This window comes from Camellia sinensis, chromosome 2 (assembly GCF_055761805.1).
Source record: "Camellia sinensis isolate YWXY chromosome 2, ASM5576180v1, whole genome shotgun sequence".
Lineage (NCBI taxonomy): Eukaryota > Viridiplantae > Streptophyta > Magnoliopsida > Ericales > Theaceae > Camellia > Camellia sinensis.
In genome coordinates, this window is record NC_138962.1 from 111,555,837 (window position 1) to 111,627,925 (window position 72,089).

At 36.5% G+C, this 72,089-nt stretch overlaps 2 protein-coding genes across 4 annotated transcripts; one reads left to right on the forward strand and one right to left on the reverse strand.

The window, feature by feature from the left end:
• Nucleotides 1-13,719: 13,719 nt before the first annotated feature.
• On the forward strand, nucleotides 13,720-34,071 carry LOC114265919 (serine/threonine-protein kinase Nek2). 2 transcript variants are annotated; one of them, XM_082915430.1, is made up of 15 exons: nucleotides 13,720-14,147; nucleotides 15,024-15,160; nucleotides 15,414-15,480; nucleotides 16,037-16,102; nucleotides 18,585-18,631; nucleotides 18,716-18,761; nucleotides 18,919-18,999; nucleotides 19,099-19,141; nucleotides 19,224-19,273; nucleotides 19,366-19,447; nucleotides 19,583-19,632; nucleotides 25,221-25,294; nucleotides 25,910-25,961; nucleotides 31,387-31,830; nucleotides 32,923-34,071. In XM_082915430.1, the coding sequence occupies exons 2-15, from the start codon at nucleotides 15,075-15,077 to the stop codon at nucleotides 33,595-33,597; spliced, it is 1,863 nt and encodes a 620-aa protein (XP_082771556.1). In that variant the 5' UTR covers nucleotides 13,720-14,147; nucleotides 15,024-15,074; the 3' UTR covers nucleotides 33,598-34,071. The 2 variants fall into 2 exon arrangements, with proteins under 2 accessions (XP_082771556.1, XP_082771557.1); XM_082915431.1 differs by having other exon boundaries at nucleotides 14,146-14,232.
• On the reverse strand, nucleotides 33,952-36,428 carry LOC114265920 (protein IQ-DOMAIN 19). Of its 2 annotated transcripts, XM_082915433.1 has the most exons (4): nucleotides 35,837-36,428; nucleotides 35,246-35,506; nucleotides 34,474-35,157; nucleotides 33,952-34,378 (listed from the first exon to the last, which is right to left on the reverse strand). In XM_082915433.1, exons 1-4 carry the CDS (start codon nucleotides 36,281-36,283, stop codon nucleotides 34,358-34,360), a joined length of 1,413 nt encoding a protein of 470 aa, XP_082771559.1. In that variant the 5' UTR covers nucleotides 36,284-36,428; the 3' UTR covers nucleotides 33,952-34,357. The 2 variants fall into 2 exon arrangements, with proteins under 2 accessions (XP_082771559.1, XP_082771558.1); XM_082915432.1 differs by having other exon boundaries at nucleotides 34,258-35,157; nucleotides 35,837-36,387.
• Nucleotides 36,429-72,089: the final 35,661 nt, after the last annotated feature.

Consider the following 72,089-nt stretch of genomic DNA (forward strand, 5'->3'; position numbering starts at 1 on the left):
AGAGACTCCGGCGGTGGTTCGTCCACCCGGAGGTACTCCGATAATTAAATCAGTAATCAAATATCTCTAAAAGATAATCAATAGTTCTTAACTCACTGTTCTGAATACAAATTGCGTACCTTAGACCCATGGGGTGCCTCTCTTTTATAGTTAACTCCATCCTAGTCTCAATAGAAGCCTTACTTCAATGGACTTTAGCTCAGTGCTTTTCGTGGACTCCTTAATAGATAAAGACAAACTCCCTAAGAGTTTTATCCTTATCCAAGCTGAGTCCCTTTCTCATTCTAGGACTCTTGTCCTTATCCGCTTATCCCGGATTCCAATATCTTCGAAGATAACCTTGGCCCAGCCGAGATCACCTCAACGTCATGACCAGGACACGTGGCACCTCGACTGACACGTCGGCGTCACCTTGACCACGTGTTGGTACTCAGAAAATATATCCCCACATATACTAAATTTTCTTCAAATATTTAATTTTGCTTAACAACTACTTTAAAATTTTAAAAAGTAAAATCAACCAACAAAAAATATTGTCAAGTTCTCCGCTACTCTTTCTTCACTCAGCCATGATTTTCAAAAATAATTTCAATTACATTCGTTAGCATGCATAAGTCTTCTAGTACAAATATATATGTACAAGATCAGAATATTATTCCTAGCAAAAAGCATGACTACTCTAATGAAGATCTATTTGTAAAACGTAACAAAGGCTAATACAAGTTCTCTCACTCAACACAGCAACTCGATAACATAGATCGACAATATAAAACTCAAAAGCCGAGACTTTACAAATCAATCTCTTATTAACTCTATCGATATTCAACTCGAATTAGGGTGGGGTTACCATTATCCTTTTTATAGTGCCGCATCTTAAAGATAAGCAATTAAGAAGCAGTGAAGCCCAAATGAGCCAAATTGTCACTTCCAGAATGAAGAAAATTCTATAGTCCCCAACATTAGAGTCAAACAAATTTGAAAAAACAATTTACAGACTTCTAAAATGTAAATATTTTTGCGCTTTTGATGAAAATTATTTTCCTTTCACTTACTTTTCACACAACCAAATAGTTAAAAATGACATAAAAACAAATGTAGCTAGTATTGATTAAAATGGTAACGACTTGTAACTTTATTAAGAAAAATACACTTGTACAATCATTAGGCCAAATGCCTTCTAATGACAAGTCATTACTATTTTAATAAATTCCTCTACATAGAAATAAACCATCACCACGAAGGGTATCAACTTCCTCTTCATAGGAGTTGACCATGAGAATTTATACCACAAATGGTGTTACACAACGAATAGGCCAAATGCCTTTTTCTCCTTTTTTTTTTTTTTTTTTTTTTGACGTCACTCACATTTGGTTCTAGATTTTTTTAGGAAAAATTGCAAATCATTGGTCTTGTCACAAAATATTTAAAACTTCATGAAAAGATTTGTAACTTTAATTATTAAAGTTGATAAAATTTACCATTGATTTGCAAAATATATATATATTTTTTTTTGGAAACATGCAATTTTCCCCTTTTCTTAGCTGATGCGTTGACCCATCTTCGGTTAGTTGAATTTTTTCACTTAGGAGTTGTTTGGCAATATGCTGACTTGGTTAAAAAAATAATATGTTGTTAAAAAAATTAAAATTTCAAAAAGTCATATAAAAAATTAGGGCAAATTATGATAGTAATCCATGTATTTTATCTTTTGTGTCATTTTAATTCTTGTACTTTCAATTAACTCAATTTTAATAATGAATTTATGATTTTGTCTTAATTTGGTGTAATTGATTACAACTCTTAGCATTTTTTTTTATAAAAAAATACGCACATAAGTATCATGTGCCATATTTTTAAGGGCAAGATTATAAATTTACTCAGTTAATTAATCTTAACCAATTTTTTGATAATTTTGCTTAAAAAACACTAACGATATTATTAATTTAACCAAATTAAAACAAAATCTAAAATTAAGAGTCAAAATTGAGACAACTGAAAGTGTAGGGACCAAAATGACATAAGAGATAAAATATAGGGACCATCGGTGTAATTTGTCCAAAAAATTAAAAATTCATTCACATTTTCTTTATTTTTTACATGTTTCTTTTTAAAAAAAAAAATTGTAAAAAGTTAAAAATCCATTCCCACCTCAAGTCAATGCAATTTTGTTTTTGATCTATATATATATATATATATATTTGTTATAATCAATAAGAGGGAAATAGGAGAAGAAAAATTATACCGTGAAATGATAAAATTCAAAACATCACACCACTTCCTTTGGTATTCAACTTATAAGTTAGTATATTAACTTAAAATTAGGTCTACAAAAAAATTAGTGCTTACAAAATTAGTTCATTTGACGTATTTTTTTATTTTTTTGATTGTCTTTAGTTGATTTTTTTTTTTTTTTGCATAAATAAATATGACATATGACTTATTGTTTTATTAAGAAAAATAAATTTATAAAACGATGAATAATTGACAACAATTTTTTTATTTAGCTGCGAGGGTATTCAAGTTAATTTATTCATACCTCAACTAATTTTATTCTAGGTCTAGTCAAAGATTGATGAAAATTGATGCAGTGATGAAAATTTCTGAAACTAAAAAATTGATGAAAATTGATAAAAAATTAATTTATTTACATCTGAACTAAAAAATTGATGAAAATTTCTTATCTCGCATCCTCACTCCAAAAATTGAAATTGAGATAGGATTTGTAAGCATTTTTTTGGGTAGTAAACAAAGCTGCAGCCAATTATATTTTATTTAATTTTTATTTTTATTTTGGATGTAGTGACAACCAAATAATAACCTCTCAAAAAGTTAATGGACATATGGTTGGATGTAGGGCCTAGTACATGTAGTCACAGGCGACACACCACATTCATACAAGTTGCCCAAAAATTGTCTTTTAGTTGGTAATTCAAGAATAGTTTAAGGGCATTTTGGTCCCTTTATAGATAAAACTTGAAATAGGTTAGGGTGGCTTTATATGCATCCCAAAATATTAGTCGGACATCTTAATACTTTGAACACATCACTTTAAAATTTAATATATATTCATTATTTTGAACATCTCAAACAATACTTATTATATCCTAAAAAATCTTAGAAAGATACTTGGCATACCCCACAAAACCAAATTAGTCTCAATTCTCTCCAACTCAACTTTGAGAAACACAACAAATCAAACCTCTTCCATCATCGTCCACCCCCATCGGAGCCCACAAATAATGTCAAACATCACCTACGAGGGAGATTTCTACTAGACAATTGGGTCGGGCAAGGCACACCATGTTAATCCTTATGAACCTAGCAAGAGTGCCATTTTGCCCACTTGGAATGAAGCACAAGTTGAACTAGGCATGATGGTCAAGGACTTAGGGCCGCACAGAGATTGGGCCGAACTAAGCCCAAGGTAATTGGGCGGAACTGCTTGACCGAGCAGGGTATGCTAGATCTATGGACTTCGTTGAATATAGACGTATCGTGCAAAAACTTAGTCTTAACTCAATAGCTCTCAGGCCAAAATGAGTTAGGAATGACTAAGTAATTACTCAACTGGAAGATAACCGAGCAAACAGTTGTCAGCTTATAACTTGATAGGCTTCACGAAGACCTAAATGGTTAGGATACTTAAGGATCCTTAAAAGATTGACTCTTAATAGGAAGTTGTTGAAAGGAATTACAGTTCCACTAGGACTTTACTATGCCGAAACATACAAAAGTCTCAAAGTTCAACCTAAGAAAAGTAATGCAATTTTATTCATAGAACTCCTAGATCATATTGGGGTTTTTTGATCATATTGATCATATTGTTCTAATTTAGGCATCAGAAGGGTTTTTTGGCACACACTCGCTAGTAAGCTCATCTTTCTTGTGAGTTTCAGATCATACAATGTCGTTTGCACAGTTTCAAACTTAACCACGAGGTACTAGCGTGCGGGGTAAATTTTGTGTCTACACATCACTCCAAAACATAGTAGGAGAAGTTTGAAAGTTTACAAAGCCAAATGCTTGTATTTTTTTTTTTGGATACTCAATATCTAACAAAATTGAATTTATTTGGAAACAAATTTCTGAATATATGTAATTTGCTTTGTAACACTTTGTACTTTTGGGTTTAAAATTGATATGAGGTGTAATTGAATGATGTTAAGGATTGATAGGTATATATATATTGTTACTGTTATGCCTTGTTATTAGATTGGGGTTTGTTGCTGTATTTTGTTATGGTTTTGAGAACGGATGCAATTTCGAGGACGAAATTTCTTAAGGAGGGAAGATTGTAGCAATCTAGAATTTTTCCTTCCGCTCGAGCGGGGGAGTTGACGCTCGAGCGGACTTGTGAGGTTTCCAGTATTTTTGCAGTCTGTCCGAAATTCTAAGAGTTGTGAATTCCCGCTCGAGCGTAGGAGTGGTCGCTCGAGCGGCCGGTTTCGTTGGTCTATGCGCTTGAGCGCGAGATTGGGCGCTCAAGCGGTCTACTTGGTTGAGTTTGAATTTCTGAGGCTAGTGGGATTGTTTTTTACCCTTTTATTATTGTCTTTGGAGCCTTCTAGTTTTATTTTGGGTCATTGATCGAAGTGGTAACATGATGGTAAAGTAGGATTGGACCAAAAACTTTAATTCGGATAATCTTCCTACGAACAGCTGTCACTCTTTTGCCCTTTTCTTTTTCCATACTTTGAATTTGGATGTGAGGCTAGAACCATTGGAAATTTTATTTTCGGGGCTTCAATTTGGACACAAGAACGACCTAAGACGGAGTCCGAATGGGAAAGTTATACCTGTTTGAAGTTTCAGAATCTGTGCTGGAAGCAGGTACACTCGAGCAGGAAAAGGGACGCTCGAGCGGACTGCGCGAGTTCAACAACTTAAAAACGTGATTTTTAGATCATTTCTTACATTTTCTTTTCCCCTCTTCTTTGCTCTCATTCTAGGTCCGAAAACCTAGCCCTAAAAACCTTGGTTTCCTCAACTTTTATCAACAAATCCACCATGGATCTTGCATTAAGGATGGAGAACAAGAGAAGATCAACATTTTCAACCGATTGAAGCTAGGATTTGTGACGGATTCTCATCAAAGCTTCGCTCCTTTGCTTGATTCTTGAGGTAGGGGTTCTTGTTCTTCCTCAATACTTCCATAAATAGATAGATTTGTGGTATTTTGATTATATACATACAAAACCTACATTTTTGGGCATCTAGAGTATATTATGAGAATTGGGGATTTAGGGTTTGAGATGTTAGGAGTTCAATTGATGGGTTAAAATGGTGGATTGTGAACCCTAGGTGTATAATCAATGGGAAAGTTGTAATAAAAAGTAATGGGTTAAGAAATTTGATTTTTTTTCTTGAAATTTCTAGGTTTTCTAGAAACCCTAGGTTGATTCATGATGATAATCAATGATTTGGCCCAAATTGAAAGTAGAATCACGAAATTGATCGGTTGAATTATATACGTACAAGTTTAATTGGAATTTGGTTATATTTGAAAATTATATTTAAAATTTGCGAATGAACTTTGTTATGAGCATTGTAAATCATGCTATAATGAGAAAGGAAATCGGGGGAAATGATTTATTAATGATATAGATGACATAAACTCGGTTATGGAATGATGAGATGGGATTTAAAAATTTAACTTGAATTATGTTGAATTATATCTAGTGGTGTTGAATTGAATCATGTTGAATAGTGTTGATTATGTTGAATTGTGTTGACTATGTTGAGTTGTGTTGAATTAAGTTGAGTTGCGTTGGGTTGTATTGATTTTGGGTTGATATAAATAAAGGAAATTTTGCCTTAATTGGATCAAATTGTTATTTTGTATAAGCAATTAAAATTGTCAGTGTAAATGTGAAATCGAAGGATTATTAATGATGATAATGGAGTTTGATATGCATTATCGCTCCTATATGAGATTTTGGAAAAAAGCATATCTTCAAAGGAATTTATATATCGGTTTAGATGTATTTGTTTTGAGCTATTGGTGGAGGATAGCTGTGATTGGTGTAGAAATTGCATGTTAACTAGGCAAACCGGACTATTTATAAATCATGCATATCATGGAGAATGTAATGGATTTTGAGGATTTAAACTGTATGTTTTGGAAAACAAATTTGGAAATTCTTGTGCTATATTTAAGAGCACTTGTTTCATTTGAAAATCATATTTTGGATCACATGTATTGTGCTAGTTGAAAAGAGTAAATAATATGATAAGTCTGAGAAATGGTTGTCATTGAATATGACTGTGTGTTTTAATACATTGTATATGTATGATTGTTTGAGAGGAGAAAGGGGATGTACTTCATGTGTGATTGTGTGATTAAATACATTGTATATGTATGTTTGTTTGGGAGGAGAAAGGGGATGGACTCCATTGTTTGGGAGGAGAAAGGGGATGGACTCCACTATTTGGGAGAAGAAATGAGATGTACTCCATTGTTTGGGAGGAGAAAGGGGATGGACTCCACTGTTTGGGAGGAGAAAGGGGATGGACTCCATTATAACTAAGTTGACCGAAATATCTTGGGTGAAAGTCCTGAAATTTATACATAGGTGCCGATCCAACGGACGAAATTTCCGTAAAATGGCAGTTTGAAGTGTTTATGTATATTTTGTATGATTAGGAAAACCACTGAGTTGTAGTCTCAGTTTGGTTGTTGTGAAATAATGAAATTTACTCATGAATTGAGAATAATAAATGAATTGAAAATGAACTGAAAGGAAATGGATTAAGGATTGAAATTGGCATTATGTGAGTAATTGGATTAAGGGCTAGTGATGATGAACTCAATGGATTGCTTGTGATAAAAGGGAAGACTATGAGCTTTGTTTTGTAAGTAATTGGGAAATTGAATTAAAAAGGGTTTGTGATTCTTGTGTTATGTTTGAACTCTAATCCTTTGGATTTTGATGTTATGGAGTATGGCAATTAGAAATGGAAATGAAATGTGTAATGTTAGAATGGAAACGAAATGTGGAATATTAAAATGGAAACAAATGAGAAATAATTTGGAATCGGGTTAATGAATTTAAGATGATGTTCTTCCTTAAGTATACTTGTTTTCAAAGAAAATTTATGGCTTCTTAATGATGAGAGATTACATTTATGGCAAGGAGTTTTCTTAAAAGGTTCAAGTGAAATTTTAAGAAAAGATACTTTTTGGTATAATATTTTGAGTTTACAAAATGCCATCTTACTAAATGATATCACTCTGCATGCATGATCATTTCTATCTATGTGGTTGCTATTGTTGTAGGCCTATGAGATTCCTATTGGGCATTAGTACTCACCCCTCGTTGTTTTATTCTTTTTCAAGAAGAGAATTTCGGATTCATTAGTTGAAGAGTATGGATTCTATGTATCTTACGTGTAAAATTTATCATAGTTGTTAAGGGAATGAAAAATGTATCTTGTGGTTTGTAATTATTTATTTGTAGCTCCGTAGCAGAAGCTTGGCATGTATTATTGTTGTCATTGTAATATTCATGGAGAGAGAGAACATGTATCATTGTGTTTCTATCACCCAAGGGTAATAGACCTTTAAAAAAAAAATGGATCTAATTTAAAGGCTTTGGTAATGTTTCAGAGTAATTGAAAAATGGGGCGTGACATGCTTGGAAATATAATGCCGGATAATTCTATTTGTTCGGAATTGGAATATGAACAAGTTAGAAAATTAAATGTTCAAAAACACAAAGCCAAGCATAGACAATTTATTCGGATATTAACTATTGAACAATATCAAATAATTTGGAAACACAGTGTTGAATGTATGAAATTTTTGTAGAACCAAGTTTCCAAATAAATAAAATTCCTTTTGTACTAAATTTCTGAACAAATTTCAAAAACCTACTAACCAAAAACGATGAAGATAAACAAAAAAAATATCATTTCTATAAAAAAAAAAAAGCTTGGAAATGCCTTTTTCGTTGTTCATCATGAATTTCAATATGAAATAGAATGTAAGAATGATGGATTCAAGGGAAATTGGGTTGAGTATGGAGATGCAAAGTGAAGAGACTAAGAATAGAAGAAAAAAGATAAGGAAAGATTGAGACTAATTATTATATGGGATGTCTAAAATACTATGATTTGCACTTTTTTCAATATCAAATACTTTTTGGTTATTTTAAATAGGGGCATAATAGTAATAAAAAAATTTCATTACGTTGGAGTGTTCAACTAATCAAATAGAGCCACCCAATAGGTGAGAGAGGCTCTAAATGCATTCCAAAATTTTAGTTGGGCACCCCAAGACTTTGGACATTTGATTCTGAAATATAAAATTTACTCTATTATTTTGAACATCTCAAATAATATCAATTTTAACTTGAAAAACTCTAAATACATTCAACATAGCAAATAGCCCCCAATCTATCATTGGACAAAAACAAAAACAAAATCACAAGAACTTCTCACAACATACTGTCGTTCAAACTCTCAAAGCAAAGGTTCCACGCAGACAACAACAACACCGTCGGTCACAACCGTTACTGTGACGCCCCAAAATAAATAACATTATCCCATCATATAACATTTCTTACCAATGATGAATAACATTATATCTTCTCTTCCATTTATAACTCTGATCAATACAAAAGATAACATATACAGTATACACTTATAAATCCTAGATTCTGAATCTATAGCATATGGTAGGGATACATGAATTAAAATAAAAATAAAACCAAATAATTAGATGCCCTAATGGCTACATCTTTCCAAGTTAATGTTTGGGTACAACAAAATGAATTTAACTTAATACGATTAAAGTACGAGACTTAAACAAAAATAATGACATCAAATAAACAAAATGAAGCTTTCGGCTCCAAGTCCTCACAAGCTACATCTTTAGTGGAGACATATCATCAGCACCTGAAATTTGTTTTCTACATAGGTGAGCCAAAACCCAGTAGAGATACTTTAACACAAAATATGAATCTTAATAAAGTCATAACATAAATGCACATGCATGCCATTTGTCAAACATTCCTCATTTTCCATCTCAAAACTATGCAATGCCCGATTATGAATCAATTCATAAAAATAATTCTTTTAAAATAGAACACAGAGTAGTGGATACAAAACACTGACATGGCAGTGGATACAAAACACTGACAGGGCAGTGGATACAAAACACTGAGAATCTTTAGGTACAGGTCTGCCAGTAGGCTATACAAGCATTACCAAAACTATTTTACTGGTACTAACCGGAAGGATTGACACCTAATCGCGTGGGTTTTTGGACTTTTACCAAGGACACACAGGCTAATAATATAAACCACAACCACACCCTTTAACTAGATTCACCAAGGTATACACTCATTTTTCTCAAAAACAAATGCATTTTCAATGTTCAAGTCTAAAATGATACTTGATGCTCAATATATGAGAAGTTGGTTTCAATTTAACCTAATCTTCATGCAATTTCTACAACAATTAAGACTATTCTCCACCAATAGCCCAAAATAGATATTTCTACTCAATAGATAAATTTTCAACAATAAATAAAATCTCATAAATTTCAAAATGAAAGCGATAATAATATCTGACTCCACTCTCATCATCAACAGATACATTCTCCATATCTTTTCAAAGCCCAACAACTTTTCCTTTACTTCTATAAACCCAATATCAATGATTTTCCAACAAAATCTCCTTTATTCTTTAAAATCTCATTTAAAGAATAAGTTTCCAAAATTTCAACACAACCTAACAATTTACACCCTTCCCCAACATTCTCAAGTATTTATTTGAAAAACTCTTCTTTTACTTTCCAAAACCAAACCCTGGGTTCAACCAAAAACCCCTAAATCACTAATTCTTTTCAAAGAGCAAATAACTAAGCTAAGAACTATATTAGAGGTTGAAGAAATCCCTACCTCAAGTAGAAAAAAAGAGAGAGAAAAAGGTAAAAGCTTGGCGGAGCTGAAAACAACAACCCCTCGGGGCGCTCAACCTTTTTCTCCAAAGAGCTACGGTAAGAAAACCAATGGATTGTGAGTATTTGGAGCTAAAGTTGAAGAACTATAGAGAGAGAGAGAGTGAAAATTTCGGGTTTTGAAATGTTTAGAGAGAAAAAGAGATGAAAAAGTGACTCAAAATGGCCTTCTCTCAAACTGATATATGCGCAAATCGCTTGAGCGACCAAAACATCGCTTGAGCGTCAGACACAATAAGTGACATTGCTCGAGCGACCAAAAACACCGTTCGAGTGCACAATAACCCCCTCCTAGAAGTTCAAACCTGTAAAAGACCGCTCGAACACAAGAAATACCGCTTGAGCAAAGATACCATATTCTCAATAGTTTTGTAGACTGTAAAAGACCGCTCAAGAACAAAAAAAAACTGCTCAAGTGAACATGCAAAAAATTTGGGCAACAACTCTTTGAAAAACTAACTATCAAACCTGTTTCAACGCAATCACAACTCCCAAATAACCAAACTCAACTAGTAACAAGATGAAAATGAGATGAACAACAGTTAAGAATATGGATTCTCGAATTCAAAAGCAAGAGATGAGTCAGGTCTAAACCGAAACCGTTATAGTTACACATTGTTGCCTACTATCGTAGCCCATGACTGTCGGACCTCGTTGGCCACTACCGTCGTACATATGTAATTTGCTAAAAGTTATAATATTGGAGAATTTCATTATTTGGCACTGGAACCTAAGAAAATAAATGTAATTTGTTCGGTACTAGATTTTTGAACAAAGTTCATAAAACCAATTCTTAGAAACGATAGCTGAACAAAAAATGTATACTCTTTATCAAAAACAGTTTCGAAACATCTTATTCATTATCCATTGTTGACTTCAAACCCTACCCCTTTTACTAGAACTCCCGCTCTAGTGTCCCTTCCTAAACGTCCCCTTTTCAACAATCGCCATTTAAAATCCAAAACCTTAGAGATGGTAGAAGTAGCAATATCGAAGGATTTGAAATTGGCAACAAAATTGACAATCTCCTTCCTCACTTTTGTATTGTGTTGTGTTGTGTTGTGTTTTTTGGATTTTTATTTTGATTTGGAAGTAGTAGAATGGTGGTGAGAGATTTACATGTGGTGGGGAAATAAAAGTTGGGGGTGGCAAAATGGTGTTAGAAGTGGTGGAATGATGAATGATAAGGGAAAGGAAATTGGGGTTAGGGTGGAGCGTGGCGGGATGATGCTGGAAATGAGGCTATGGTATGGTATGGTATGGTGGGGTGGGGTGGGGTGGGGTGGTGGTGGTGGTGCAAGTGAATAAACGGTAGTGATGGTGGAGAATATGGTAGTTACGAAATATGTATATACACATAATATGTGTCTATATGTAGTGTGTAGATGGTAGAAGTGTATTAAATTGACAAAATTAGTTTTTTTTCTTCTTCTTTTTCTTGTTAGTCTAATTAATAGAATTGAATGAGTGATTGTAACGCGACCAATTTAGAAGATTAGAGTTTCAATTAATAAAATAAAAAATTCATAATTTAATTATTATAAAAATCCAAAATTTTTATTATTGTAATTTTTTTCTTTATTTTGTTGGCCGTGAAAATTGAGGGTTAACATGATTCGATTTTGAAATAAATCAAGACCAAATTACTAGTTACGGTTCTATGAAATTAGGAATCAAATTGAATCATAAAAATATTGGAACCAAATCAAATTGTACCAAGAAAATGAGGTTCAATTTGGTTTGAATTCACCGTTTTTTTATAAATCCTGTCATCTTTTATAATATAATCAAAATATACTCAAATATCAAATAATGTCATCATTTTACAAATAATAATTATTTAAAACTAGTTCTATCATTATACAATAGCACACTAACAAGAGAAAAAGGTAAAAAATTTATAAATATATATAAGATACTAAAGATACTTGAATATACGATAAATAACAAACTAGATATATACGGTCTATAACTATAAAATTATAGGCCGAATTTTAAAATACAATTCACTTATTTTAAATAATATCTGAAAGCTAATAAAAACATACAATTTAGGAGGTGTTTGAAAGTCATAAAAAGTCACATATTTTTCTAATTTTTTTGTCTTTAGTGATTTTTTTTCTTCTAAATCATGTCAAATTTTTTTTTTGATCCGCCTTATGTAAACGAATCTAAAAAATAATTATTGAAAGAGAAATGCTAGAAGTTAGACCCCTAAATTTATTCACAATGACGTGACAAGGGAGATATGTCCTACACAATTGAGTGTGTGACAAATCAAATATTAACATTTATCATGCCACATCATTGCGGTCAAATTGTGGAAGGTTTTTTCGGTGGGTTTTAAACATTTTTATTTTTTAAAAAAAGCCAGAAGAAGCAAAAAAACAAAGTTCACTATTTTTTGCTTTTTGTTTATTTTTGACTTGTTTTTGATTATTTTTAAAATTTTATGTTCGCCTCGTTGAGTTGAATCTATAACTCTAATTTTTTTTTTAATTAAAGACAAAACAAAATATCAAATAAGTAAATTCCAAACATTAATTTAATCTGTTGGAACTAATTTATAATTATTTTTAGGAGAATTACGACGGTAGTTCCTATATTTTAATTCTTATGTTATTTTAGTCTTTATAATTTCAATTGACTTGATTTTGATCATAAATTTATTCTTTTGTCGTAATTTGGTCAAATTGATTCCGTCTCTTAATTTTTTGTTATAGCAAATAAGTACATAAGAGTTATGTGTCATATTTTTAAAGATAAAATTATAAAACTTAGTAAGTTAATCTTAACTAATTTAGTGATAATTTTTTTAAAAAATACTAATAATATTATCAATTAAATCAAATTAACACACTATTAAATCAAATAAAAATATAAAAACTAAAAGAACACAAAAAAATAAAATATAGAACCTTCAGATATAACTCGTCCAAATTGTTTTCCAGCCATTGCGAAAATGACTAATATATCTCTTTCGTTAAAACGGCAAACACACGTCATGGAAAAGTAAAGGACCGGGTGAATAGCCTCGTGATTAAACAGTTGAGGGGTGTGGGGTTGAGGCCCACCCTGTCTTCCTTTTGGTCGGTTTTGACCCAAATCCTCCCCTCCCCCCGTTACATTACATTTCTATTTTTATTAGAAAAATACTTGCTATGTTTGGTTAAGAGATTTGAAAAAAATTTAAAAAAAAAATAAAAAAATAAGTGAAATTTGAATAAAACATATTTATATTTCAAATAATTTCACATAATTTTTCATTTTTCCTTTCTAAATCCCTCCATAAATTTCCTAACCAAACACAACATAAAATTTTAATTTTTAGATTTTAAAATCAATTCTAATAAGCTTATAGTAAACCTTATTTATTGTGATGTGATATGATGTTTTGATTCTAATTTATTTTTTCTTATTATGTTATTAATATGAGAAATGCATCATAACCTCACTGGGGTGACCCCCCGGATACATCCGAGTGATCAAATATATATATATATATAAATATTTTTTTTAAACCTTGCAAGCACAGCTCACATGGAGTTGGGGTGCTGCGGTCACCCCACTGGAATCCTCAATACGGTTGTATTAATATTTTATTAAAACACTAAAATTAGAAATTGTTTGGAATGACTTAAATAAATGTATTTTTTATTTTTTTACAAAAAAATATATAAAAAAATAAAAAAATATATAATAAAAGAAAATAAAAAAATAAAAAGATAAATTATTTAAGGCTCTCAAACTTAACCTTAATATTCTGGATCATTGCAGTTTTCATTATTCAAATATAACTTAACAAGAAAGCTGCCAAATTTTGCTCTGACACTAGCCCACTTGCATAAAGATCCACAACAACATTAGAATAAAATTAAAAACCTCATTGTTTAGGATCTTAATGACAAGTTTTTTAACTCTTCTAACCTCATCTTATATTCTAATCTCCCTCTAAATTTGTCTGCTTCTGTATAGCTATATGGATATAAATATATAATAATATATTATTGTTTCTCTCTCTCCCTCTCTCTAAAATACAACAATGGTGGAGGAGATGGTTCGTCTTGTACCTCTGGAACCGAACAGTGAGGTTGCTTCTGCGCAAATGTCAAACTCGGGCTTTAGCTTTCTCTCTCTTCAACGCATCTCGTGATCTTATCTTCTTCGACACTGTTCCACATTCCAGGTTGATTTTTCTCTTCGCTTTCTTTTCTCTACCTTTTCTTTTCATTTCAACTTTCTCTTCTTTTCTTTCTACGAATCTGTTGAATGTGAGTGAACCTTCCTCTTCCCTCCACTCTCTTTTCAGATGCTACTCTCTCTGTTAACTACTACTCAAGTTTTTGGGAATCGTAGTGCAGTTTGGATTTCGTCATTTGCTACTTTCAGATTTTCTTTCAGTCAAGTGATTCGAGCTTAGTTTCTTGATTTTTCAAATACTAAGTAACATTTATAATACATTCTCTCTCTCTCTCTCTCTCTCTCTCTCTCTCTCTCTGATCCTTTTGATTTTTTTGATCTGAAATTTGTGGCCAGTAACCGCTTCTTTGATAAATTTTTGCTTCTACACTTGCTTCTTGAATTTTTACTGTAATTACTTTTTAACATTTAGGCATTATTTGAAAAAAAAATAAAAAATCGTACTTTATTTGAAATCTAGGGTTGTTAGTGCCCTCTGATCTTTGCATTCTTGTATTCAGATTGAGTAAGCTTCGTCTAATTTTTTTGTTTGGTTGTACCAAAATGCTTATATTTAAGCAATGTGACATGTATACAAATATTTAAAAGCCTAAATTTTGAGAAGCATTTGCTTAGATAGTCAGAAACTTTTGCTGTTTGTTACAAACTTTTGGGTTGTCTTTGGCTATGTCTTGGCTTTCAAGGGTCTGTACTAGTTATATCATGTTCTCTGTTAAGTAGCACACTTTTATCTTCTTGCACTTCCTTTAGTTTGTCTATAAATTATGTTGCTTTCCTTTGTTGCCATTGTCAAATTCTTCTTATGTATGGATAAGTTTGCTGGTTTTTGTTATAACTTATGGTTGTTGAAAATATGTGATAGGACTGAAGAATTTTGGGTCTTGCCTGTTAAAGGAGACCAATCAGTAGCTAAATGGAGCAGTATGAAATTTTAGAGCAAATTGGGAAGGGGTCTTTTGGCTCTGCCCTTCTCGTGAGGCATAAGCTTGAAAAGAAGAAGTGAGCATCATAACTACATACTCTTCATTACCTTTTCTCTACCCTTTTCATTTCCTTTTCTTGTTTACATGGCATATATATGTATGCATTAATCAATGATGAGAAAGATTATTAATGTTTGATGTTTAAGATTATTAATGTTTGATGTTTCTTTCCTTTTTTTTTTTTTTTTTTTTTTTTTTTTTTTTTTTTAAAAAAAATTTCATTGGGTAATTAATTGGTTTCACCATTTCCACTTTTTCCAAATATTAAGGTATGTGTTAAAAAAGATTCGGCTTGCCCGCCAAACTGATAGGAGCCGTAGATCTGCACACCAAGAGGTTGGTATTCTTTGTACTATTTCCATTTTTGTAAAATTAAATTGTTCTAGCAAATGATTTGTCAAAAAAAGATACAAAAAATAAAGTGAAATGAAAGCTTTGCTATTAATATCTTCTTCTTCTGATTTTGTTTAGATTAAGGCAAGTTTTGTTTATGGCTCTTTCAAAGAACACTTGCCAAATTCATTAGGTTCAATTTATCAAAAATTAAAATGCACTCTGATAAAATGTGTGCTATAAAATTTTTAATGGTAAGTTGAATATACTGTAAAACAGGGAGCTGAAACCACCAACCTATAAACATTGGAAATACTTTTAGTGTTCCTACAGAAATATATAGAAACGTGAAATATGGTTGGAGACCTAATTAAATATCGAATGAAGTGCATTTTAATAATGCACACACATCTGTGCATGCTTGGCACGTTAGCATGTGTACATTTATACTTTTTAGCTGATTTTGCTATGTACTAAACCCTTGCTGTAGTATTTATCTTGGACAGATAACATTGCCAGATTACTATACAATGATATGTTTTGTTCCTGCATTATGCAGATGGAGCTTATTTCCAAAATGAGGAATCCGTTTATTGTGGATTATAAAGATTCTTGGGTAGAGAAGGTCAGTAAATATTATCTCTTTTATTATTGATGTTGTTCAATTAACAATGCTATCTTCTTCAATCCTTTGTTTTTGATAGTCTAAAAGGATACATGAACATCTATTTTTGGCTGTTTTTGGTGTTCAATTGACAATGCAATCATTCCTGTATTGCTGATTGTACTTTAATACGCTTCCCAGTTTACCTCAGTTTATAGTTGGTCTTAAGTCTTCACATTATGAAACTTAATACTGAGGATAAGGGTTAGGCATTTACTATGGCCCTTCTTGTACCGTGTTTGGATAAGGTAAGATATAGCATGGGATAAGAGGAAAGTCATCGTTTTTTAGTGTTGGATGGAGGATAGTTCTATATCCTATGGTAGGGGATATGTAATACTATGGGAGGTGGTATTACATTTTCTGCTCTTTTAGAGGATATAAATAAGTGTACCCTTTATATTGAGAGCAAATTGTGCGAGCAAAAGGGAATAGGGGCCATGAAAAAACATGTGGGCTCCACCGTATATAAAATCCTGTCAACCCGCTTTCCCCCCTTGTATCTTGCAAATAAACAAGGCCATGCACAGGTTTTATACTCTTGTAGAAACGTGCTACCTATTGATTGCGGACATGAGGGTATTGGTTGAATATGCAACACCAGTCGGTGACGTACTAGCAACATCAGTGCATTCAATGCAAAGTTATAGTGACATGACATTGATTGGTCTTTTTTCATCTAAGAAGCACAGATGTGGAGACAAGACACAAATGCAACATGATATGGACATGTCAACATAGCAATTTTCAAAAGATCAAGACATAGACACAGCAAGAAGTAAATGTATATGTATTATAGACATGAAAATAATAACTTAGGCCTCGTTTGGGAAGCGACCGGTTTAGCCAAAAAAGCAAAAAAGTTACTAAAAAAACCAAAAAGCCAACAACCTATACCAAAAAGTCAAAAATTTCCTTTTCTCTCTACTTTTTACACATCTTTTCGTTATAAGCCAAAAAGTCATCTCAAACATACTAGTTTTTTTTACATCACATTTTAGCCAAAAGCCAGAAAGTTACTAAAAAAGCCTGTTCCCAAACGAGGCCTAATCTTTTTTTAATTCTTATTTTTTTACACTACATATATATTAATATTTTATTATATCAATATAGTAAGAAGTTATTTTTCACATTCTATCTATTAAAAGAGAATTGTGAACAAAATAACATCTATTTTAAAAAGCTCTATTCCGAAAACAAATTGGAAGTTTTATGATTCCTAAAATTAAAAATCCTAATAAATCGATGTTATTTTGATTTTTATCATTGGACCCATAGTTATTTTCTTCAAACTTGCGATCCGTTTCATGTATTATTGATGGACAGAGGTGTTGTGCTAATGCCTGAAGTGTGTTCTGGAAGAATTAAAAATACAATATGATACATTTGGAGTCTTTGACAAATGTTGTGGTGTGTCCAATGAGTGTTGGTGTCCAACATGCTTCTGACAAGGACACTACACTTTCTTGAAATTGTGCTACTTAGTTTTCCAGAGTTGCTTGAATTTTCCATACAATGATTACGTATGGTTGGGTTTTTTCTATGATCTTTTGAAATGATCAAAGGATTAACACCTTCATTGTGGACATTAATATAGCAAAGTTGTTTGGTTGGGTAAAACATAGTTAGAGTTCAAGTGAAGCAGGTTAATTGCAGGGTTATCACATTAGATATGCATGATGCATGGAATGCATGTTTACCTTTTATTGTCTCAAGTATAGGGTACATATATTTGGATTAGGTCATTAACATACCCTTAGCTGGCATACATTTATATCATATCAATCTGTAAGTTTACGGTATATATATTTGGATTAGGTTCTTAACATACCCTCAGCTGGCATATACATTTATAACATATCAATCTGTAAGTTGCTAAAATTAAAATGTTGCGTGATATGAGCATCCTGAACCTAAAATTATGAGTTTACCTTACCTGATGAGCTTCTTGAATTATTTTCTGAATTAGGTCATTAACATACCCTTAGCTGGCATACATTTATATCATATCAATCTGTAAGTGTACGGTACATATATTTGGATTAGGTTCTTAACATACCCTCAGCTGGCATATACATTTATAACATATAAATCTGTAAGTTGCTAAAATTAAAATGTTGCGTGATATGAGCATCCTGAACCTGAAATTATGAGTTTACCTTACCTGATGAGCTTCTTGAATTATTTCTGAATTGCCATTGTATAGCTGGCTTTTACATCTAGCATTTATAATCTGTGGTGGACACATTTAATTCAAATTCACATGTACAGTTGAATGCCAATTTACCTTTTCCAAGATTAAAAGTTATACTTTATTTTACTTGTTCGTTTGTTTTAAAAGTTTCATGCTTTGTTAGTAATCTTTCATGTATTTCAGAATAGCTGCACATGCTATGTCGTTTTTGTTGTTTGCAATTGACAATTTTATTGCCTTGGATCTCAGGGCTGCTATGTGTGCATTGTCATAGGTTATTGTGAAGGAGGAGACATGTAAGTCACTTTTCATGTTACAGTTACAACACGGGGCTAAATCCATCTGTATAAAATCATCCTTTTCACTATCGTTTTTTACAGGGCTGAAGCTATAAAGAAAGCCAATTGTGCTCTTTTTTCTGAAGAGGTTAATTTATTTTATTTTATTTTTCTAGTTTTTGTTATTTTGCTTTATTTATTTTTTTCCTCCTTTTGTGCTCTTGCAATATGGTGCATTCTACTTCCTATCTCTGTGCAAATTTTAACCGTGTCAGTCCGCATTTTTTTTTTTTAAATATATATAGAAGCTGTGTAAATGGCTTGTTCAACTGCTAATGGCACTTAACTACTTGCACGTGAATCATATTCTTCATCGTGATGTTAAGGTTAGTTGCATCTACCTGTACACTTGTGGAGTTACGAGCCATCTTTTCTGAAAATCCTGAAACTGTATTTTCCTGAAAGTTGTGTTCAATTTCTTGCAGTGTTCAAATATATTCTTGACAAAAGATCAAGACATACGACTTGGTAAGTGATATGTTTTCTTTCTTTCATTTTTTTGAGAGGGATTATTATTTTACTGAATCACCACTAATCAATAGTGTTGCAGGTGATTTTGGACTCGCTAAGATGTTGACTTCGGACGATCTTGCCTCATCTGTAAGTCATGTGGTTAATACAACTGGTTTGTCTTTCAAATTTATACTTTGCATTATTGTTTTATCAGTCAATGTTGGTATTTCATAACTCAGGTTGTAGGAACTCCAAGCTATATGTGCCCTGAGCTTCTTTCTGACATTCCATATGGTTCTAAGTCTGACATTTGGTCCTTGGGTAAGTATTTTTACGAATATGCACACAATTACATACATAAGTATATACAAACATGGATGGAAGTTAAAACTTGGCCTATTTTGTAGTTTCTCTAGCTGAATATGCACTTATTGGATCTTATGATTGTGTCATCAGGATGCTGTATATATGAAATGACAGCTCATAAGCCTGCTTTTAAAGCATTTGTAAGTTGGAATAGCTGTCTTCTTATTTATCTGTTAGCATTATGTGCTAAATATCTCTTTTCTCTGTGAACGACACATGGTAATTATGTTCCTTTACTTATTACTGTGTATGGTCAAACCCTCTTATTGACATGGATACTTAACTACGTCACATCTGTGAACAATACATCTGCTTTCATAATTTTCAAATGCAGTATCTATTAAAATTTACAAAATGGAGGCACTAGTATTTTTGCTATTTTGTGACATTATAAGGCTCATTTGTGTGTAGTGTAGATATGACTAACTGTCTCTTTTGTTGTAACTAAGTTTGATTTGGTCCTTGCAATTCTAATTTCAAGTTGTAAAACCCTACAGTTTTAGGGTAGTTTCAATGTGGTCTTTCTGTTTGGTTCCGTTGAGAATATTGATGGAAAACAACTAGTTGAGCGTCACATGTACTTTTTAGAGGCAATTCGGTAATTTCATCCATTATAAACCTCTCTATAAGAGTTATTTATTATATATATCTAAGAAGTATGGACATGGACACGGACAAGACACGAACACCCAGACACAAATTTTTAAAAAATAGAGGACACGACACGCGGGGGACATATTCAAAATATATAATTTTATTTATTTATTATATGTTATAAAATTAAAAAAAATTGAGAAGTAATACAAAATACAAGATAACATTAAAACATATTTTAAATATATATACAGCTAGCCATCATCTATTAATCAATTTCAGCACTTTTCCCAATAAAATAAATTTAGCAATTTCAAGAAATTTATTTTTTTCAAATAAAATTAATTTGCTCTAAATGAGGGCCAAAGATGAATATTAAAAAATAGAGGGTTTGCAACTTTTTATTCACTTATCCAATAGCTAACCTCATAAAAGAGGAAAAAAAATAAAGAGAGAAAGAAACGGAGAGACGAAACAGAGAGAGAAAGAGAGAAAGGAAAAAAAAGGGTAGAAGAAGAAGAAGAACTCGAATAAAAGAACAAAGAGGATGAGAAAAAGAGAGAAGAGAGACGAAGAAAAAAAGAGAGATAGAGAGAAATCTACTTGCGATTGCTTCAATAAGGGCCTTCAAAAGCTTCACTAGCTTCGCCTAGGGTTTATAGGCGAGTGACTTCTTCTCCTTCTCTCTCTCTCTCCCCGCAATGTCCCTTACGTGTTCGAGCGTGTCCACATAGTGTCCGAAACACGTTAGACGGTGTCAGACACGTGTCCATCGCGTGTTTGTGTCCGTGTCCGTATCCGACACGTGTCGGACACCCATGCGATGTCTCCAGAGAAGTGTTCGTGTTTCATAGATATATATATAGACACACAAGCACGTATGTATTTCAGAAGAGAGAATAGATGTTGAGGGCAATGCGAAGATTGAAAGGAGAGGGAAGTGAAGGAAAAAAGGGGGAAAAGAGAGGGAGAGAGAGAGTCATGGGGAGTTGGTAGTTCTTGGAGAAGGTGAGATCTCCTCTGTGGGTGCTCCAATTGGATTGCTAGTCAAGACGGAAGAGAAAGTTGCCGAATCCAATGCCAAAGCCACCAGTTCCTCTTCTCAATTTGCTTTTCCTCTGCCTAATACGACGTCTTCTATGAATGCGTGGGGGAGGGGTGGATGGCAGCGGGGAGGGTGGAGAAGTGGTTGGGGTGGTGGGGATAATGAGGAAGGGGTGGTTGGTGGAGGGTCGTGGTTGCCAGAGTTGTAGAGGAAAGGAAGAGGAAAAAAGAGGATGGAGAAGGAAGAGAGAGAAAAAAAGGGCATTTTGGTAAATTCAAGTGGTGGATTCCACCCCCTTATATTTTTCCCGAGTGCTGCTATTAGCACCGCATCAATTATTTTGGACCCCCACTTATAAATTCTAAAACCCTTAAAATTTCTTTTCTCCCCCTAAATAATACCAAAATTATCCTTGTAAAAACATTTCACCCATTCAAATGCACACCCCGACACCCCAAAAAGCCTCTCTCCCAAAACCCTAACAAAACCCATGCCGATAGAACCTCCCAAAACCAATGGAAAAAATTTGTAGTGATTAAGAAGTTTTTCTTTGCTTCACTATGAGGTTTGTCAATCTGTTTGATTTTTTTTCCTATTGCCTCTTTTCACACAATATAATCCACTTTCATGCTTCTCTGGTTGGTGTTTTATGATTTATCCATGGCTTCATTGTACTTGTATGCTCTCTGTGTGAGCAAAATTGGGCAAGATTTCACCCTCGAGGGTGGTCCGACCTCCTTTATTTGCTTATTTTTGTTGTTTCTTCAGTTATCTGCTTTTGAACAAATAAGAAATGTTCGGTTATTTGTTTTTAAACAAATAAACAATGCTCGAATCTGTGTTTCCCAATTTCGGTCATATATTCGGGAGTTCAGTTCCGAAAAAATGACGAACAATTTTTATTATTTTTGTCATTTTTTTTAAGAAATTTACTCTTACAAGGTCAATCTCCTTTGAACTAAGAACATTATCAAATTTATGAATCTCTTCTGAGCTTTTATTGATGTACTTCTCTTGTCTCATGAGTTGTGATTGTTGAAAAAACTTCTATTCATTGTCATTGCCTGAGAATTGTATGTAATCAAATGATTGTTATTGTTATTGCCGGAATATTGCCGCCAAAGGGTTTTCAAGGTTTTGAGGGTGGGTAGGTTTTGAAGGTGGGATTTGGGAAAGATGGATGGGTGGTGATGGAGGTGGGTGGTTTCATAAACCTTAACGCATGATGTAGTGAGTGTGTGAGTTTAATTGTGAGATGGGGTGTTTTAAAATTTTTGATGTCCTCTTTAGTAATTTCATTTGAGGTTATTATTGTAATAAAAAAAGTTAAAAAATAAGGGGTCCAAAATAATTGATGGGGTGCTAATAGCAGCACTCATTGCCCCCCACTCTTTCCACCCTTATTGTAATTAAAATTTATTCCCCACCTATTTTGTTTTTTTCCCTAAATGCCATTTTTTTTTTTGTAATTTCTCCAATGATTATTTATAATATTAGTAATGTTATATTAATTTTTAGTTATAATGATTATATAAATAAAAATTAAAAATAAGAACTTTTGCATCTGTACAATAAAATTTAGGGTTAAGTTGAATCCTTGCTAAAACTTCTTCAAAAAAATATCTATCCATCTATATAGAAGAAAAATAGTGTAGATTAATATGTATTGACTGAACCACTGATTATTCATTAAAAATCAATGGTAGACCTAGAAATTGTGCAAAGGAGAGGTCAATGTAAAATTATTAGATTTTTGAGGGCCACAATGCTAATTTCTTGTAAAAATTTCAAAATTGCATTGGCAATTGAGGTTTTGTGGAGTTTTGAAGGGCTGAAGTAAAATTATATAGCTCTTTTTTTTTTTTTTTTTTCCCTCCTAGAATTGTATGGGGGGTCTAAAGAGAATTTTGTGAAATTTTGGGGCTCATGGCTCGGAGGCTCCTACTCGGCCTTACCCTGGGTTTGCCACTGTTGAAAATAAAATATTATTTATATATTTTTTTGCAATTGTTTCGATTTTGATTTTGAATTTTTTTTTTTTTTGGCGATCAGCTAAAGTTGGTAGTTAGTTGTTAGATTATCACTAAAGGGGTGTTGAACTCACCCCCCTTTCCTTGCAAGCACATAAGTCTTGCCTCCCATTCCACTCCTAAGAAAGTGGAACCCAATATCTCCCATTGGGAAAGACTTGATGGCCAACGGGCTAGCCGCACAGGTGGAATCACTCTGTTTGGTTTTGAGTTTTAAAATATTGTTTTGAGTTTTGAGTTTTGAGTTTTTTGTTTTTTGTATTTTTGTGTCTTTAGTGAACTTTTATAATATTTTAATCAATTCTATATATATACTTTTTAGATGCACCTAGATAGTAAAATATTTGTGAAAAAATCTTTTTAAAAAAGAGAGAGTACATTTTTGTATTATTCTTATATATATATTTCTCCACAAATATTTTACTTTTTAAGCTCATCTAGGTTAGGTGCATCTAAAAAATATAAAACATTTGACTTAAATATAGAAAAAAGTTCACTAAAGACAAGAAAACACAAAAAACTCAAAAGCTGTATTTGAAAACTCAAAACCAAACAGATTAATCATAATAGGCTTACCTCAGTTGTGCATGTATTTATTATTTGGATAAGTTAATTTGGATGGAGGGGTATTTTTTTTTTATTGTTCATTATTATTATTATTATTATTTTTAAATTCTATGGTTCATTTTATCCTTGTTAGTCTTTCTTTCTAAAAATTTCTTGGTTTAACATATATCTTGGTGTATTGCCAAATACAAACTATTATGCTGTGATCAAGTAGACTCATTGGTCCAACTCAGTGTTTTAAAAGGCTCTAGGCGTACCGAGGCGATAAGGTCTCCTATAGCCTAAGCGCGAGGCGTGAGGCGAAGCGTGTGCCTCACCAAAGTGAAGCTCAAATAGAAGAAGAAAAGCAAAATTATAAAATAGGCAAAATTTTTAACATAAAAAAAAAAAAAATATATATATAATTTAAAAAATCATAACAATTTTCGATAATCTCTAAACATAACATTTAATCTTCTAAAAATTAGAAATATAATATCCAACAAGAGATATAAAGCATAGCATTCAATCTTTTATCATTTTCTGCTCTCTTTTGACCACATTTGGTCATTTTATATTGAAGAGTTTTGAATCCCTATAGGTATGTCCACAAAAAAAGCACTTAATCGACAATTGGAGTAGAAAAATAGGTAAAGCCCATGAAGCCCGCGCCTTGCGCCTCGAAAAAAAGCCCTCGTCTCACGTATTGCGCCTCGCCTCGACCTGTTTGAAGCACAAGGCTGCGCCACATTGCGCCTCGCGCTTAGGCACGCGCCTAAGCGCGCCTTTTAAAACACTGACAGATATCACTTTGAACTTTGTGTATCATGTTCCCTGGAAAGATTGAGTTGTCTTACTTAGATGGCCTAGCATTTATCTGCTTTGGTGTTTCTGCTCTGATACTTTTAAGGCATTACTTGTGTTCTTCGCAATCTCTGCGTGAATGCTTGATTAAGTATGATCTAGTAAGTGATTTATCAAAAAGTATGATCTAGTAAGTGTGATTGCATCTCATGTAGAGAATGCATTGCTGGTTCTTGCTTTATGTGATCTGACTCAGATCTGTTTGTTTGGTGCAACACTTGAGTAACCATTTGATCTGTATGCCGGTGTATGCTATGCTAAACTCATCAGTATTGACACTACGAATCATTGCTAAAATTAACCGACTTTGATAAACGTATTTAAGGTAGAAATGGATGCCTCCAATCAGACTTTTAGGGCTTTTTGGTGGGCTTGGCAAGCTGGTGATGTAATAGGATGGAAAAACATCTTATCTTAGTGTTTATGACAAGGAGATGACTACGTCAGTATGGTGCTTGTGACTTTGGTGACATTATCTTTTTGAGTTGCACAAACTTTTATGGCGACTTGGATATATCATTACTTGAATTTCTACTTCAAGAATTCTCTTTTGTACTTGTATTTTGCTCTATTTCATTTTTGCTACATGTTCGGTTTGGTTTCAAGCAAGTTAAGAGTGCTATGCTTATGCTATTGGGTTTTGGAGCAGGACATGCAAGCGCTGATCAACAAAATAAATAAGTCTATTGTGTCACCACTGCCAACCAAATACTCTGGTGCATTGTGAGTTGGTTTCCTTATTTTACATAATTGTTGTGGCTGTTCATGCAATAGATTTCTTGTTATCTTGGTTTTTTCTAATGTCTTTTATTTGAGGACTTAATCACTTAATCTCGTCCCTTCTTTTTATCAGCACTTAATCTTCTGTCTTACATCATTAAGCTACTAGCAAAGAGGCCCAACAAACAACAATACATATCAAGCTCTTTAACATCCTCAATACATATTAAGCTCCCAAACACTCTCCCTTATGTGCAACCCCGCCTTGCGCGTGTAGATGCAATCATTCAAACATTGAGTAACAAAATGCAAACAGGGAACAAATGTAGACAAAGTGACTTGAACCCAAGATTTTCTCGACTTTAGCTCTAATACCATGGTAGATCATCAATCGTCTCAAAAGCTTAAGCTATTAGGAAAGATGCCCAACAATACATATTAAGCTTTCCAACAATTGTTTGTTAAGATAATGTAAGAGAATAACAAAAAGATAATGAATATCCTAATTTTTTATGCCTACAAAATTTTAGCTTTTTTAGTTGTAAGAAATTGTGTTCTTTATATATTGTGGCCTTTAATTAGTGAAATCTAATAGTTTGACCTATTTCTTTTTTCCAGTCGGGGTCTCGTCAAAAGCATGCTGCGGAAAAACCCAGAACTTCGGCCAAGTGTATTTTCCATACTTTAATCTACATTTTGCATAGTAGAAATATCAGTACAAGTATAGGGTGATTTGCCAATGCCTTCAGATAATCTAAACAACCAATCAAGTAGGACTCAGCTCCTCTGCATTATTTTTTCCCCCCTGGCAGTGGTTGGAATAGCTAATATACTGCTATTCATAATAATTGGCATAAACCTTCCTTGGCAAGATCCCCTCATTAGTTTTAACTTCACTTGAATGATTTTAATCTTCTTGTTTTATTTATAAATTGTGACAGTCATTGGTACATAGCCAATCAGATTGCCCATTTTGCAATGGAAAAGGTTCTGCCATTGTTCTACTGAAAGAAAATTACCGAGGCATTTCTTGTTTTATATTTGTAAAAGCATGCAAGGGTTTTCTATTTTTCTACCTAGCATTTTGCAAGAAAGCATATAAAACAGGATTTCTTGATTTATGAAAAACTAACATCTACTCTAAATATCTTTGTGAGTATATGATGCAGATGGGATTTTTGGAAATCTATACTTCTATTTTTATTCATTTGAAATTTGTATTTGATTAGGACTCTTTTGATTTAGAATAGAATAGCCTAAAATTTCTAGGTTTTCTAATTTGTGTTGATTTAATTTTTCTAATTTATTGGTTTCTTATTCTTCAAGAATCAGGTTTAGTATATTATAAATAAAATTATAGGCTTTATAGCTATTCAGAGTGTTTTGTATTCTTAATAAAATTTGGAGAGGTTTTTCTACCTATTATAATTTCTTTGGTATTTTGCGGAATCAATAAAGATTTTGACGCCTTTATGCCTGGTATTCCTGGGTGAATCAACAAGTTCGACGAGTCTATATTCTGTGTATTCTTAGACTAAACAGATTATTAGACTCTGTTTGTGTTGATCTTGCCGCGCAATTTCTACTTCTAATGCTTCTCTGCATTAGTGGGTATTAGAGTTTGCACTTGACCCCTGATCATGGTGCCAATAGGAGCACCAAGTGGTTAGAAACCATTGTTGAAGACGTGTACAAACGCAATGAAGCTGCACAGGTTGCATGACTTGAGGTTATAGATGAGGATCTTGAGTTGTTCTTCACATAAGAAATTACTCTGGAATCTGGATCCAATTGGGGATTGGAGTAAACAGCCAATTTTGATGAATAATCTATTGTAGAAACTACAAAAGGTGATCATGAAATTGCAAAGTTCACAACACTTAAAAAGTCGTTTTTAAAGTTAACCATATTGGTTACCAGGATGTGGTGTGTGTTCCAAGCCACAAATGGTGGCATTAACACAAGCTTTGTCATTGTGACTAAATTAACAACATAGAAATCTTTTGTGCAAGACTTTGAGGTGTGGCCTTTCAAGGTCTTAGTGGCACATGGTTAAAAACCAATGATTGTTGTCACATACAAAGATGACAAAGAGCAGTTTGTCGTTATTGTTGACTATCCATATGAACAAGGAAGATGGATGTATATATTAAATGTAACAAGGAAGATGGATGTACATAATGAATATATATGAAGATGTAATGAATGAATGTGCCATCAGTCTACCATCGCATGAAGCAGATTGCGATTTTGTCAGAAAACCCTATGTAGATCTGTGGTTTTCTTCATGAGGAGGAGCTTTTTGAGGGTTGAGAATGACATACTGAGACTGAGAGAGAGAAAGGGGTTGAGAAGTACAGAACACATAAGAGAGAAGAAATGTCTAAGTGAAACTGAAAAGGCTTTATTATAATAATATTCGGTCCATACACTGGTTGGTTGAGTCTGGTTCAGTTATTTGTGCAGCCCTACTCCATCCAGAGAATCTTCTTCATATATATATATATATTTATTTATTTTATGATTGCATCTTCATATATATATGATATATATCTATTCTATTGTTTATTCTGTTACATAAAAGCACACAACCCAGAAGCTTTGTCATGCTTTCTGGTAATTGGTAAAACTCCACATCCAGTAAATGCTAAACAGTTTTTTAATTCAATCTTCATTCATTAAACCGCCAGAAGTTTAGATGTGTATTACATGCATCCATTTTTGTTCCTGAGTTTAACATATGCATTCAAATTCATATGGATATACACAACTTATATATACATATAGATAGTCAACATTGATTATGATTCATCTCGTGTTGTTTCCATTTGTGCTTCTTTTTCTTATCTTGCTCAAGGAAATAGTGTATCTTCCAAAATGCTAAGCAAAGAGTTGTTTAAGATGCGTCTTGGTCAGATGTCAATTGGATTAACCTTTGGAAGATACTAATTTGAATCAAGAAAGAAACTTATATTTTCTATTTAATTGTTTGACAGAAAAGATACTTGATAGATTGCTATAAAAAATTAATGTTGTACCACCCATGAAAAAGCATGTGTTTATTTGGTAGTTATGGTGACTGTTAATGGTATTGGCGGTAGGGAGCTTGATAGTGGTGGTGGCACAGTTCTAGTGATGACGATAGTGTCATGGTAAAATGGCTCTGATAGTATGGGGTAGAGTGGTGATGCCGATGTGATATGCTCTGTTGCAAAAGGCACCCATAGGGTTGTCAAAGGTGATCCTGGTAATGGTGATCTTGGTATAGGTTTGGCATGCATGGCTGTATGGTAAGCTCTACAGTGGATCAGGTGATTGATTAGTAGGTGCTGGAGTAGCATTAGTTCATTGATGGTTGCGACTGGAGTATTGTAAGGAATAAACAATAGTTTTGCTTGACAAAATAGTAACAATTTGTTTCAGCTAAAATTTAAATTTTTATACTTTAGCTTTCAAAGGTGTACATCTTAATTCCATTGTAAGAAAATGCTTTTTTTCTTGTCTCTGTATTTTTAACCCCAAACGCTTATGAATATCTTTGAAATGCAAACTTGTTGGTTTTTCAAGCACCAACTTCTGTTTAGCAGTGGCTTTGCTGTCTTAAAAGTGTACTTCTTTTTTACTTTAGCTCTTTGGTAAGAAAGCAATTTCAAAATCACATGGCACCATTTGGATAGCGTATTGAAAGTGTCCACATGAGCCAAAAATAGAAAGGTAAATAAAGGGAAATAGGAAATGTAGTGTTTCTGGATGTAGAAGTAACATTAGAATTTTTTTCAGTATCATGGCTCATGAGTGCAAATTTTTTTCCTTTTTCTTATTCAATTAACAAGCTCCATTGGAAGCTTGGGGTGCAAGGTCAGGTTGAGGGGTTGCCCTGGCTCAATCCGAGTTGTGTTGAGAGTTGCCCAAGTTCACCCAAGCCCAATGTCCAACCTGAATTTGTCTGTTCAAAACCCAGCCTGAGCTCAATAAATTGAACTCCATCCAGGCCTGAATTATCAAATTTTTGAGTTAATTTTTTTTTTTAATTTATATTTACAGCTGGTATTTATTTATTTTGAGTTGGGCCCTAATAACATTTTTTTGACAATATCATAAGAAATAAACTTCTTACCCAAAATCTTGTTACGTAATGACTGATACGATACATAATAGCCAATATTTAAAACTCTACTTATGAGTAATTTAATGGCCAATATTTTACATGTATATTTAATATTTATGTTTATATATACAATCCTGTTTTCAGGTTGCTTGGGTTGCCCTGAGCATCCATCTAGGCCCGGCTCAAATTTAACCTTGGCTTCTTGATTGTTGCCCAATGCCACAGCAAGTTCAAAAATATGTTGTCCAAGCCCTAAAAAAATTGCATTGGGCTCGGGTTGGGTTTGCCCCGAGTTGTTCCCCTACCCATAGCCATTGTGGCATATTGGTAAAAAGGCTGGTGTTACGTATAATAGGGAGAATTGAGGGTAGGTTAACTATTGATGTGGTCAAGCAAATGAGAGTGGGTAAAAACAAAAAGAAAAACACTGGAACGACATCAACCTCTTATTTTGTTGAGAATGTCACCAGCACCAAGTGTTTTTCTTTTTATTTTATGGGTAAGGTTTCTGTTTAATACAAATCCTCCCGTTACATTTGAAAAATTACGTTTCTCTCCTTGAGATTTGTAATTTCATTACAAATTGCCTCGTGAATTGTTGATTTCATGCCTTAAAATTTTCTAAATGACTGTCTTGTCTTTTTTTTTACCATTTCTTCTTCTTATCATCATGACTACCTTCTACAACTTTCCATCATTAAATTTTACTTGAATATATTCTTATTGAGTGATGATATACAAACATAAATTTTGTATAGAATTTTCAAACACAATGATATAACTTAATGGTGACCTTTCATTTTAAAACAAAACACCCATAAACATTATTTATATTTACAACAATATCACTATCACAACATTTTTATAATATTTTTTTGTATAAATTTTTATATATGAATATAATTTTTCATTTTTATTTCCACCATTATACCTAGATTAGATCAATTTAATCTACATATATTTAAAATGTATAAAATTTGTACAAAAAACTTAAAAAAAATCCATCGAATACAACAAAATAAGATGATGTATTGAATTTTTGTATTTTTGTATTTTTTTTTGTCTTTGTGAATTTAAAAAAAAAAATCACAAAATATTATACTTTTTAAGTATATCTAGATTAGGTATATCTAAAAAAAAAAAAAAAAAATTGCTTAAAATATTAAAAACAATTCAATAAAAATAAAAAAACTCAATATTTTGTGTGACTTAAACCAAAGAAGATGATTGTTATTTCTCTTAAATGACATGAACAAAATATTTGCATTATTTTATTATTTTATATGTATAAAGGCTAAAGGGCAAATATGTCATTTTAATTTGATAGAGGGATAAGTGTAATTTTTTCAATGTGAGGGGGGATCTGTATTAAACAGAAACCTCAGGGGTGTCATTGTAATTTACCCTTATTTTATTTTTTCTGTTTTGGTATAATTTTTTATTCTTTCTTGCTAGGCAACCACCAATCACCTATAAATGTAACTGCACTACTATAACTGCAGTCTGTCAACATGATGCCTTAACTATTTTTTGCATCACTATTGCAACTTGCGTGGCTAGGACTGCTGCCTCATCTCCTTTGTTATTGTTGCCAGCCCTCTTCTCGTATTGCTCATCTTTTCACCACTGACATTGCAGTTACCCACTTCATCAAGTTAGCTGAAGACATTGGTATTGCTTTCCCACCAGCTACTATCGATACATCCGCCACTAGTGCTTTTGCTACCATTGCCAACCCCCATGTGCACGGCTTTTCGTATTTACGATAAAATTTTACATTTTTCCTAGCAATATGCCAGTTGATTGACTTTCTGGAAAGAAGCACAATGAAAGGAGTAAATTGCTATTATGGTTTCTCAAAAGTGCTTCTACTAGGCATAACCAAACAGTGGCTTTACAAAATAAATACAACCCTTTTGGGGCCTGTATGTATATTGTTGAAATTTATGCACTCTAACTTTGTGAATTTATCTGTATGTTTCGGCAGGCAGCAGAGCTTCTAAGGCACTCGCATCTCCAGCCTTACGTTCTTAAGGTTCAACTGAAACTCAATAGCCCCAGGCGTAATAGTTTATCGACACACTGGCATGAAACTGAGTACATGAAGAAAACTAAATTTATAGAGCCAGAAGATGTTCCTGTTTCCATGTACAAAGAGAAACGGCATTCATATGGCAATGACAGGACTCTAAACCCAAGTATTTCTGGAGCTGCGGAAGATTCATCTTTTTCTCAAAGAAATCAACGAATTCCAAGGTATGTGAATCAAAGGATAGAAGAAATGTCTGTTGGAAGCACTCATGAAGTCACAACCTTTGGTAGAAAATTTATTCCAAAAGCTTCCAATACTGGCAAAACTACAAGATTGACTCCAGAAAAGGCTTCTGCCCCCCCTAAGAAGCAAGCTGAGCTTTCAAAGAACCGTGAATCAGTAAGTTAAAGGAAGCTAATATATATTACATTCATATATGTGTGCTTGTGCGTGCGTGCATGCTTGTGTCTGTGTTGACATGCAACTACAGGCCATTTCTACTTCATGTGAAACTAATATATATTTCAGTCATACACCTGTGCTTGCATGTGTCTGGACATTTGTCTGTCTCTACATTTAACTACATTTCCATATCTAGTTCTTGTGAATGCCAAAACTGACATGTTTATCAACATACATTATTTTTAATGTTACTCATTTTCCCATTTTGTTGGAAGTGGGTGAAACTCATGCACAATTACTGCCAGTTATTTGAAATCCTATATATCTAGAAAGCAAGTTCCAAAAGCAAAAGCAAAAGCAAAGAAAAAAAAGGCAAAAAGGCAAAAAAGAAACCCCCCCCCCCCCCCCCCCCCCCCCCAAAAAAAAAAAAAAAAAAAAAAAAAAAAAAAAAAACGAAGTGAATTTTAAATGCTTGTTTGTTTTTTATAGAGTTTACATTAGAATATGATATGAATGATGTAAGAAAGAAATTGTTCAATTGAATATGGCTTTTGTTTTAGATTGGTAATTATTAATGATGGAAACTTGATCAGACCACCATAGTAAATCTTTTGTAATTTATAAAATCAGCGCTAAGAAATCAAAATAATTTTAGCTTTACATAAACTGCGACATATTATGGTTACATCTCTCCTTGAAACTTAATAAAGTTCCTAGTCCAAAATTTAAAACCATGCAATCTTCTTTTAGGCTTGACTAATTTTCACTCAAACATTCTTCTTCGAGGAATGAGGCTTAGAATCAGTTGATATTCCTGGTATGAATGTAGGCTGGTCCCAACAATAACTGATAAACTTTAAAAATTATATTATTAAAAATGTGTGCATAAATTGGTGTGTATGTCTAGTTATCTGTTTGTGTATTTGTTTTCATCAATTATTAATTTCCATATCAGCTCGGTACCAGCTTGTGCTTTGCATAGTCCTGACATTAGATTGAACTTCACATTTTACGATTTTGGAGCCTTGAAACTACAATTTCTCTATTTTTGAGGTGGAGTTCTTAGATGTTATATGGTTTTATTGGCAGTTTTCAGATTCACGAATGCCAACAAAAAAAATTGGTAATTCAAATCGTAGAGCATCTTTTCCATTGCCTATGAGAACTATTGCACAAGGATCTCCTTGCAAGCCCTATGTTGGTATCCTTGACTGCATTAAATCTCCAGATGTTTCTGTAAATGAACCTCGAATTGACAGGATGGCTGAATTTCCATTAGCCTCATATGACGACCCCTTCACCCCCATCCGTAGAACTTCATCAAACTCTGCACAAGGCTCCTCTACCTCGCCACAAGTTGATCGTTCGATCATGAAAGACAAATGTATGGTCCAGGTATGTGATCGAAACTTTCGCCGGCTAAGTTTTGCAGATTCTTGGCAGAGAGTTGAAGGCACAATGAAGTTGGATGGAGAGGATGGAAGTGAGTGCTCTGGCCAAAATGCGACAGCTGGGGCATCAAGCCAAACCTCATCAGATTTGCGGCGCCGTCGGTTTGACCCATCCTCTTATCAGCAACGTGCTGACGCTTTGGAAGGGTTGCTTGAATTTAGTGCGAGACTGTTGCACGAGGAAAGGTATGATGAACTTGGGGTGTTGTTGAAGCCATTTGGACCAGGAAAGGTTTCTCCGAGAGAAACTGCTATCTGGTTGACTAAGAGCTTCAAGGAAAACACACTCAAGCAGGAAGATCAACACCAATGAATGGCTTACACGTGTGCTATAATTGTTCAACACCAATGTCATAGTGAGGTTTTCTTGCCTTGTTATATTTTTCCACGTTCGCAGTTCTATTATTTGCATTCAGATAGGCGTTTTAGGATATGAATTTTGAAGTTTGCAGAATAGGAGATGAAGGATAGGAATTTTATGGACCTTTAGTGTACCATATCTGATATCTGCATGTAAGATTAGTTAGCTTGATGGGTGAAAAGCCTGTCAAACATATTTCCTGTTCTCCTGTTTACTTTATTGACAATTAGCCTGAAAGATTATTATAAGTATCTGTGAATTATTTAATTTTCGGAGGACTACTACTAATAGCAAATGAAGGTTTGCAGCTTTTAGAACTTGCAAAAAAGCTTCTTCACTGAAATTGTTTTTCTCTTTCTTTTCAGTATTGTGGGTTGTATATGAGTACTTCGCTACAGCATAATTTGGCCAAATACTCAAAATAATAATGATAATGAGGCTTGTCTGCACGAAATTTACATAATGTGTGATCCGTGAATTGATTTGAGACATTGTATATAGCCAAATCGACCCCTTGATCTATCTCTACATGACATGTTGTTTATGGCATTGAGAACCAGCACTCCATTGCACTATTTTTAGATAAACTTAGTATGATGGTATAGTTTCACAACCAATGAGTGTTTGAAATGCAATCTCAGTTGACATGGATTGAGAATAAACCCCTGAGATGCCTTGGAGAGATGTTTGATGCCTTCAACTGGTTGAACAGTTAGTATAGGTTCAAAGGAGGCTGCATCAAAGAAATTTCAGGTATTAGCCAAAAGGTGAACTTTGAACTTCGAAGAAGATTAGAACTGAGGAATAAAGCATTCCTATATTAGTTACCTCATATGCAGTCAAAGATTTGCAGTTGTTGGAAGTATTATCACTGATTGTGCTGATGGAGTGTGGTGAATCATCACACTCCCTATCCTTAATGGCTTTTTTTGTTGATCGGTAAAGCTTGATCAACCATGGGTGTTGGTTCTTCTCGGCATTGGCCGGTTTCACATGTGATGATGAAATGTCCTGTTCCTTTGTAATATCTATCAGTTCTAGTTGTAGTTCACTTGATTTTGATGTTGATCTCCGGCCCCTCTGCTTCACCGTACTACTGCATTCGGTTACTGGTCGTTGCTTGGGTTCACTGTGTGACCTAACTTTTGCCCTCGAAGATTCTGTATTTGCCATGTAATTAGGCAACGCCCATGGGTAGTGATCATTTTCTGGGAGAGGATTGGCAAAAGGGGCTCTCATTTGTTGGTTTGTTTTAGCCATGGGAGAATTGAATTGACTACTATTCTGTGATCCAGTTAAGGAATGATACTCCCCATATTGACTGTTGTGGTTTCTGGACAAGTTCATATCAGTCAATTCTGAAGGATTAGGACATAGTTGATGTTCTCGTTTTGAGATTGAAAGTCTTCCAGAACAATGTTTGCTGCTGAATTGGTTATCTACATGTCCACTTCTACTCTTCGAACCTGCCTGTGGATATGCCTGTGTTTCACTGATTTCCCTAATTGTTCCCTATATATATGTGTATGCACACAATTATGTGAATATATGTGAAATGGAAATTAATTAGAAGCTGCAGAAATAAAATTATTGGACTTACAGTACTAGTGGTGTATGCTTTTCTGTGCCGCTGATTGTCCTGAACTAGTAGCCTCTGAGACTGAGTTGTTGTTGGCCTTTTATTGTGAAGCTGTGGTTCATGCTCAGCCGTTTGGATCCTCTGAACTCGTGCTCTTACTTGAATTGCTATCAAGGCATGCATGCAACGCAGGGTGGCCGTTGTTTGTTTTCTTACCAGGTGACCCCTCACAAGTGCTTGTAACTTCACCAGTCCTCTTAAAGCAAACAATGCTCTCCTTGCCTGTAAATTAACACATCACTTGATATCCATCCTGTATTTATATATACAATACCCCGGTGATTTTGTGTGGTTTAAGAAATGAAGAAGATGGGTTGAATTTGAAAACGGTTTAGAGCAGTTTGAAAATGGTTTTGAACGGTCGCTGGATGTTAGATTTACAGTTAACAATTTGCGGGGCATTCCTGGAAAATGAAAAAAATGGTGACAAAACTTCATCTTCTTTGCCGTGTGCATTTAATAATAGAATAGGTAGATTTCCTATCCCAATTTGGGAGGAACATTTTCAGATTTTAATTATGATTAAAAAGATAAATATAAAATGAAACATACCAGATAGGAACGAAAAATGGCTTGGATTTTGGTGGCAGCTGCATTTTCAACTGGTCCTGGTAGTGCTAGTGTTGGTTTGGCTGCTCTGACTGCTTTATTGGCTTCATGGGTTGCCATGGCCACAGCCACAGCGACAGCCACAGATGTGGCATGGTGCTGGTCATTGTGATATTCAAGTACGGCCTTTGTTGCTAGATGGCTGGTAAGAATTGAATCAGTGGTGCTTGATGATTTTCCAAAACTTACAATTGAATCAGTGCTTGTTGACCTTCCAAAACTCACAATCGAATCAGTGTTTGATGATCTTCCGAAACTCCACCTTCGCTTCTCTTTTGGAGTTGCCGGTAAAATTGCCAAACATTCTGCAGAAAAAGTACTATCTTTCTTCTTCTCCTTCTCTTTTTTCCCTAACAAGAAGTTTCTAATCCATTTGCTTGCCTTCCCCATCTTTTGCACACCTATTCCACTATTCTAAACCACTTCCATTTTAGGAGAAATGAATGAAAAAACATGTAAATCTCTCTCTCTCTCTCTCTCTCTCTCTCTCTCTCTCTCTCGTGTTTTGTATATGTAGGACTTTAGTAGTGCTCTTGGTACTTCATTTGGCTTGAGAGTATTTTAAAATGGTCCTTAGTCTTAGTACAAAACTCATCTTTCAAGTGGTATCGGTCTTTGTCATATATATAGTTTTATGAGCCAAGGCCTGCACTGCCTCCTTCCATTCATGCCATTTGCCACTTTCCCAAAGATTGAAAAGCACAGATAGAATCCTTCTTTTTGGTTGTAGCTATCTCAAACCACCCATTTCTTTTTGTTTGTTTTAAAGTGGTCTCTCATTCCACAACCAACAAAGTTGTCACCAGATGCTGTGGGCTGTATTGTATATAGCCTTTGAACTCTTCATATTTGTGCAAATTGTCTCTACTGCAAACCCTAGTCTTCTTGTGACAAAATTTTGGATTCATCTTCCAGTGTTTTTATGGGCTGTCCCTGAGTGTCTGAACTGGCTTGGACTGGTTGGGAATTTCACCTATTACAATAATATTTACTTGGGAATTTCAATTCTATTACAAAAGTATTTAGGGTGTATTTGATTTGTGTTTTGAGATAAATTTTCAAAAAATTTTTTGGGGAGAGTTTCAAATTTTTTTTGGTTTGTGTTGTTGTATATTTTGAAAATAGTTTTGGAGTTTGGGAGTTTGGAATGATATGATATTTTATTATAGTTGAGTAGATGTGTATGAAAAAAAAAATGATTGAGAATGAGAGATGAGAGAGAAAATGTGATTGATTGATGTGTAGGAGAGATAAAGTGATGTTGGAAATTCTTTTAAAAAATTTGAGCCAAACAAAATTTTAAAAATTTTTCTCAAAAATTATATTTTGAAATACAAACCAAACAAGTCCTTACTTTCTCAAAAACAATATTTCAGTGTAAGCCAGCCCGGCCCAATTTTTGTGGGCTAATAGACGTTCAGACTAATGTGGCTTGTGAGGTGGCAAGTGGTGTGCTAACCCCACTCGTCCCTCACTAAAAACTACATAGAATGTTCAGTTGAGTTGATTAGAAAGAGAAGTTCATCATTTTATTCACCAAGAAAATCTCATACTTTTTACCTAGGTTGCAAATTATTATTAATTTTATGATTTAAACATGTGACTAACTATTTTTGATTAATTTATTTTTTTTGCATGATTAACCTTTTCAATAAATTTTACTGAACGAACAATTTAAATTATTGAGATGGGCCTAATGTGAGTCTACAACCAAAAAGCTATACCGTTTAGTCCATATAAAATCTTACTTGAAAAAACTTTCAAGTAACCTAATGGTGCAAGGTTGTCATCAGTATAAACCTTGAACTCGGAAATACTATGTTCGATTCTCATTGATAATATCTTATCTCGCTATGGGGCAGGTCCTATGGGTAGGTTCGCTCGCATGCATGCCCAGAGTTTATCAAGACTCCGAATCTAGGGGTTTTTGAGTTAAAAAAATAAATAAAATTAAAGAAAACTTTTAAAGTGAGCAAAAGAATTTAATGAAAGCCAACTAAATTATTATGTAAATTGATGTTACTATATCTAATGCTTGTCTAGTCAAGAAAATAAAAATTTGAAATCCAAACATATTTACTTCTGAATGTTAAACTCTTATTTAGAAATCTATTATATAAAATTTAAAATTTAACATGTGACATTGGTTTCAAAATTGCAAAAAATGTTCATTCACATTTGGTCCTAGAGGTTGTAATAGGGTGGCTCATTGGCTGTTATGGCTTTTCCTGAACTGTTTACTAAGGAAGCTGCTTGGGATTGTAGTTAGGGTGCTAAAAAAAATGGTGAATCTGATAAATCGATTAAATTCTGTTCAAATCATAAGTTTGATTTGATTTTTTATTAATTTCAATTTTGATTTTGTTCTTAAAAATGGTAGAACTATTCAAATCTATGTAGTTTTCTGGTTCTAAGATTTTGGTTATAGTTTTGAACCGAACCATGACATGTTTGTTTATTATATAAAAGTTTCTCATAAGATTTGAATACCAATTAGGAAAACACTATGAGACACAACGTTTTAAGGGTGTGTACCATATGCACCTTATTAATGTTTTTGTGATGTGTTACGTATTTTTATGATAAATGTTAATATTTTTATAGTAGGAGTTGCAAGAATTTGTAGTTGAGAAATAAAGTTACATATTTTTGTGATATTGCTACGTATTTTGTGGTGTTATTACACATTTTATGATTAGAAAATGTTTCGATAAAAAGATGTATCACTTTGCTCTAAATACTAAAATGTATCATTTTGTAGTATTGTTACACATTTTCAGCATTTAATTTTTACTACTTAATTTTTAATTTTTAATTTTCAATTTTATCAAATACAACCTGAGAAACTAATAATATCATATCTATAATGAAATAGTGGCTATATTTCCATGAGATTAAAAATGTATACAATTTAATGACATAATTGACGTAATTTCGTATTTCAATAAATAAAGTTTACTTTTTATTTTTTATTGTTCAATATAAAATTATTGTGGTGCACTTTCCAATGAATTATGAGTTTAATAAAAAATTCTTTACGTCCAATTGGGCCAAGCCGAGCCCAAAGCCCAAATTTTATGCTTATGAGTAGGACTTGGGCTTCAAGAATTTTACGAGAGGCCGGTTTGAGCTCGATCCATTGAGCAGTCAAAATTTATTAGTTTGATCCTCTACCCTAAATTTTAGGTTGAAGCCAGATTGACCAGTTGCCAAGGCTGAAGACAAAAATATCATATGTTTTCTACAAAAACAAATTGAACCACTTACAATTTGATGGAGTCGACGTTTCATCGATTTTTTTTTTCTTGTTTGCGAATTACTACATATTTTTTTTCTTCTCATGTTTTAATCAAATTTTTCGATCTATTCAAACAAGATAAAAGAATTTAATGTGTTTCAAATCTCTCACATAGTTTTGGATTGATGACCATGGCTTTGATACCATTTGTAAAGATTATTACATTCCACAAACAATGAAGTATGTTCACACACAAAATACAAAGAAAAATACATAGAGATTTATATAAGGATTTATTATATTTTCTATTCTTAAATTATCGTCAAATTATTTATTTAATTCTTGAACTATGGATTGAGTATACTTAATCTCTAAAGTGTATAAAATAAGTCTAGGAGGACTTACGTATAGGTTCTAATAGGTAGATTTATTATCCAATGGGCCATGTGAGAATTAATGACGTTTTTTATCAAACATTATTAAAAAAGTCACTAATTGTTAATTTTTAGCGACAATTTGAAAATTGTCACTAATTATAAGTTTTAGCGATAGTTTAAAAAAATCGTCACAAAAAGTTACTAATTTTGAACTTTCAGTGACAGTTTGAAAAATTTGTTACAAAAAAAGTCACTAATTATAAATTTTAGCGACAATTTATAAAAATCATGACTAAAAAAGGTTACTAATCGTCAATTTTTAGAGACATATACAGAAAATTGTCACAAAAAAATTATTTTTAATGACAATTTTACTAGAACTTATTTCAATAGGATATGATGAGAATTAAGTCCAACTATTATGACCTATTGATAATTTAACCTTAAGTTTTTCTATTTACTCCCTAAACTATCGATTGAATCTATTGAGTTCTTAAAATATTTTATTCAAACATATTTTAGTCTCTGAAAAGATTATAAAATAAAATAAAATATAAGTTTATAAATATTATAAATTACTAAAAAATCCTATATAGTTAAAATTTTATTTTAAAAAAATCTTAAATTTTTATTCTGTCTTTGAAAAATGGGTGTCAATTGAATTTTCTTTATAAGGTTAGGGTAATTGTTTATAGTTTTTATTTATTTTTTTAAATTTTTAAATTTTTTTAAATTTTTATTTTTCACGTTTGCTACTTGTTTGCCTTTATCTAATATTTTATATTGGATTTCGTTTATAATTTTTTTTTTTAGTTTTTCACTAAATTCTTTTTATAACTTAATTAATATATTATTTTGTTATGTTATAATTTCTAGAAAAGCGTTATTATTTAAATTATTTAATTATACTTCTTCAGTATGTTTAATACCTGTATAATTTTATTGTCTGGACTAAAAATCAGATTCTGATATTAATTTAAATACATAGCGAATTAAAACGCTTTTTAAAGACAAAATAGAAATTTAAAAATTTTCTGGAATAAAATCTTAACATGATAAGGTCTTTTACTAATTTATATAATACTTATGAGCTTATATTTTATTTTTGTAATACTTTCAAAGACTAAATAGCTTTGAATTAAATAATTTAGGAACTTAATAGATTTAATTAATAGTTTCGGAACTAAGGGGGTGTTTGATACTTTGATTCAATACTTTAATTTATATAATTTAGAGACTAAGGGGGTGTTTGATACTTTGATTCAATACTTAAAACTGAATACATTACGTCAAATGAAACTTACTTAATTTTAATTGAATTTATAAATACTAAACATAAGTATTGATATACATTATTATAAACTTATCATCACCATCATCGCCACTATCGCCGCAATCACTACCACTACCATAACTAAAATCACCAGCATCACATCACCACCATCACCATACCACCACTGCCGTCACCATTGATTAGAGTTTAAATGTTACACATTTAATCTGTTAACATACACTTTATTAGTTCATTTATATTATTTTATAATTTTATATAATATTATATGTTTTCATACATTTTAAGTATTTGTATATAAATTGTTATATACATTATATTTTAATATAATTTATTTTGTATTATATTATTTTAATAATATTATATAAATAATAAATATAATAAAATAAATAAATAAGTAAAACTTGTCAGCGGTCAAATCCGACCGGCAATACATGTATATATATTATATTATATGATTATATATATTATAATAATAAAAAAAGAAAAACATAATAAAATAAACAAAAAAATAAAAATAAACAGAGCAATAGATGGAGTTGAAAAATCTTACCACCCCCGTCAATCTTGACATGTATATATATATTATTATATTATGTTTTATTTATTTATTTACCTTCTTTTGCATGTTTTTCTCTATGAAACTTATTTTGAGACGCAGATTAAAAGTCACTTTTAATCTATTTTTTTTTTTAATAAAAAAATTAAAAATAATTAAAAAATAATTTTTAATCATCTTTCTAAAATATTCCTAAAAGGAGCTAAGCTGGGGAGAGAAAGAGGGAGGAAACTCCGAAAAAGGAAAGAAAGGAAAGAGAGGGAGAGTAAGTAAGGAAGAGTAAGAGAGTTTAACATGTGTATTTTTTAGAGTGGTAGTTCCAAAAGTATATGGGACTTTCATGTCTTAAGGTTGAGATGCAACCTTGATTAAGTAATTGAGCTCAGTAGTATTTAATTATGTAGTTTTGATTTAATTTGAATACTTTGTATAACCTTAGAAGATTTGTTTATACAAGAAATATTTATATGTAATATTCGTTATATAAATAGTTTTCAGTGTTTGTGTAGTAAAATTATTAGACAAGTCATACCAAGTACGACGGGTCCTACGTCAAAATAATTTAGTATAATTTAAGGAGACAGTTCGCACTAAGTAAAGATATTCATGCTTTTGGATTTTATTATGCAAAAATTATTTTTACAAAGTATCTAGGTCAAGATACATCATAGTATCCAAATTAAAGATTTTCTACAAATTAATACAACTCCTCCCAATTATATAGTCAGTGGCGGATTCAAAATTCTAAAATATTTTTCTCATCTCATTTCACTTAATTAATAGTTTAATTTTCACTCCAAAAAATTCACAACAACTTCATTAAAATCTTAAATTTCTAAATTAAATTTATTTCTTATCTTTAGTCCATGTGGATTGACACCTGGTTTTGATTGCTATTTTACGAAGTAATAGTTACTATCTGGTTTTTAAATAATTTTTTTTGGTGTGTAAACGACCACATCAATTTTTGGCGCCATTGCCGAGGATTAAGAATAAACTTATTTAATTTAGAGATTTAAATTATTTTTTTTTAAAAAAAGAAAAAAATTTGATATTGTGACACATAAAGGAAATACCCATTATGGACATATAATTTTGCACATTTGTGGATTAATTACCTCTCCTAGACAAATAATATTTGGAGTACTACAAAGGACTACTATTTTATTGTCTTTTTCTTTTTGGGAGATCCTATACCCCTTTTTAATTAGAGAGGTCTTGCACCCCCTTTTAATTAGAGAGGTTTTATACCCTCTTGTATTTTATTGCACTTTAATTTATCGCAATTTTTTTAGGGACAATTGAATCGCCTGATCTATTGTGCTAGTTGTTTTTCTTTTGCAGGTTTTAGTTTTTGTTGCAAGTTTCAACAACAAAAAAAAAAAAAAAAAGAAGAAAAAGAAGAAAAAAAAGAAAAAAGAAGTGAATGAGTGTCTTGTATGCATAGTCATTGTTTTTGTTTTCCTATATTGGTGTTATACGATCTGAGTTAGAGCGGACCCTTAGGAATCTTTGCAAACCTAAGCTGACTTTAGTAATGGATGAAGCAGTTAAAGACCAACCATATCACTGAACGCGCATTTTATGCCTACTGCATACACTTCACCATCTTGTATCCAACTCCCAACAACCACAACCACTCTTTATGAGATTAAGCCTAGTACCATTAAAATGCTTCCATCTTTTAATGGGCTTAGTAATGAGGATCCCTGCAAACACCTGAATGAATTTTTGGAGATATGCTCTACAGTAAAACTCCAAAACTTCACTGATGATTTTCTTAGGTTGAGACTTTTTCCATTTTCACTCAAGGACAAGGCTAAGCACTAGCTAAATTCCTTGTTCGAAAATGCCATCACAACCTAGGAACAAATTCAGAAAAAATTTCTAGAAAAATACTTTCCCGTTGGCAAGACCAATCAAATAAGGTGAGCCATCACCAATTTCTCTCAAATTGATGGTAAGCAATTCTATGAGATTTGAGAAAGATTTTAGGATTACTAGTGTCCCTATCATCAAGTGCCTAAATGGCAACTTGTTCACATTTTTTGCTCTAGTTTGACCAAGCCACATCAGCAAATGGTCGATGTGTCCTGTGAAGGGACTTTTATGACCAAAAGTGACACGGTAGCTTAGGAATTGTTCGAAACTCTAGATGAAAATTCCTACACCATGCCTCTGCTTTTCATCGTGAGAAACAACCAATCTTTGGTAGTGCAAAACAAGGAGGCTTGTACGAGGTTGCTCATAATGTTGATGTTGCTCAGCAAGTTGAGAAACTATCTCAAAAAATTGACCAACTGTTAGCAGTAGAACACATTTCATTACAGCCAACACAACTTTCATATCAAGAGGCTTGTTCAATTTGTTTCAGTCTTGTCCATGGTGTAAGTGAATGTCTGTCAGTACCTCAATGTTTGAATCAGTCCAAGAGCATGTTAATGCAGTTGAGGGATTTTCTAAACCGGGTAATAATCCATTTTCCAACACTTGTAACCCTGGATGGAGAAATCACCCAAATTTCTCTTGGCACCACAAGGAAATTCCCACATTCCAGCTCCATTAAGGCAAAAAACTTTGCCAATCCACCACCCTTTCGGCCTATGCAACAACAGCTATACCAATACCCTCTTCTTTCGAGAAATTAAAGTTTTGAGGAAAAAGTGTTGCAAATCTTGTAAGGGGTTGAGGCCACGACTCAACTTGTCCATTCTCATTCCCAATCCATAGCAAAGCTTGAGACCTAACTTAGGCAAATAGCTAACACTCTTAATAAAAGGGAAGAAAGAAAACTGCCCAGTTAGTCCGTTAATAATCCAAAAGGACAATATGGAGTTGAAACAACAAATGCAAACGGTCAATACCATTAGCAAGTCCAAACTATCTGTAGATTGCCCGAACTTCGCTCCGCGCGCAAGGGCGCGAATCTTTGTTCTTAGCTACTATAGTTTGGACTCTTGTCACGGTTCTGAATCTAATCTCACAAAGTGCAATGTAAGACTGATAAATCACCAAAGAGTCCAAATTCGGCAAATCGTTTTGAAAAACTGATTTTAATCAAAAAGTGCCAAACATGGACTGCTTTGCCAGATTTCAGAGTCGCCACCTAAATATTTTGTTTTTGAGAAATTTAGGAAACCCTGACTCGTGCCTAAGGCCACGTGTCCGTCATCACCAAAGTTGTCTCGGCTCGGGAACTTGGATACGAGTGGGGAAGGCCCTGAAATGAGCACCCCCGCTCGCCCGATCAAAGGATCGGCCTTTACTAACATGATATGTTGTTTTTGAAAACACATGTGTTCTTATTTCGGTTATTAATCTAGAATTACTATGTGATGCACATAGCTTACAAGTATAGACTGAATCACTCAATTTGGAACAAAACATCTCATGTTTGTTTGTTTGAAAATGGTTTGAAGGTGCTACTCGCAAGTAGGCTAAGACGTGGATTTGCCACCCTCAAGTGGGCTTAGAAAAACATGATTTTGCCACTTCAAGTGGGCTTAAAACTCGCATTTCGATGAATCGTTCTGATTCAAGCAATGAAGCCTTCATCCACAGGCATTCATGCAGTTATAGCAGTTAAGCAAATAGCCTTATGGCAAGCATGCTAAACATGGCAACATACACATCTCATGCAGTATGCTAAAGCGTAAAAGCTTACCTAGTACTCCGAGCCAAAAAAAGAAACTAGTTAGTAATCAATGCATGATCCTAGCTATGTCAAGAATGCCTAATGCAACACATGCAAAATGCAACTAAGATAGGCTCGGCTATTCTAAGATGTCATATGAATACAACGAGTTGATACATGTATTTAAATAGGAATTGAAATGCAATGCAGTTTGTATGATGCGCCGAGCCCGGTGCATGCAAAATAGATGAATGAATGCAAACATGCAAAGCATAAGTATGCTAATTGAAACATGTCCTAAAACTAACCATCAAAAGCTGGTAAATAAAAGGGAGAAAGAAATGGGGGTTAGAAGACATGCATCACACACATGCACGCTTATTACAACAGTTGTGCCCTCTCAACGGAGGGTCCAAATAATAAGCTAACTAGCTAATCTAAGCTAATTAAACTAATTATTACAAAACAGAACTAATTAACTAACAAGTTAACTAATTATTACAAAACAAGCTAATTAGCTAACTACACTAGCTAATTAAATACAAATGAATAGCTAAACACATTAACTACTTAAGCACAGAACCAAAGTGTAAGCTAGCTAAACAAAGCAGCTAAGTAAAGTAGTAAAGAGATGTCCTTAGGGTGAGAAGTGCATGCATGCTCGGTCGCCTCGTTCGGAAATCCATCGCTATGCCCTAACTTGCCTCTGTTTGCATTTGTTTTCAAAGCATTGTACAAACCTCCATATAGCTTCTGCTTCATCATGGAGACCTCTAGGAGCATTGCCAACCACTTATTGGTGTTGCCAACCACTTGCCGACCACTTACCTTTGCTGCAGACCAGAAAAAGTGGTCGGCCAGCCACTTTTACTGGTCTGCTGACCAGAAAATTCTGCATTTCTCCAGTTTGCTGCAAGAGAGAACAAGAAGGGGTACGACAGTGTATTTGCAAGATATGTGTGCACAACCACTCTCCCTATCATTTCTTAAGCTCAAGAGAGTGTAGTTCTCGACTCTTGGGCCACCAACCGAGTATTGCAATGCACGATGGCCGAGAAGCCAAGATTGCACAATTCAATGTAAATGAATGCACAAATAACACATAAGGGGCCTTAACCTCTATCATGCATGATCAAGAGGGTCGTCGACCGAGAATTGAGGCATGTTTCATCACTTCAAGTATGAAACGTCCCTCATTTCTCATGTTTGGATTAACTTTCATTCCAAACACCATGCAAGGCAACAACATAGAAATACAATGCAATGCAACATGAACATGCCAAAACAAAGTCTTTAAGCATTGAGGTACACAACACTAAGGCTATACAATGCAATGCACAATGGACTAAACCAACCCTAAATAGATTTCATGCATGCCAAGACAATGGCCAAAACACTCTTAAAAGATGGCATGAAAGGCTAGAAAATGCATGCTCATGCAATGGCCTATCAATTAAGCACAAGAGCACAACTCTCAAAAGTGCTCAAGGAGTGACAAATATAAGAGTGTAGCCACACTATAAGCATTGAAATTAGGTATGAAATGATGCCAAATCACTCAAACAAAGCAAGCATAGCATGCTAGGGTCCTTAAGCATTACAGCTAGTGAAGGGGACTACACAAGAGGCATGCAGTACATGTCACAAATGGATGAACCAGCCATGGTCAGAGCTCAAATAGGTCAAAACAAGGACCAAAACATGCTGAGATGGGAGCTCAAAGGTCTAGGCATTCATGCATACAAGTTAGGCCACAAACAAGGCAACAATGCATGACCCTTAGAGGCACTCAAAGGGTGAAAGAAATGGGAACATGGAAATGCTATATGCTCTGAAATAACATGTGAAATGATGCCAAATCATGTACATATCACAAATGAAGCATGCTAGGAGACTCAAAGCTTGAAACTAGCATAGGCACTTGCACTATAACTATGCAATACATGAAGCATATGACCAATGCAACCCAAAACAGTCCTATAGCATGTCAAATCAAGGCTAAAACATGCACGGAGTGTAGCCAAAACAAGCTAGCATGAAGAGCCAAAACAACAAGCATGCAAGACCAACAAGGAGGATTACACTATACCTACCAAAACCAAGCATGAGATACTTAACCAACAAAAATCAGAGTTGTATCATGGCAAAATAGGACCAAATGCACACTGAAATGGTGGTCCAAAAGCCTAGGCAAGATGGCATACATATGGGCTCATATTTAAGGTATAAAGCACAAACCCTCCAAAGCATTGAATGAATGACACATGTGAGTGTATGGCCATGAAACATGCTCTAAAATTACATGCAAAGTGAAGCCATATCAAGCAAATAGCTCAAATAAAGCATGCCAAGAGACTTGAAATACAAAGCTAGTCAAGGGCTTTACACTACAACCATACCAAGCAATGCTCAAATGACCTAAAGCACTCAAAATAGACCTAAGGTAGGTCAAAATGGTAGCAAAAACATGCTAGACTCGCAACAAAGATGGCAAGAAAGATAGGCTCCTGAATTAGCTCACAAACAAGACATAAGGGCATAACTCTTAAACACAATGAAAGAGTGATAAACATGAGAGTATGTCAGAAGTTTATGGTATGAAATTATCTACCAAATGATGCCATGCCATGCAAAAGGCTCAAATCTGACATGTTAGGGGTCCCACAGTGCAAGGCTAGCAAAGCCAAATGCACTATAGCTATGCAAAACCAAACATGCATGACCAAAACCAATTAAATCAGACCTCAAGAATGTTAAATCAAAGCCAAAAATGTGCTAGAGTAGAGCATACGCATGCTAGATCAAAAGGCTAAAACAACAGGCTAGTGAACCAAAATTGCATTACAAGTGCAAGGAGCATGCAAGAGGAAACCAAACCAACCCAAATCAGAGTTATGACATGTCAAATGGTGGCCAAAAATCTACTGAAATGAAGCCAATACATGCTAGAAAGACATGCTACTTTGCAAGGCTACAAGTAGGTTTACACTACAAGTATAAGAAGCATGCAAGAGGTGACCAAGATAGCCCAAAAAAGAGTCATGGCAGGTCTAAAAAGTCACAAAAAAGTGCCTAAACAAAGCCACAAAGAAGTAAAAACACATGCTCATTTGGTTGGCCATCAACACAAGTAAACAAAAGAAGAGGAGGGGGGACAACCCCCACCCATTTGGGACCTCAAAACCCCCTTTTCACCACTGAAATTCCTTTGGAATTCAGTGGTTTAAAGGCCAAAAAAAAATTGGTTTGAAAGGTGGTGAAAGATGGCTCAAGAGGCTTTACAACCAAGGAGCAAAAGGGAGGAAAACTCCCTAGCCAAACAAGGCACAAACCAACACTATTAGGACTGAAAAATAGAGGAAAAACAAAGGTTTTTGTAGTTCAACACCACCCCAAAAACAGTTTACAAAGGTGGTAAAACAAGCATGCAAAGCAAAGGTTTAAAGGGACAAGTGCTTACTCTTGAAGCACCTTGAAGGACAGCAGCAAAACAAGCACAAATCTGAGCTCAAATCACCTTTTGGAGCTCAAACAAAGTCCCAAAGAATCTCAGCCCAATGGTGGTCAAGTTTGGTTAAGGAAGTGTATGCAAAGGAGAGGTATATCTCCAAGTATATCTCTTGCATGCACACAAGGGCAAGAGGGAGAGCAAGCTAGAGAGAAAAGCTGAACTTTAGCTCTGAAATTTGTAGAGAGAGAAAGAGAGATATTTTAGTGTGAGAAGCTCCCACAATTCCTCAAAATGTTCTTCTTCTTCAATATGTGTGATATGGCTCTATATATAGCAAGAATAGAGCTTTGGTCGAAATATCCAAGTTTGGAAATATCTAGAGCAATGCACAACAGTTGGAAGGAAAAGAACTTCAAAAAATCTGAGTTTGGGACCTGTAGACCACTTTTCTGGTCGGCCGACCACTTTTTTGGGTCGACTGGATAATTTTCTGGTCGGCAGGCCATTTTTCTGGTCGGCAGGCAAAATTCTGCTTTCCAAGTCCAACTTCAAATGGTCATAACTCCTTCATCTGGACTCCTTTTCAGGTCATTCTTATGTCCAAATTGAAGCCCCGGAAGTAAGATTTTCAATGGTGGCAGCCTTGCATCAAAATTTCAACTTTGCAAAAGGTTATGCCTGTTTTGGTGAAGTCACTCAGTTTCGATCTTACCCGGATTTATGCCGAACTTCTCCCAAACTAGTTTTCTTCTGTCCTTTCTCATTTTCTTCAACTCCAAATCCCTAAACAAGGTATTTTAAAAGATTTTTCAAAGATTCCATCTCTCCTTCATTCATTTCCACTTTGTTCTTGCTTGGTTTACCAAAAAGCGCAACATTTAATAAAATGCGAGCGTCGGAACATCGTAGGAACCTATTTTCAAAAAAAAGTTTTGAAAGAGAGGGTCTTAAGGTCTAAAAACCATTCAAAATAACTTTGGTCCAAAAAATGGACGTGAGGTTAGGATTTGACTCTCCTCTTGCCGAAGAAATCGAACCTTTGCCCTGCACATCTTTCATCACCAAGTAAACCATCAGTAACGCCCAAGTCTTAAGGGCGGTCAAAAATGGGGTGTCTACACTATCATGACCCTTACGAGTGGTCTAGAAATTCCAAACTGAACTGAAGGAACCACAGAAAAATAGGGTAGTCAATCCCAAAATCCAAAAGAGAAAAATGATGAGCCTAGAGAAAAGAATCTTTCAAGTCCTTTATGTGAGCTTACGACACCTTTTGTGCCAATGGCTCCATATCCCCAATGTGTAGATAGACCTTTCTCTTTTAATATAGAGGCAATGATGAATCTCTTTAAACAAGTGAAAATTAACCTCCCCTTGTTGGAGGCGATTCAATAAGTACCCTTCTATGCTAAATTTCTCAAGATTTGTGTACGCAAAAGAATAAATCCAAGACCTATGTAACAAAAAAGATCTTTTTCTCGAAACATGTGAGTTTTTTGACCAATAACACGCCCCTAAGCTTAGGGATCCAGGTGCACCTACCATCTCTTGTATCATTGGTGAACACCTTATTGATAGGGCACTCTTTGACCTAGGTGCAAGTGTTAATCTTCTCCCTTATTCAATGTATGAGGAATTTAGGCTTGGTGAGTTGAAGCCCACATTAGTGACTTTGCAGTTAGTTGATCGTTCTTCAAAGTCCCTCGTGACATGCTTGAGGATGTCCTAGTTAAAGTCGATAGGTTCTACTTTCCAGTTGACTTCCTTGTTCTTGACATGGAACCGGTCGCAGCTTTTATAGAAAACATATCCCAGTCATCTTAGGGCGACCTTTCTTGGTCACAACCAATGCATGCATTAACTATAAGATGGGAGTGATGGAAGTATCATTTAGAAATATGCATCCCAACACCCTTCCAATGATGGTGAATGTTATACAATTGATGTGATTGATGAGTTGGTAGAGGACATTCTTCCATCTATCCTCTTAATAGACCCTTTAAAGGCATGTCTTACTTATTTCGGGATTGAGAATTTTGACATTGAAGGATCCATTGAGGAGGTCAACGCTTTCCTTGGCTCTTACATGAAATTTCAACCATGGAAGCCCCGATTTGTGCCCCTTCCTACCTTCTCTAGTGAATCTGTAGTACCTTCCATAGTCACCCCCACCACAACTTGAGTTGAAACCTCTTCCAACTTCACTGAAATACTCATTTTTAGGGTCGAACAACACTCTTCATTTGATTATTGCATTCAACCTATCTAATGAACAAGAGTGTTGCCTTCTAAAAGTTCTCAAGGAACATAAGAGTGCTATAGGTTGGTCAGTGGCTGATTTGAAAGATATTGATCCTTTTGTTTGCATGCATCGCACTTATCTTGAAGAGAATGCCAAACTTTCATGGGAAATGCAACAGAGATTAAATCCCAATATAAAAGCGGTAGTAAAAAATGAATTGGTGAAAATGCTAAATGCATGTATCATTTACCCCATCTCTGATAGCAAGTGGGTGAGTCCCACACAGGTTATACCCAAGAAATCAAGAATTACAGTTAATGAGAGTTGTGATCTAATTCCTACACGTACCATTATTGGGTGGCGCGTTTGTATTGATTATAGAAAACTCAACTCCATGACTAGGAATGATCACTTTTCATTGCCCTTTATTGATCAAATCCTAGAATGGTTAGCGGGTCAAAGTTTTTATTGTTTCCTAGATGGCTATTCAGGATACAATCAAGTGTCAGTCTTTCCAGATGATCAAAAGAAAACAACTTTCACTCTTTTCAGTACATTTGCCTATCGGCGTATGCCATTTGGGTTGTGTAATGTACCAGCGACCTCTCAAAGGTGCATGATGGCTATTTTTTCTATCATGGTAGAAAATTTTCTTGAGGTCTTCATGGATGACTTCTCATTTTTTGGCCCATCTTAAGCGTTGCAAAGAGACCAATCTTGTTCTAAATTAGGAAAAGAGTCATTTTATGGTTCAAGAAGGCATTGTGTTAGGTCACATCGTGTCTAAGCATGGAATAGATGTTGATAAAGCAAAAGTTAACCTAATTTCTAGCATTCACTCACCTACTTCTGTGTGCCAAGTATGTTCCTTTCTAGGACATGTGGGTTTTTGCTGCAGATTCATTAAAGATTTCATGTCCTTTGTGCAATCTTCAGTCTAAGGACCCTCCCTTTATCTTTGATAAAATATGTCTAGCGGCATTTGAAAAATTAAAAGCTTCATTTTCTATAGCCCCGATTCATGCAGTCATCTGACTAGTCCTTACCATTTGAGGTCATGTGCGTTACATCTGATTATGCAGTTGGTGCGGTTTTAGGTCAAAGGGTGAACAAAAAGTCTCATGTGATTTACTATGCTAGCAGGACTTTTAATGATGCCCAATTGAACTATACCAGCATTGAGAAAAGAGATGTTGGCTGTAGTCTTTGCCTTAGACAAATTCCAGTCATATCTGCTTAGTTCTAAAGTCACAGTGTTCACTAATCACGCTGCTTTGCGGTACTTAGTTTCCAAGAAAGAGACTAAACCAAGGTTGATTCAGGAAAAGACGGGCTTCGACAATGTCGTAACAGACCACCTTTCTCGCATTCTAGTTGAGCATACTAATGACCCACTAGCTTTGTAGGACTCGTTCCCTGACGAGCAACTTTTAGCAATGTCACGAGTAAAACTTCCGTGGTTTGCTCACATAGTGAATTACTTGGCCATTAATCAAATTCCTTCCCATTGGTCCAAGCAAGATATGAACCGTTTCTTTGCCCAGGTTAGGTTTTATGCCCAGGTTAGGTTTAATCTTTGGGAGGATCTGGAATTGTTCAAATATTGCCCGGATCAAGTGATGCAACGATGTGTGCCCGAGAGTGAAAACCATAACATTCTTACCTTTTGTCACTTTCAAGCATATAGTGGCTATTTTAGTGGGCAAAAGACAATTGCCAAGGTTTTACAAAGCGGGTTTTATTGGCTAACTATTTTTAAAAATGCCAATTTTCTTTTTGAGCTTGTTTGCAATGTCAGCAAATGGGTTCCATTTCCCGTCGAGATATGATGCCACTGTCTCCTATTCTTGTTATTGAGATATTTGATGTTTAGGGCATCGATTTCATGGGCCCATTTTCGCCTTCGTTTGGGTATGAGTACATTCTTACAGTAATGGATTATGTATCGAAGTGGGTTAACCTGGTAGCTACTAGAACAAATGATCACAAAGTTGTGGTTAAGTTCCTTCATGATATCGATTTGGCTTTCTGCGAGCAATTATTAGTGACGGTGGGAAACATTTTTGTAATCGGTTTTTTGAAGCTTTGGTTCGAAAATATTCCATCACTCACAAAGCTGGTACTTCATATCATCCCCAAACTAGTGGTTAGGTAGAAGTGTCTAATAGGAAGATCAAACACATCATTGGGAAGATTGAGACAGATAGGAAAGATTGGTCAATTTGTTTAACTGATACTCTTTGGGCCTACTGCCCCGTACAAGATAGTGTTTGGCAAGGCATATCACTTGCTAGTTGAAATAGAGCACCAGGCATTATGGGCTATAAAACATTTTAACTTTGATATGGCCACTGCAGGACTAAATTGGAAACTTCAACTTAATGAGTTAGAAGAGATATGCAATGATGCCTACGAAAATGTTAGGATATACAAAGCCAAAACCAAAGCATTTCATGATAAACACATCATCGTAAGACCTTTGAGCCTAACCAAAAGGTGTAGCCTTTTAATTCTGAATTGCGTCTCTTTTCTAGTAAGCTTTGGTCTCATTGGGAGGGTCCTTTTGTGGTCATTGAAGTATTCTTGAATGGTGCGATAGAAATTCAAAACCCCCATGATGGTCAGTTATTCAAAGTTAATGGTTAGTGTCTAAAACCATACATAAAGGGTATTCATGATAGAGAGTCAATTGAGTCCATTGCATTGGTGGAGCTTGTTTATCAAACCAACTGTACCTCGATCCATAATTACCTACTAATTCGTAATTAAGAATGTTAATTAAGTGGTTAAATGAAATGATGTGTTAATTGTGTGTTTTGCATGCTATTTGTGCATCTATCTGTCTGTTGTAGGAATATTTGTTTGAAATTCTGTTTCGATATGAAAATTGAGGACCTTATCGACATCTGAACATGAAATTGACTAAGTCAACATGTTGTTTGAGATTTTTAGAATTTTTAGAAATTCGGAATTAAATAATTAGAATAAATTAATTAAACTAAGCTAAGGCTAATCAAAATTAATTAGTTTAAGCTAAGTAGGCCTATATAAGGCCAACGTTGATCAAGAACTTTCTCATATATACTTATGGGAGCCGAATAATGGCAAAGTCAGAAGGTGCGCACTATAGAAGGCTGATATTAATCGGCTGTATCCTGCAAGAATGGGGGGCCGAATAAGAGAAAGGACAATGATTAAAAAGTAGGCCCTGGCCCCAAGGCCCAAAAGAAACAGGCATAAATACAGGAATAACAGATTTAGTAGGCATGTAACAATCACTTTTTGCTTAACTTAGAAGACAAGCTATTTTGAGTACAAGAACTGACTTGTTCGTCGGAGTGCTAATCCCGGCACCCCCGACCGGAGCGTTTGTGTCTTTTCAGGTGACTAGCTGAGGATCACCAGCGTCTCCCAAGATCTGAAGAGTATTTCCAAAACCACTTCTCCACAATTGGCGCCGTCTGTGGGAATACTCAAATACATCCATGGCAGGCGTGACTGAAGATCCTCCGATAGCCACCGACAAGACCACACAGAGAGATGACCTCACTCCAGCAAATATGCTCGGAAAGGAAATCATCGCTGCAAGACGCGCCTTGAACTTCGATTCACCAACGACTTCAGCGCAAGAGACAATGCAAGCGATCATGGAACAAGCAAAGCAGAATGAACAAAGGTTGGAGAACATGATCGCTGAAAATGAACGTCTCCGTCAAGACTTGGCCCTGGAAGTGGCAAAATCCAGAGAAGCTGTATGCCAAGATCCCAAACATCCTCCGAAGGCAGGTGGACAATGACCTCGAGCCCGACCAAAGGATACCGATAGCGACTCCAACTCACTGTCCACGGAGCTCAACAAGAGGGGACGATCCAAAATTTCCAGCTCCTCCGAAAAGAGTCTTCGTACAAGGAACAAGCGTAGAAGAAGCAGTTCAGACGAAGACGACCAGTATGATCCCTTTGTCCGACGGATTGCAAGGGCGGCCCTGCCCAAGAAGTTCAAAACTCCGTCATTCACTCTCTACGACGGAAAATCAGACCCCACTGATCATATCCGCCACTACAAGTAGGCCATGACATTGCATGCAGACAACGAGGCCCTCATGTGAGGAATATTCCCCAGCAGCCTGGGGCCATTAGCTGTCAAGTGGTATTTCAAGCTGGAGCCGGTTTCGATCAAAAGCTTCCATCAATTACAGAAATCCTTCAGGGCCAGGTTCATCACCAACGAGGTACAACCGAAACAGGCCGACTCTCTCTGGGCTATGCAGATCCAGTCAGGAGAAACATTCAGAGCATACTTGACGCGCTATTGGGAGTGCTTCAATCTCGTTGACGATGCTTGCAATGACTCCATCGCCATCACCGCCTTCAAAATGAGACTATACCCTAACAGTGCTCTCCGCAGTTCCCTGACCAGAAGACCCCCCAAAACAGTCTGGGCGTTGATGAAGAAAGTTGAGGAGTATTGCAAAGTCGAAGACGATGCCTTGAGAATTAAAGCCGAACAAACGTCCAACAAAACAGCACTCCTTGAAATTGCTCAACCAATAAGTTCCGTGCCACCTCCGAGCCCAAAGCCATGGCAACGCGCTAAAAGAGACAAAAGGCGGAACTCTCGCTGATCAAGCGATCAATGCTCCCACCGGACGAATGAACAACTGCAAGTCGACAGCAGGCGCTTGAGGCGTGCCGACAAGAAGTACACAGAATTGTCCGAACCAATCACTGCGATAAGGACCAAGGTCCAACACCTTTCATTCTTCAATTGGCCGTTGAAGATGGTGGGACTTCCCGACACGCGAAGAAGGGATAGGCGCTGCGAGTATCACAAAGATCACGGCCACGAGACTGAGAATTGTTACGCATTAATGGATCACCTGGAAGAACTAGTGCAAGACGACCGACTGTAGCAGTACGTGAGAAACGACAAGCCAATCAAGGCACTAGCCTTGAGGCAGGACTCACCCCCACTTGGCGTGATCCATATAATCTACAGCCTGCCAGCACCCCCAACCGTGCATGCAATCCAATCGCATCCAATCTCCCAAAAGCAACATATTCCGACCGAATGGCCCAGAGAAGCTCCGAAAATCACTTTCAATGACTCCGATCTTAGCGGCGCAACAGTCTCCCATGTCGATCCGTTGGTCATCAGATTACGCGTAAATCGGTTCACTATTGAACGCATTCTCATCGACCAAGGGAGTACTTCAGAGGTTATGTATCACAAGACTTTCATCAAACTCGGTTTCAACAAGTCAGATCTATCTCCGGCTCCTCACCCATTGTTCGGCTTTAACACGAACCCTGAGTACCCATTAGGAAAGATCACACTACCTGTTCGAGCGGGCTCCAGAACGGTCGAAGTAGAATTCCTGGTCGTAAAGCTCCCTTCACCGTATAACGTCATCATGGGGCGAACCTGGTTACATATTATGAAGGCCGTTCCAAGCACTTATCATCAGCTTGTACACTTTCCGACAGCCCACGGCATTGAAGAAATCCGTGGCTCCTCGCAATCGGCACAAGCAGAGATTTTATGAAAACCTTATCATTGACCCAACCTGTGGGCTTTGATACTTGTATACATTTCACTTCTGCAATGCAAACCATTTTTCTTCGTCGCTCAAATTCATTACCCAACTCCCATTGTAGCGCTCGTCATATCGCCAATTTAAGCCCCCCTTTGGTGCATGACACCTTAGGGCCGACTAAGACTCTGGATTCGGAGCGCCCTTCGTGGATATCACGATTGGCCAAACTAAGTCTCCGGTTTCGGAGCCCCCTTTGGTACATGACACCTTAGGGCCGACTAAGACTCCGGATTCGGAGCGCCCTTCGTGGATATCACGATTGGCCAAACTAAGTCTCCGGATTCGGAGCCCCCTTTTGGTGCATGACACCTTAGGGCCGATTAAAGTCTCTGGTTTCGGAGCCCCCTTTGGTGCATGACACCTTAGGGCCGACTAAGACTCCGGATTCGGAGCGCCCTTCGTGGATATCACGATTGGCCAAACTAAGTCTCCGGTTTCGGAGCCCCCTTTGGTGCATGACACCTTAGGGCCGACTAAGACTCCGGATTTGGAACGCCCTTCGTGGATATCACGATTGGCCAAACTAAGTCTTCGGATTCGGAGCCCCCTTTTGGTGCATGACACCTTAGGGCTAATTAAAGTCTCCGGATTCGGAGCCCCTTTTGGTGCATGATACCTTAGGGCCGACTAAGACTCCAGATTCGGAGCGCCCTTCGTGGATATCACGATTGGCCAAACTAAGTCCCCAGATTCGGAGCCCCCTTTTGGTGCACGACACCTTAGGGCCGATTAAAGTCTCCGCATCGAAATGCCTGTTACGGAGCCCTATCGGCGCAAGATGTCTTTGGGCTGATTAAGACTCTGAATTCGCAGCGCCTCTGATGCGTAACACCCTAGGGCAGATCATACCTCCGAATTCAGAGCACCCTTCGGTACGAACAAAACGAAACAAAACATGCTAACATTCGAAATAAGGTGCTTTGCTAAGCATATAAAAAATCCAGAGTAAGACGCAAATGTTTGAAATAAAACTTTTTATTTGATCAAACAGTTGTTACATAGACGCAATCCGCGTTCGAACATTACAATATCTATTTTTAACTTCTAAGGCGAAAAGGGGAATTAATCACGTTGATACAGCGGAGGCCCCGAACCAATGCACGTCGTTTGGGAAGCCTCCGCGGCTCAAAATGCCTTGATCCAACCGTGCCCAAATTAGCGTATCTCTGGACCTCCCTCCGACACCATCGACAATGTCAAGGCCAAGATCCAAGACAAGGAAGGTTAAGGGCAATGGTCGTTGTGTCTCCTTTCGGGGCGATCTGCTTCGACGACTTGGAGGCTGACGTACCTCCCGTTCCTTTTTTAACGACCTACCTCCCACACCGGAGAACTCTCCGCTACGATCCATTGCGGCATCAAGCTCGGCCAAAGTTCGAGTTTGGCTGATTAAAGAAACTCTATTTTACATCCACACTATTATATAACCCCACACAACAAATGACGTTATATTAATGAGGTCATTGGCACGAAGAGTCCATTCTATTTATTTTTAAATACTGGCAGTGACCCCGAGGCAATTTCATTAACGCCAAAACCCCAAGAGACGAACGTCGATCGACATTCACCATGGCCTAGGTACCCAAACGGCTTTTTGGAACACATGCACTGACTGGGACAGGGGCAGCGTTATCAATCCAACCGGCCAAGCATTTAGACCCCGCGCCGACTGGAATTTGCCACAGCCACTCCACGTACTGGCTTTTGGCCTCTTGAAATTGCAGTGGCCACATTTAAGAATAAACTGCTATCACGATTGGGCCGACCCCGCCTATAAGCCGGCGTATCACTATACGATCAATGTTTGTACATTCATTCAAACATCCATGTAATAAAACGAAACACGTATATGCCGAATACGAACTACGACGAAATATTTATAATAGAACGTTTTTATTCAATCCAACAATAAATTACATAGTTTTTATTGCGTTTCAACCTTACAATGCTTATTCTTATACGGCGTCACCCTCATCCTCACTTTTCTCGACTTCAAAAGCGGAAAACGGAAAATGTTTACTGTGGTAGAGTGGCGATGCCGAATCAATGCCCGACGCTCGAAGAGCTTCCGCGGCTTGAGATGCCTTGATCCAACCATGCCTAAATCCACGATTCTCACATCGGCAAACCTCTTTGGCAAGCCTTTTTCATAGGCTCTCCCCTTCGCAGACTCCATTGCAAACATACTCGTTGTCTTACGATCGGCGAGCGCGGTACTAATGAGCCGACTGGTAACCCTTTCCTCCACAATTGGGTTTCCCTGCCCGGCAGGTTGTGCCTGAGCCGTCCTGGTCTTCCTTAACTCACGCTCAGCCGCCTCCGCGCGAGCCTCCAAATTTTGAATACGTTCCTCCTTCTTCTTAAATTCTCGACGGGCAGCGCGCAGCCGCATGCCAATTTTATAGGCAGTGTAAAGCCCCTTCACCGCCCCGTGAATGCCTTCGCGAAATACGTCATAGTCCTGTCGACCTACCATTGACTGCTGAACCTCAGGAGGAAAAATTTGTCGAGCAAACTCGACCATTACATTTGGGTCTCGAACGATCGAGTCCGCCTCTGTCATGGGTCTATTCCCCACAAATACCGCAAAGCTTAATGGGTACGGATTCGCGTCAGATCCCCTCTCGACTCGGGGTTGCGAAGATTTGCCCTGCGACTGCTTGTCTCGCCTGGGTGACTTGCTTCGACGTCTAGGAGACTGACTCCTCTCTCGATCCCTAGAACTCCTACTTCCTGTGCGCGAAGGTTCACCACCTCGATTCATGTCTTCGCCCAGCTCAGCTAGTGTCCTCGCTTCCCCTCTGCTGTTAAAGAAGAGTCTGTTCGACATTCACACGATAAATCTTCCTCCAAGAGCTGGAGTCAACTGTTTACTAAGCTCATAAAGGTTGTACCTTTGTTCATTTATCCTTTACAGGGGCAGCGCCCTCGAGGCAATCTCATTAATTGAGAAAACCTCAATCGTCTGGCGCCCGAATGATCATGCACCACCTGGGGCAAGCGCAGATTCATCAATCTATTCAGCTCAACTGCCCCAGCCGGCTCATGAATCGATTCAAAATTCTTAAGATTCATCAATATATTCGGCTCAAGTGCCCCAGACGGCTCAGGAATCGATTCTTCAAAATTCTTAAGGTTGTCTCATCCGGCGCCCAAAAGATCATGCACCGCCTGGGCAAGGGCAGATTCATCAATCTATTCGGCTCAACTGCCCCAGCCGGCTCATGAATCGATTCTTCAAAATTCTTAAGGTCGTCTCATCCGGCGCCCGAAAGATCATGCATCGCCTGGGCAAGGGCAGATTCATCAATCTATTCAGCTCAACTGCCCCAGCCGACTCATGAATCAATTCTTCAAAATTCTTAAGGACGTCTCATCTCAATCTCTGAAAGCTCAAACACAACAATGATTTTATCCAAAGTAGTGAAAGGCAAAACATTCTTCATTAACATAACTTCACAAACTGTGTACAAGTGGTGGTGAAATAACAAGGAAATTTTCATTAATAAATTGAGCGCAAATAGTAACCAATTTATACATGAAAACTACCTTGAACCAACAAAAATCTACCGAACAAAAACTTACATCGGAATTAAACATACATAATAAAATTGAAATGTCTCCCAGATCAATCCTCGGGGTCAGATTCAAGTGGCTCAACGTCCACTTGCTCGCAGGGAATTGGCAAGGCCAATGTAACTCCAGCGGCGGCAAGGGCTTTGAGCCACCCATGTTTGAACCCCCGATTCTCGAATTTGGGGACTTCATCTACATATTCTATGAAGGCGGCGCTTTTTCCCGCCTCAAATGCCGCAGAAGCCTCAGAATCGGCTTTTTCCTTGGCCGCCTTGAGCTCCTCTAACTGAATCTCCACCTCAGCAAGCGCCTTTTTGGCTAACTTGAGCGATTCTTCACTCGTATTTGCCTTACTCTCAGTGTCAGAGCGGAGCTGTTCAGCTGAGCGAGCCCTCTCCTCCTCTGCTTCAGCTCGCGCAGTCTCCATTGCGGCTCTCATCACTTCAAACTCGGCCCTACTCTTTTGACCGTCCGCCTCCGTTTGCAAACGATCAATCCTGCCAAGGGCATCATGCAGGCGGAGGCCTAGGTCCGCGATCCTGCCAACCGTCTGCAAAACAAGTTGGGATCGTCAAATACCTTAATGAAAACAAATTCAAGAGAATTTGAGATGGTCGCTTACCAGGAGCACCGACTGCGCAGATAGGGCTACGGCCATGACATCTGGCACGGCGCGAAAGGCTGCGTTGTCAACCGGCAAGGAAAGTGAAACCGCGAGGCTCAATGCCACAGCTGGATCCTCAATGGCTGAAATGTCAGAAGAGATCAACGTATCTTTGATCTTCGGCCGAACAATAAAAGGAACAACCACATCCGACTCTTCTAAACGAGGCCGTTTGGAAGCATGGCTAATCTCCGACCCAGCATCTCCCTCGGAACTACGCTTTTTGCCCCGCTCCTCCAGAATTAGCCGTTCGTCAATGACCTGTTGTTCAACCTCTTTCTCCGCTTCGGCCGCAGCAACCTGAGCCGTCTCTTCAATAACGGGTACGAAAGTTTTAATCAAGGTAGGCTCAGAATGGGCGGCCTCGGCCTCGGCCTTTTTTCGAGCAGCCATTCGCTCGGCATGTTTCTTTCGCGCCATCTACGTAAGGCTTTCCCTAGCCATACCTTCGAAAAAATCGCCGGGTAGGTCTCCCAAATTTGCAAAAATATCTCCAGAAGAAAATTTTGCCTGACCCGAAGTGGACGGCGAAGGCTGGTTAAGTCCGACAGCCTCGAACGCCGAACGTATCGCCTCGTCGACCTCTTCGGCCTCCTCAGTGACCTCTCTGGTTGGTTCGGCAACTACCTCTACCACCGGTTCCGCGTCTTCCCTCGAATTTGAATCTTTGAGGCCAATTTGCCTAAGGCTCTTGAAGTTGGTAAAGAGAAGAGCCGAAAGGTGTTCATTGCCGGATGGAATTGGAATGCCGACCGCGGCTGAGAATGTAGTATAAGTAGGTTCGTATCGAAGGAGTATGTGAGCAGCTCTCCCTTGCTTTTGTACGTTTAGACGGCCGAAGTATCTGAGTGCAGACTTAATTTCCTCAAGGACTGCGTCGTCGGTTGAGGGAAGAATCTTCTTCAATTTGTTACCTGCAAAGAACAAGGGGTGATTAAAGGAAAAAAAAAAAAGCCGAATAAAAGGCAGATCAACAAACACGAGGCGTTACATGGCAACTGGATCACCCTTCCGTTTGGGAATAGGGTCTAGGCGGTCTTCGCCTTCACCGAACTCCCAATTGCCTCGGACATTGACCATTACGTCGTCAACTCTCTTACCAGAACTGGCAAGCATGGTTATCAAGTGATGGTCAATGTCCTTGGCCCTGAAAAAGTATCGCCCCAGCCGAACGGAAGATTTGGCCAAAGCGTAGCAGTGCTGAATCGCCGGAATGCCAAGGTTGATCCTAAGGCGTCGGTTCAACTTTATCACCCCTATGATGATTTGAAAGAAATTTACGTTGGGTTGAGAAGGAATCAGACTCCAATAGCGAAGGACGGCCCTAAGCAATGGATGTAGGGGAAAACGGACTCCGCCCTCTGCTATGGATAAGAGAGGGAAGACGATCGTATTTTGATCCTCTCTCTCCATATCAAGAGTACTGTCCGTTACAAGAGATAAGTGGACATCGTCGGGAATGGAAAAGTGTCGCCGGAATCCAGAAATACGACCCTCAGAAAGGAGGTCTTTCAAGTGTTTAGCCATTTGAGTGGGGATTCAAGGTTCCGCTGAAATCAAAATGACAAACAGAAAATAGAATTGCAAAAAAGAGAGAAGAAGACTTACGAGGAGTAAACGGGGCAAGGATAGACGGAGAAGAATTGCAGAAAATGCGAGTTAGAGAAGGGATACCTGCTGGCGGTCGAAGAGTCTCGAATACTTGACAAATTATGCACTTGAAAAGACTGAAGTTTCAAATTGTAATAAATGCGAGGGATGCACGAACGAGGCGGGAAAGTATAATGATGACCGAAAAGGTGTGTGTATTCTGACATCTATATTGGGGTATGCGAAGTCGTCTGACCTATTTTGACTTTTCAAATTCAAAACCAAACATGCCGATTAACTACCGTCAATGGGGAGTTTGGGGGGCAATTGTGGGAGCCAAAAAATGGCAAAGTCAGAAGGCGCGCACTATAGAAGGCTGCTATTAATCGGCTGTATCCTACGAGAATGGGGGGCCGAATAAGAGAAAGGACAATGATTAAAAAGTAGGCCCTGGCCCCGAGACCCAAAAGAAACATGTATAAATACAAGAATAACAGATTTAGTAGGTATGTAACAATCACTTTTTGCTTAACTTAGAAGACAAGTTATTTTGAGTACAAGAACTGACTTGTCTGTCAGAGTGCTAATTCCGGCACCCCCGACCGGAGCGTTTGTGTCTTTTCAGGTGACTAGCTGAGGATCACTAGCGTCTCCCAGGATCTGAAGAGTATTTCCAAAACCACTTCTCCACAATACTCCATCCTCATTTCTTGGCCTAAAAAATGTGGAGAGAGAAAGAGAATGAGAGAATTGAAGACAACTTAGAAGGAGAGCTTTAATTGAGAAGGAGAAAAGGGATATTAGAGAATATTTGAGTAATTGAGCTTCCACACTCCACATTCAAGACTTTAGGTGAGTAATTAACTCTTAAGTTTTGTGTTTAACTTATCAAGTATGTAAATTGAAGAAGTCTAAGTGATTAAACAAGAGAATTGAGCTAGGGAAGGAGAAGAGAAGAACACTCCTTGCATGCATGCATAATTCATGGATTTTGAGTTTTAATTCCAACAAATTCTTACATGCAAGAGCTTATTTTTGTTATATCATGAGAGCTCACTATAGTTTTGTACTTAAACACTTCATTTGTACATTTTATGGAAGTTTTGAATTCGCATTTCATGTATGTATTGTACATCAAGTTTCAAGTTTGATTTTGGAAGAATTGACATGCTTTTGGGCCTTGATCTTGCGAAATGATCTTTAATTCATGATATCCCACAAGCTTTTAAATGTTTTCTTGGGTTTTGGCCCAAAAAGATGAGTTGTGATGTGTTAAAATTGTGTTTTGAACTTGAAGATGAAATTTGGAAATTCCAGAATTGGTTGCATTGCTCACGCAACCAAACTGTCGTTTGAGCATAAATTTTGAGCGCTTAGAAGTTTTGTAGAGATTGATGGTTGGCTCGAGTGACTAAAAGACCGCTTGAGCGACCACTCTTTGTTTTGAACCTTGGCTCAAGCGACCAAAAAGTTGGCTCAAGCGTAAAATGAGAGCATTTAGTACTTTTGCAGACCAAAGGGTCCGCTCAAGTAACCAAAACTTCGCTCGAGCAAATTGCCATGTTTTTTGAAATTTTGCAAAGTGTTTCAAAGTGCATAATTGCATCCTCATTCCATCTGAGGCATTCTTAAGCCATGATTTAGGTTATAATAATGAGGATAAGGGTTAGAAACACACCTAGAAAGAAATGAAATAAGACAAGTGTTTACAAAGCGCGTGTTTCAATGTGTATCTGTCATGTGTTTGTGTAGGTCACGTGCTATCGTTTGTCTAATTCATTTGTTTTGCTTCTAGAGCTATCTGTGAGTAACAACCTTGTAAAGATATGTTTAATTATAAGTATTTTCTGATGGATATGACAAGCTCTACTTTCTGAAATGATATTTTCTGTATAGATGAATGATTGTCCAATTTCTGAAATGTATTGTGACATCCTTAGCATCATGTGAATCTGTTATTTGTTATCTGTTACCTGGTATCAGGGATCTCTGTGGGTTCTATTCATGGAACTACCTGTGAAACCTATATGGTTATCTGTTACGATTGTGCACAGTCATCTATTTGATATGAATATGGGTCTTAATGACCATCTGCTCTGTATATGGGTCTTTATGACCAATCTGATTTGCTAGTGCTAATGGATGTACCACATATGACTATTTACAAATCTGATTATGTTTATGAATTTGTTTCTGATCTGAATTCTGATTTATGAATCTATTATGGACATCATGCATAAAATCTTTACTTTATTGTTGTTCACTGGGCTCTAACTCATTGTTTATATTATGTATGTAGGTGATCAAGTACGTAACTAGGCTTGAGACTTCTAGTCTGGATCTGTTTGTGTCAGCCAACTAGTGCGCATCTCGAGGAGGTTCCCAGAAGTCTTTTGTTTATTTTGTATGTAGGGCTAAGTCTTTTTTTTGTTTATTTGTACTTGAGGTGACGTATGTATGACATCATAATATATGTAAATATAAAGTTTAAATTTTTAAAATTTTCTATCTCATACAAGTCTGCACAGCCCTATGGATGATGTATATTTGCTATTTGCTTTCGTTGGCTCCTTAATCTGCTAATCTATTTTAGAGGCCTCAATAATCCTAGGATTATTGGCTGGTTACAATGCTAAATCTATAGGGACGGGTTTGGGTCGTGACACTAATTGATCTGTCTCTTAGTCTAGCTGAAGACGTTAAACTTAGCACTACATTAGAGGCAACTAATGGTCCAATCTTGTGTTCAAGCGATTTGGTGTGTGAGAAATCTTGACTTACCTCTTGATGTCAAGGTTATCATGTTGATGAAAGTTAAAGAGGCCTTCGAGCAGGAATGAAGGATAAACAATCACTGTCGTTTAGTGGTAATAGCCTTTGTGCTACTAAACGTAGAGCTAAAAGGATTGGTTGTTGTTATAAATGTGAAAGGTTCACTTATAATTCGATTAGAAGGGAAAATGAAAAATCTTGTAAGGGTCTACAACTACCATCACCAGGACAAATGAAAAGGGTTAACCTTATTAGGGAACAACTGAGTAGGACAAAAGAAATTTAGTTCGAGATGGGTTAGTTAAGAGATGACTAGTTTGATGCCCTAAACCATCTTGGTCTCTGACATTAAAAGACCATTTTCAAACACACTAACATATGTTTCACCGTGTAGATATTTTGGATTAAAAAGATATACTTCAGCTTCCACTTCAAATAGGCTTGGTTCTTGTTCCATTGGGAAGTGCCTTTCTTAGCTTATTGGTGTTGTAGGACTTGTCAGCGACATTGCGGAATAGGTATATCGGAGAGATGAGATGTCAGGCATTGTAAGACTAACCTGGCATAGTTCATGCACCTAGGGAATGTCATAAGGGTGCTGTTTTGCCGACTGGAAACCTTTAGAGTGCATACCTCCCTATGACCAAGTAGGATAAGAGTAGATTCTTTTACTAATTGTTTTCTTTGTATACTTATATTTCTTCCCTTTAACTAATTTTGTTGTTCCTTGTTGGCGTATGCCATTGAGGATAATGTCATTTAAGTTAGGGGGTTGTTTTTATTTATTTATTTTTATATACAAAAAAACAAGAAAACAAAAAAAAAATATTTTTTATTTTGTTACACGTAATTTGCTTTCTTTCTCCCATTTAATAATGGCACATTTGTATCACTACGGATTGCTGCCTGCAGTCTTTCACCCTGATCATGGACTTCGTCCATTTCCTCTTCAAACTCAAGGAAGCGTGTGTGTTGGAAATCTCGATAAAATTTAATCGAGTTTTTACCTTTGTTCCCTGTCATCTTAAAGTGCGCACCTCAGTCTTTAGTTCTCTGTTCTTTCATCTCAATGTGTTCACTTGATGATGGTAGGTAGGCAGTTGATTGTTTAGAGTTCGCACTTCCAAATCTGCGATTGCAATTGTCATGCCACATTTAACAGAGATGTAGTGGTTCTCAGACTAAAAATCAATGCTTCATCGGCTTCCTCTGCATCCATCGTTGCTGTAAACATTTGTTGATCTTGTGGAGTGATGATGTTTCTGGCCACGGCCAGCGCAACTACATCATTTTGTATGACAGAAGCCTATATGGAAAGGGGATGGCCATGAACCTCTAATTGTGGTTGCTATGGTTCTGGTTGAACCTGTGGTGGAGCATTCAAGTTTAAAGGACCTTGAACTGATGACGGAAATGACATTGTGTGAAACGTTAGAAGAGATTGCAAATTTGATACTCTTGTAATTTTCTGAATGCAAACATCTATGAAATACATGAGTATATATCGTAATCAAGGATGCAATAAGACAAAACACACAAATTGGAGCAATCTCAATTTTGACAAATGCATTTCTTTCAGAGAACGCTTTGATCGGAGCACACATTGTTTGACATTTTACCCCGACCAAACACTGCCATATCTCCGCCACAATCTTCCTACTTAATATATGTGCTTTTACGTTGTTATTATTAATAAGAAAAAAAATGTATATTTGTGTTTATTGTCTAACCCTTTTGCAGGTAAAGTTTCCTTTAAGTTGGGGGCATCTCTTTCCTACATCTCGGTGATGTACATTTTATCGTGTTTTAATTTTCTTCTCTTTACAATTTTTGATAGATCTTTGTGGTATGTGCCATTAAGGATAATGTCATTTAAATTGGAGGGAAAGGATTTTGTTTTTCTAGTTGTTTTTGTTTTTGTATTTTTCTTATTGTTTTTGTGATGTTGTGTTAAAAAAAAAATTATTATTGTAGACACCCCATTTTTGACCGTCCTCAAGACTTGGACGTTACTCTTTGAACACTCGGTGATCATCCATCTTTGTGTTCGTCCTGAGTTCTCGGAGGTCTCGGCCACGCGCCTTGCCTCAAGACCTCTTGACTTGCCTGTTTTGTGCTTGGTTTTGCACCAAACACTTGTTGTTTTGCTTCTGAGGGCAGGGGATGGCTTGTTGGCCATCCCCACACCTCACCGGCCATGGCTTGAGGCCACCGGCCATGTTTTGTTTCCACCGGCCATTGGTAATGGCCGGCCGGCACTCTTTATGGTCGGCCGACCATTGTTTTGGCCAATTTGTCATTTTTGGCTGGCCGATCACTGTTCATCTGCTTTTGGCAGATATTTTATGCCAGCTGTGATAGCTGGCATCCACAATGCACCCCCTTCACATGTATGGAGGGATTTTCCTCTTGCTTAGCTTATTTTGTAAGCTTTGCAAGAGTGAATCTTTATAAAGGGAGGGCTTCTCCTCCCTCCTAAAAGGTTCCAAAAAGTTCCAGAGAGGGTCTGAGATTAGGGTTTAGGATTTGCATCTCTCTATCTTTATATCTCCCCCTATTTCACTCTTGTGTGTGTATAAGGTGTATTTGTTCTTAGTTTTGCACTAGAACACCTAGTATCACACCTTACCTTGGTTGCTGAGGTGCTAAAGGGTTGTTCTTGAAGTTTTTGAGTAGATTTACTTGGAAAGGCTGCTGGAGCTCCATTCTTGAAGGTGGTCTACACGGGTAGATTCTTACTCTTTATTCTCCATTTTTGCATAGGCTTTTAGTCATCCTTGCATCTGTTTTTGAGCTTAGTATATAACTGATAAAAGTTCTGATTTTAAGTGCTTAAAATAGTTGTTTAAGGTCTCTTTGAGGTTTGGGGTTGTTTACCCCCTCTTAGGCGTTGTTTGGCCTCATTTTTGTGCTATTTTTGGTGAGCTCCGGGACCACCTTGTATTGGCCTTCTCACCACTGAAATCCCTTTGGATTTCAGTGGTGAGGATGGTGTTTTGAGGTCCTAAGAAGGAGAGGGCCATCCCCTCTCCTTATTGTCTTCAAAACTTATCATTTTAGCCTCATGTGTGAGCACTTTTTTAAGTTCATGTTGGCCATGTCTTAGTTGGTATTTGTGCTTATTTTGTCATGATATAGCACTGTTTTGAGTTGGTTTAGATACGCCATGCATGCTTTGCATACTTGTATTGTAATGCCATGAAATTGCCTTAACATGCTTTGTGCTTTGAGCCTTGTTTCTAGCATGATTTTGGCTTAGCTTTGTGAAGCTTTTATGCATGTTTGGATGTGCTTGAAGTCTGATTTTGGTTATTTGGGTCGTCCATGACTTGCTTTTAATAGCTACCATGTAACCTAGCTTGTAGGCTTTGAGTATTGGATCCTCTAGCATGCTTTACTTGCACTATTTCAGTGGTTTGGCACCACTTATCATGTCATTTCAGTCCATGTGGTATGCTTGTATTCTTGCATTTGATACTCCTTTGATGCTTTAAAAGGTTGTTGTCTTATGCTCCATGTTTGGACCATTATGTGTGCTTCCATGTGTAGGCCATTTAGATGCCATCTAAGTGTGTTTTGGGCCTTGTCTCAACCTACATTGGGGTTGTTTTGAGTCCCCTCGCCCCTTTGGGACCCGCCTTGCATAGCCATGGTTTGATCCCTTAGGTTAGCTTTAGGCCTTGGGCTTGGTTGCATGCTACGCTTGCCTTGTTTAATTGGTTTGGCCCCTTTTCTAACATGATTTCAGAGATTGCTATGCTTGCCATGTGTCCATGATCATCTCCTTTTAAGTGTGCTTAAAAGTCCCCTCTTTATGCTTAAGTGTTAGACCATGTTCGCATGCATGTTTGTATGTAAATTTGCCTTCATTTCCATAGCATCTTGGCTACTTATTTAGACATGGCTGAGGCTTGTCCATATTAGTTTAAGTCCACCGTTTGCATGTTGTTCAAATGTTGTTACATTGCTTCATGCTTGCATGTTTTGGTTGCATAGTGTTTTGCATGCTCATTGCTTGCATTATTGATACATGCTTAGCTATATTGCATTTTGTTGCATTGCTTGAGCTATATGGTATGTTGTTGCATACTTAGGTTGTAATGTATTTGGCATGCATTCTCTCTTTTAATTGCCTAACATGTTGTTGCATGTTTTGCCATTGATATGTTATTACATGCTTGCATGTGTGCATGTTTGCCCTCATGTTCATATTGCACACTTAGCTTGCATGCTTAGGTTGCATTTGGCATGCATGCCTTGCCTCTTGAATCGCCATGATAGAGGTTGGGCCCCCTTAGGTGTTTGTGTGCATTTCATTTGACATCGAAATGCTCAACTTGACACCTCGGACCATCATGCATTGAAATGCGCGATTGGTGATCCGAGAGTCGAGGACCAAACTCCCTTGAGTTCATAACATGATAGGGGTGGTGGTGCAAACATTTGCTTGAAAATGCATTGCCATGTCTAGTTTGTCCTCTGCTGTTGTCAAAACAAGATTCTGCAGGAAGATATGGTCGACCGACCATATTGAGTGCCGGCCGACTAAATATATTTGGCCGAGAGCCATACCAATGGTCGATGACTAGTTTCTCCTAGCCGGTGGTGTTTCCTCTTGGTTGGTGACCTTCCATAGTGATCAGGAAGTGATTCTGGAGCATCATTGAGACTTACACAATTTTCAGAGGAGCAGAGCAGGGTAAACAGAGGTAGCTTGTGCATGGTGGTGGATTTCTGAGCGAAGCCGAGCACGCATGCATTGGATCCTCTTCCCGAGGCTATTTTACCGCTTTATTAGCTTAGTTAATTTGTTTAGCTAGTTAAGTGGTCTGTAACTATTTAATTAGCTTGATAGTTAATTAAATTTGTATTATTCTTTTGGTCCCTCCGAGAGAGGGCGAATTGTGTAATAAGCGTGCGTGTGTGTGATGCATGTCTTCCAACCCCCACTTCTTTCTCCCTCTTGCTTACCTGCTTTTGATGGTTAGTATTAGGACATGTTTTGATTAGCATACTTATGATAGCATGTTTGCATCCATTCATTTATATTGCATGCACCGGGCTCGGCGTATCATACTAATTGCATAGTATTTCAAATCTAACTTGAATACATGTTATCTGTTGCATTTCGCATGCCATCCATAGATTAACCGAGCCTATTCTAGCTGCATTTTGCCTGCGATGCATTAGCCATCTTAACATGGACTTGGATCATACATTTGATTACTAACATGTTCCTTGTTTTGGCTTGTGTAGACGCGCCCGTGGGCCTCATGCTACAGTTCGGACTCAATTTGTGTCACGGTCCTTAATCTAAACCAAAGAGTCCAAATCCGGCAAATCGTTTTGAGAAACAGATTTTTGAAAAGAAATGCCAAACATGGACTGCTTTGCCAGATACAGAGTCGCCACCTAAATATTTTTTATGGGGGAATTTAGGAAACCCTGACTCGGTGCCAAAGGCCACGTGTCCGTCATCACCAAAGTTGCCTCGGCTCGGGAGCTTGGGTACGATTGGGGAAGGTCAGCTATGAGCACCCCCTCTCGCCCGATCCGAAGATCGGCCTCTACTAACCATGATATCCATTTTTGAAAGCATTATGTGTTCTTAATCCATTTATTAGCCTAGAATTACTATGTTATGTGCGTAGCAAACAAGTATAGACCAAATCGCCTAAATTCGAACAAAACATTGCGTGTTCGTTTTGAAAATGGTTTGCTACTCGCAAGTAGGCTAAAATGCAGGTTTTGCCACCCTCGAGTGTGCTTTTAGAAAAGATGGTTTTGCCACTATCTAGTGGGCTTTAAAACTCACAGTTTTAGTGCATTATTCCAATTTAGGTAATTCAACCTCCACCCACAGGCATTCAAGCAGTTATATCACATAAGCAAGTAGCCTCATGGTAAACATGCTGTCATGGCCACACTCACACGCATGCGGTATGCTAAAGCATAAATACTTACAATGTACTCCGTGCCAAAACAATAAACTAGTTAGCAAACATGCGTGATCCTAGTTCATGTTAAAGTGGCTAATGCAACATATGCAAGATGCAACTAAGATAGGCTCGGCTAATCTACAATGACATGTGAAATGCTACAACTAACACGTATTCAATTTGGAATTGAAGTACAAATGCAGTTAGAATGATGCGCTGAGCCCGGTGCATGCAAGGCAAATGTATGAATGCACGCATGCATAGCATAAGGTATGCTAATTTAAATATGCCCTAGTCTACCATCATAAGCGGGTAAATAAAAGGGAAGAAAGACGTGGGGTAGGAAGACATACACACACTCACCCACACTTATTACAACATTGCCCTCGCGCAGAGGGTCCGAATAAATATTACAATCTGAATAATAAACACATTAATTATTACAGAATTTCTAATTAACTAACAGAATGAATGCAAAAAAGAAAGGTGGCCACAGCCCCCGCCTCGGGATGCGCGAATGATGCATGCTCGAACCCGTCTCGCCCGGAAAGTCCGTACCATACCACTGCTGCCTCTGTTTACACTGCCCTGCTTCTCTAAAAATTGCCAAAGTTCTGGGATAGGTCCCCTGAACACTGTGGAACACCATCGGCTGAAGGAAATGTCCACCGGCCATTGAAAATATCCATCGGCTGCTGATGAAGCTACCGGCCCGGGAAGGATTGCCGATCGGCACTGAACACTGCCGGTCGGCAGAAAGTTCCTGCAGAATCTAGTTTTTTGACAGCAACAAGAACAGACAGTGTATGGCATGGAATTTCAAGCAAGTGTATGCATGGCCACTCTCCCAATCATGTAATGGACTCAAGGGAGCATGGCCCTCGACCCTCGGGCCACCAATCACGCATTTCGATGCATGATGGCCAAAGAGTCAAGTATGCATTTCAATGTCAAATGCGATGCACACAAAACATACGAAAGACCCAATCTCAATCATGGTTGGTCAAGAGGCGAGGCAATGCACACCAATGCACATGCGACCTAAGCATGCAAGCAAACATACAAACATGCAATATAAATACATGGCACACACAATGCTAACAATATAACATGCACAACGCATTGAAACATGGCATACGCAATGCAAAATGGACTTACAACAATGTGAGTGGACCTCAGCCACACCCACATCAGTGGCCATTAGATGAAATGAGACTCTCGAAGTACGTGCACGCATGCACGCAAACCGAGGACCGACCCTAAGGC

What these genes read in the sequence shown, in the direction of transcription:
- LOC114265919 (XM_082915430.1), top strand. Translation starts at nt 15,075, where the DNA reads ATGGAGCAGTATGAAATTTTAGAGCAAATTGGGAAGGGGTCTTTTGGC. An exon ending in TATTGTGAAGGAGGAGACAT is followed by an intron (nt 18,632 to 18,715) that starts GTAAGTCACTTT and finishes CGTTTTTTACAG; the next exon opens with GGCTGAAGCTATAAAGAAAG. An exon ending in CGGACGATCTTGCCTCATCT is followed by an intron (nt 19,274 to 19,365) that starts GTAAGTCATGTG and finishes TTCATAACTCAG; the next exon opens with GTTGTAGGAACTCCAAGCTA.
- LOC114265920 (XM_082915432.1), bottom strand. Translation starts at nt 36,283, where the DNA reads ATGGGGAAGGCAAGCAAATGGATTAGAAACTTCTTGTTAGGGAAAAAA. An exon ending in CCATTTTTCGTTCCTATCTG is followed by an intron (nt 35,507 to 35,836) that starts GTATGTTTCATT and finishes GTTAATTTACAG; the next exon opens with GCAAGGAGAGCATTGTTTGC. An exon ending in AAGCATACACCACTAGTACT is followed by an intron (nt 35,158 to 35,245) that starts GTAAGTCCAATA and finishes ACATATATATAG; the next exon opens with GGAACAATTAGGGAAATCAG.